This window comes from Lampris incognitus, chromosome 12, assembly GCF_029633865.1.
Source record: "Lampris incognitus isolate fLamInc1 chromosome 12, fLamInc1.hap2, whole genome shotgun sequence".
In the NCBI taxonomy this organism is placed as follows: Eukaryota; Metazoa; Chordata; class Actinopteri; order Lampriformes; family Lampridae; genus Lampris; species Lampris incognitus.
The window spans coordinates 30272343-30344431 of record NC_079222.1 but is presented as its reverse complement, the minus strand read 5'-3'; the positions used below and the strand labels follow the sequence as shown (position 1 = coordinate 30344431).

The following is a 72089-nucleotide window of genomic DNA, read 5'->3' as shown; positions in this document are numbered from 1 at the left end:
GCTCAGTTCTAATAAGTGCTTGACCCAGATGGAAGGATGGCTGTTTTAGAAGCTTTACGCCTGAGGTTTTTAGTGTGGAAATTTACATAGCTAGTCATTTGAATTTATGGGGCAGCTTGCTGCTCTTTAAATTCCACCTGTTCACGTTAAGCAGAGCGTTTTGTCTTCTAAGGAGCAGAAGTTCATCTCTGCAGGCAACTGAACATAACAAATGAACAGTTAAAACAAACCCAGCACTGTTGTAGGCAGACATTTAAGGTAGCAAATGAGGCAGAGTCATTTGTCAACAAAGTTGACACAAATACAGTGATACCGCATACAACTTCTGCCGTACAGTATATCTTCACATAAACTCATTTACGCGAGGCATCCGCGTTGTCTACCGGTTCGAATCCCCGTGTTACCTCCGGCTTGGTCGGACGTCTCTACAGACACGGGTGTGGGTATGTGTCCTGGTCGCTGCACTAGCGCCTCCTCTGGTTGGTCGGGTCACCTGTTCAGGGGGGAGGGGGAACTGGGGGGAATAGCGTGATCCTCCCACGCGCTACGTCCCCCAGGCGAAACTCCTCACTGTCAGGTGAAAAGAAGCGGCTGGTGACTCCACATGTATCGGAGGAGGCATGTGGTAGTCTGCAGCCCTCCCCGGATCGGCAGAGAGGGTGGAGCAGTGACCGGGACGGCTCAAAAGAGTGGGGTAATTGGCTGGATACAACTGGGGAGAAAAAGGGGTAAAATTTAAAAAAAATTGTGCACATATTCATATCTCTACACAAGCTTGTGCGCATGCCCCTACACAACACCTGAAGAAGAAAGAAAAGCTTTGTATTTGGTCTTCTGCTGGAACAGTGTGTTCATAATGGTGAGGTCATGCTCTGCACAGAGTGTTAGCAGCCTCAGACCATTTGCATTAACCGGACCAACCCCATGCCTACCCAATACTGCACTCCATTGTTCTTTCCTACCCTAGCATAAAGTCTCGCAGAAGAAGGATCTTGTCCTTTTATGGGATACGATGAAGGGCGTCATCTAGCTGCTGGTAGAAGCTGTCCTTCACACCATTGTCAGATGTTGACGCCTATGCGCTTAACAGAGTGGCACAGCGTGCCTTATAGGGGGATAGGGAGGGTCATTAGCCTCTCACTTAGTCCACTGGGCGTTTCAGTGAGGCTGGATAGAAAGCTGTTCTTCCAACACCATGCTGATGTTGTCCACCAGGCGGATACCCTCTCTAGAAAAAGGTGTACCCTCCTCCTTCCTCTCTCAGGGAGCCTTCACCCTGGAGCCTGGTTTTGCTGATAACAGCAATGTCCATGTTGTAGTGTCTTAGCTCCTCAGCAAATCAGCATGGTCCACCAATGTGGTCTGTTGCCATCATTATCAAGGAGTCCTCACCTTCCATGTTGCCAATTTGAATGGGATCATTTTCTTGTTTTTACCGCAGGACGTAATCCAATCCCTTTCAGATCTCACCTCCTGCACAAGATATAGTCCACCTGTGTTCACCTTCCTCCACTCTTATACGTCATTCTGTGTTCCTCCCTCTTCTTGAAGTATGTGTTCACCACAGTCATTTCCATCCTTTTTGCAAAATCCACCACCATCTGTCCTTCCACATTCCTCTCCTTGACACCATACCTGCGCATCACCTCCTCATCACCTCTGTTCCCTTCACCAGCATGCCCATTGAAGTCCGCTCCAATCACCACTCTCTCCTCCTTGGGTACCCTCTCCACCACTTCATCCCACTCATTCCAGATTTCTTCTTTCTCTTCCATCTCACACCCACCTTGTGGAGCATATGTGCTGATAACATTTATCATCACACCTTCTTTTCCCAGCTTCATACTCATCACTCTGTCCAACACCCTTCACCTCCTGACACACTCTTCCTTCAGGATTACCCCTTACCCGTTTCCTCTCCCATCCGCACCATTGTAGAAGAGTTTGAACCCACCTCCGAATCCCCTGACCTTACTGCCCTTCCACCTGGTCTCTTGCACACACAGTATATCTTCCTTCCTTTTCTCCATAATATCAGCCATCTCTCTTCCTTTACCAGTCATAGTGCCAACATTCAAACTTCCGACTCGCATCTCCACACTCCTACCCTCCCCCCTCTCCAGCTGCCTCTGGACATGCCTTCTGCCTCTCCTTCTCCTTTGCCCAACAGTTGCATAGTTTCCACCGGCACCCTGTTGGCCAAAAGTACCGGTGGTAGTCGTTGTTAACCCAGGTCTTGACCGATCCGGTATGGTAATCTGATTTGAGGTCCGCATGTTTGATTTCGACATGTGCAGAGGAGAGATGCTGGGTGTATTGGGAGAAGGATGCAGAATATGGAGCTGCCAGGGCAGAGGGAAAGAGGAAGGCCAAAGAGGAGGTTTATGGATGTGGTGAGAGAGGTCATGCAGGTGGCTGGCATGACAGAGGAAGATGCAGAGGACAGGAAGAGATGGAAACAGATGATGTGGCGACCCCTAACAGGAGCAGCCAAAACTAGTAATAGATGTTTGATTTGGCAAAGGTTTTATGCCGGATGTCCTTCCTGACGCAGCCTCTCCATCAGTTTGCATAAGCTCTTGTGTGTTGTGCCATCCTCCCAACACAGAGGAGCTAGTGGGTCAGGCCAGGACTGTAAATGTTTAAGCACAACCCTAGTTTAAGGATGCACAAGCTGCTCATCGATTTTAACAGCCTATTGGACTGTAAATTGCAGTGTCATCATAAGAGGAAAATCCTCCATGGGAAAAACCAGTAGGGTTGCTACAGCACCTGGAGGAAGCACCTCTGCTTTTGCTGTTCCTTTTATTCAGCACCACGTGCAGTCAACTTCCTGCCAAAGCAGGGACACGTACTCTACATGAGGCGCAGCGCTTTGTGCTGCATAGCAACTTAGGTTTCCTGAAGGCAGGCCGGGAGGGTGAGGACCTGCCCTTGTGGAGTCTCCATCACCCCAGGTTCATGTCGTTCCACGTCCCCCATGGGAAGCACTGCTGTTTCGAGCTTTACCAGAACACTCGGTGAGGGGACAGTTCAGAGGACCTGTGTGTGATTTTACTCAACTTCTGCAGCTCAGAAGGTCTCCACCAGGTCTCTGGCTTTCCTTTTCAGTGTTCAGCTGCCATGGCCAGACTTACTGAAACTCACAAATGAATAGGAAGTGATTATGAGAACTGGTTTGTTAGGTGCAGATGCCTCTTGTTGGCAAATATGGCTGTTCCTCATGTTGTCTGCCTACCAACCAACACTCCAACATTACCACACTTGCCACGTGTGTATATATTTCTGTGTGTGTGTACACGTCATGTCAGTGTGGGTGCACTGGTCAGAGAATGACCAGTGAGAGCGTGGCTGAGTATATTGATAAGTCTGTTCTCATCTTGGTCCAACAGCTGTTCCAGAAACTGAAGAACCTGATGAGGCCTTATTCCGTGGAGTTTGAGTCCCCACTGGAGCTGTCCTCACAGGGTGGTTCTAATACACACACATGCATCCATAGTGACAAGTCACATACACTTAGAATCACACAAGTGATTTACACACACACACACACACACACACACACACACACACACACACACACACACACACACACACACACACACACACACACATTTTTTTGATTTTGGGAGCAGATGTTCATTGAGACAACTGTTTCTTAAGTAAAGATTTCATTAATTCGTGGGCATTCGGGTGGCGTGGCGGTCCACCAACACGGGGATCGCTGGTTCGAATCCCCATGTTACCTCCGGCTTGGTCGGGCGCCCCTACAGACATAATTGGCTGTCTGCAGGTGGGAAGCCAGATGTGAGTATGTGTCCTGGTCGCTGCACAAGCGCCTCCTCCGGTCATTTGGGAAGCCTGTTTGGGGGGGAGGGGGAACTGGGGGGAATAGCGTGATCCTCCCACGCGCTACGTCCCCCTGGTGAAACTCCCCACTCTCAGGTGAAAAGAAGCGGCTAGTGACTCCACATGTATCGGAGGAGGCATGTGGTAGTCTGCAGCCCTCCTCGGATCGGCAGAGGGGGTGGAGCAGAAACCGGGACGGCTCGGAAGAGTGGGGTAAAAATTGGGGAGAAAAAGGGGTAAAATTCAAAAAAAAAGAAAAAGGAAAAACAACTGATTTGTTTATATTTCATCTTATATCTCTGGCCCAGCTTTTCACTATCTTTTTGTCTCGCTCATCCGTGTGTGTACAGTTTCCATATTTTGGTTATTTCCAAAAGTTGCAAAAACTCTATTTGGGTACAACTTATGACACAGACATTTCCATCTCTGCCCTTATCAATCCAGGCAAAGAAATGATCGAGATGTACTTTGACTTCCGTCTCTACCGCCTTTGGAAGACTCGCCAGCACTCCAAACTTTTAGACTATGAGGATCTGTTGTGACGGAGGACCTGGTTGAGGATACACCCCAGCCCTACGAAACCAGGCAGAGCCTCCTAAAACTGGCTTACGACTGGACACTGATCAACTGTTGTGCTCAACAAACCCTAAATATAAAGCCCCATCGTACCTGCTTTCATCCTGGAGGGGGACTGGGAGAGGAGGATGAGGACACCAGGAGGACATGAAGAGGTCTAGAATGGAAAGGCTTGTACATTAGAAAAATGAAGAGAAGGAGGGAAATGAAGGGAGTTATAGCAAATATTATGCACTTCCTCCCACCCTCTTAATTTTTACTATTTCTCATTTGTAAGGTTATAGGCGCAAAAGCGGTGGCGCAGTGGTTAGCGCGGTCGCCTCACAGCAAGAAGGTCCTGGGTTCGAGCCCCGGGGCAGTCCAACCTTGGGGGTCGTCCCGGGTCGTCCTCTGTGTGGAGTTTGCATGTTCTCCCCATGTCTGTGTGGGTTTCCTCCGGGTGCTCCGGCTTCCTCCCACAGTCCAAAGCCAAGTAGGTCAGGTGAATCGGCCGTAGTAAATTGTCCCTAGATGTGTGTGTGTGTGTGTGTGTGTGTGTGTGTGTGTGTGTGTGTGTGTGTGTGTGTGTGTGTGGGCCCTGTGATGGACTGACAGCCTGTCCAGGGTGTCTCCCCGCCTGCCGCCCAATGACTGCTGGGATAGGCTCCAGCATCCCCGTGACCCTGAGAGCAGGGTAAGCGGTTTGGATAATGGATGGATGGATGGATGGATGGATGGATGGATGGAGGTCCCAAGGTATAGGGAAAACAATAGACACGACTGGGGCTTGAACGGCAAGACTTGGAGAAGTTAATGGTGACGAGGTTGAATGTGATGAACTCACTCTCTCAACCTCCTGAGCAAAGCAAAAAGAAGAATCAAAAGTATAAAAGTGTTTAAACAAACGTTTCCTGCCACATATGTGTTGCATACATACCACCCATGCTTCAGTAACCTTTGAACTCATGTTCTTATATCATTCTTTCACGTTTTGAGAGAGGTTGTCCAATAATTTTCCAACCCAGGAAATATGCATACATAAGAATTCCTATCTAAATGTGTACATATATATGTATATATACCACATGAATATATATAGCATAGCTTTAGTCATGCAAAAAATACACCACAAGAGACTAACGATACATCGTTTATTTTTTTGATGTGTGTTGTTGTGCTGTTTCATATGGAAATACTTTGGAATAACTCAGGTTTCAGCCATAGTGTGATTAATCAGTTGGTGGGGTGGATCAGATATTGTAGTCTTCATCACCACCACTTGGGATGAATGGAGCATCTTAAGACGTTTATTCTAAACCGGAGGAGTCCAGAGTCATGTTTTGATAAAGAGACAACAATTATAAAATGCTTATATTGTGTGTGTGTGTGTGTGTGTGTGTGTGTGTGTGTGAAATATAAAATGCTTATATTGTATGTGTGTGTGTATGTGTGTGTGTGTGTGTGTGTGTGTGTGTGTGTGTATGTGTGTATGTGTTTGTGTGTGTGTGTGTGTGTGTCTGCCATGCTAGCACACTGTTAGGGTTAACCATTACATTTGGTCCCCTCAAAAAAAATTTCTCTCTCTCTCTGTTGCGCACTCGCTCTCTGTCTCTCTTTCTCTCTGTCTCGCTCTCTGACTGTCTCTCTCGCTCTCTCTGTCTCTCTCTCTCTCTCTTTCTCTCTCTCTCTCTCTCACTCTCTCTGTCTCTCTCACTCTATCTCTCTCTGTCTCTCTCTCTCTTTCTCTCTCTCTCTCGCTCTCTCTCTCACTCTCTCTGTCTCTCTGTCTCTCTGTCTCTCTCACACTCTCACTCTCTCTCACTCTATCTCTCTCTGTCTCTCTCTCTCTTTCTCTCTCTCTCTCGCTCTCACTCTCTCTCTCTCTTTCTCTCTGTCTCTCTCACACTCTCACTCTCTCTCTCTCTTTCTCTCTCTCTCTCTCTCTCTCACTCTCTCTTTCTCTCTGTCTCTCTCTCACTCTCACTCTATCTCTCTGTCTCTCTCTCGTTCTCTCTCTCTCTCTCTCACTCTATCTCTATCTCTCTCTGTCTCTCTCTCTCTCTCTCTCTCTCTCTCTTTCTCTCTCTCTCTCTCTCTCTCTCTCTCTTACAAACAGTCTGCTATGACTCATGATGTCAGATTCAATGTCATAGCCAGCAAAGCTCAAGTACTGTAAGAGATGCCCTCTGTATCAGAGGTGAGACCACTTAGCGAGCCCCCTGTCAGGTGTTTTGGCTACTTGCACCATCTGCTAGACACTTTTTGCTCCATTTATAGCAGCCAAGCAAGCTATACCGACTGCTCTTCATCCACAGGGCTGTGATCCAGTCAGAAAATAGGCGCTCCATGAAGTAAAACTGATCTGCCAGGAGTTTAAGCTGTTAAGGTGCCATCTGCTGCCCATGCCAGGTGTCAGCAAGTTAAACCCCAGACTTATGCACTGGTACAGAGACAGAGACAGAGACAGAGTGTTTGTGTTTTTTGTGTACATTCCTGTGTGTGTTTGTGTGGCCATGTGTGTTTGTGTGTAAGGGATCATCACACTACCTCAGTGAACCTGAGGATCCAGCTAAATGATGGTCAAACTGGGAGGCTACTGGAGCATGGTCTAGGCTTATTAACAGGCGGCAGTCAGATTCAACAAGCACATGCTTGCATGCACACACATACACACAAAAATATACAAACACATAAAAAGGGCACATGCTCTTCAAGCCACGATATTCTATATATATATGGTATATGTAAGGTTAATGCTTCTGCATTTGTCATCTGTTGTGTGGACGTGTTGACACTTGTAGCGTCATGGAAAAAGTTTTGTGGGGTCGAAGGAAACAGATTCCGCCACTCTGTTCTCCAGTTTGCATGCAGATCCACAGTCGGTAAGACCACCTGAGCTCGAGTGCTTCAGGTGCCCTTGCCTTTCTCTACTAATACACCGCCAGCCCACAGTTTCTCTGGAGCTGGCTCTCCTGAGTCTGAGTCTCACTGTATTTGTTTTCCCTTCAGCGTCCTCCTACCCAATGTCTCATTATTAATCCATTTAACTTCAAAATCAAAACCCTGATCTGTTTAGTTTTCTGCTCATGAGATGATGCCCTGCGAAACTGTTGGATTCCATGGAATATTTTTCTTTCCGGTCCTTAACCTAATCTCATTTTCAGATCATTTGTAAAGCGTATAATAGAAACTAGACCGACGAGCAAGTGAGTGGATAATAAATACACTGAATTCAGCTATTGGGTTTTTTTCTGTGAAGTTGAAAATTATGCTTACTTTACAATAAAAAAACTAATATGTAATTTTGAAAGGAATTTCTGGCAATTAATTATCTGGTCTACATTTTTGCTTGAATTTATTGGGCTTAACGCCACAATCCTGAAAATCGTTGTCTTTTTTGATTTGCCGACACCTATGATGACACGTAACTGTTGTTTCATGTTAGATTATTTTTTGTCTTACTTGAGGGAATTTGTTGCCATGGTCTGTACATTAAAATACAAGTATACCTCCATATATATTTTCATACATACATCTATATATTCACACATGGGTACACAAATGCTATTACATACTAAATGCATACATTCATGGGTACATGGCTACATATAGATATGGACAAAGACTTTCAGTGAGCTATTTTGTGTAAAATCTTCTATGGCAGCAGGGACAAAACCCATGTTAAAGCAGACTGACCAAATGGGAGTAAAATGAATGGGTTGAGGGGGTGCACGGGAGTCATATGCTTTACCTGTAAAAGCTTGGTTGTTGAGTGCTGAGAGGTTGGGGGTAATAAGGTCATTGATTTTGGAGACAGTGTGTTGAGTTTGTTCTTGTTACTAATGATTGACATGGTAAATGAGCAGATGGAGCCATAGAGTAGTAAGAGTTTAATTATGCTTTTGTAGTGCAACAACAAAAGTTGGGGGCTAACAGAAACTGCTTTACAGATGATAGAGGGACTTTGTAGGCAGTGTTTATGTATGTCAGTTGTGTGTTGATTAAAACTGAATTTAGTGTACAAGGCGAGTCCAAGATATTTGAAGAGCTCCACCATCTCAACAGTCTCAGCACAGATAGAAGTGGGGTTATGGGCTGTGAAGTGTAAACTGAGTGTACCTAAGAACAATACTTCTGTCTTTGTGGCATTTAGCTGCAGGTAGTTATCTGTGTACCATTGTGTGACATGGGAAATTGAGTATTCTTAGTCTGTAATGGAGTTATTGTCATCACAGAGTGCAAGTTTGGCAGTGTCACCTGAGTATTTCCAGTATGGAAATGGCTCAGAAGACAACTTTGTGGGGCTCTGGTGTTGGTGATGATGGTTGGGGTTATTATCGTGCTCCCTCTTCCTGTCCAAGTTCTGTCACAGAGCAACTGTGTACCAAGTGGATGAGGAGTGAGGGGGACATTGAGATGATGGAGTTTCTTGATCATCCAGTAGAAATGGATTGGGTTGAAGGCAGAACTGAAGTCAATGCAGAGAACTTTGGCAAGGTTACCCAATTATTGGGAATGAGTGAGAAGATGACGGCGCGAATTCCTGTTTGCAGCGACCTCACCCAGTACCGGTGTGGGAAGATGGCGGCCTCGCTCAGTACCGTCCATGCAGTGTCTTTGTCCATGTCTGTGTCTTAGGTTGTGTCTTCATTTGTTGGCTGGGAGAGCTGGTGCTGGATCGGCTGGGATAGCCTTACAAAAACAGTAGTTTATTGAAGTGTGCTATTAGTATAGTTATTTAAAACTAAAAATCAGTGACTATACTGATTTACCATGCAGACCGGCAGTTCCGATAACACCGAGGTGGTCTGGCGGAGGCCTCGCCTAGCGTTGACTGTGTTTTTAGTATTGTCATGTGGAGTGCGGAGAGGTGTGTCGAAGGTGTCTGGCTAGGAGAGCTAGCATTGGATCGGCTGAGGGAGTCTGGTCTGCTGTGTCCGATGAGCCCACTGACCACAGCCCTGCCCGGAGCTGCGCCTGCAGAGACAACACCGAGGGCAGTCTGACAGAATGCAGAAGCGGGGCAGGCTAAGCTAACTACTACCATGCAGACCGACAGTTTTCACAGTCATCCTGGCTGGCGTTAATTTTCTTGGACTGATTTTTTGCTTAGTTTGGATATATGTGTTAGTTTTGATATATGTGTTAGATTAGATATATATGTTCTTGTTGTTCTTGTAGTTTTTGGATATATGTTTTTGTCTTTGTGTTGCACTGCTGTGGGCTGGGGAAACCATATTTTGTTTCATTTCATGTATGTAAGTACATGAAATCAAAGGACAAATAAATTGTTCCCGATTCCTGATTCTAGGTGTTGTCAGAGGAAGTGGAGAAGACATGCCACAGCATCCTCTGGTCCCCATTCGATCTTGTAAGTGAACTGTTGGGGGTTTGGCTATGGTCCATCAACTGGAGGGATTGAATTCAGGGCCAGCTTTTTTCAGGACCTTCATTATCATCGAGGTGAGGACAGTTGGCCAGGAGTGGATTAGTTCTGATGGTGGATGTTTTCCAGAGGGTGGGTACTAATGCAGTCCTGTAGGATTAACAGAAGATGGAGTGGACGACAGGAGACAGCGCCGTTACACAATCTATAAGCAGCCTCACCAGGATGCTAACTGGTCCTGGCTCACTTGTTTGTACTGGCTCAGCCACTAATGACCATACTCCACTGTAAAAGGAGCATGATGTGTTGGCTCTGAGAAGGTGTTCTCTTCTTCAGTAGAGGAGTTAGGGTCTGTTGATAAGCTGAACACCCAGTGAGTGTTCTGACCTTTTCTTTTCTTTTTTTGGACAAACCAGAAGTATCTGTTGGCAAAGACTTTTTGCCATATCTGCTTGTTATCCACAACATCTTTACTTCCTTTATAAACTTGCCACTACCTACATTTGGCTGTTATGGAGAAGATGGTATATATATATTTTCCTGGGGGTGGTCCTGCCAGACAGTAAACACTGAAATTAGTTAAAACAAAAGCAATGATAACAATACATTTTATTTGTATAATACCTTTCATTGTCAGAGATTATCTTAAAATACTTTAACAGTGCATTAAAACAATAAAAACAAACAACAACAAAGATACTACTCAGTTAAATTAAAAGCTTTTCTGAATAAAAATTTATTAAGAGCCGTTTTAAATGATGGCAGTCTGGGGAGCCCTTGGGTAGTCCCGGAGGGCAAAAGTAGTATTTACTTATTAGAAAAGTGGTACTTCATTCATGACTTTTGTATTTTTTGATTAGCAATTTCTTAGTTGGCTACACCAGAGATAGAAAGCATCAAACACATGTATGTACATGATATTCTTCAGGACAGCAGCCCAAAAAAATTATATAGTGAGGACTCTGACTCAGGTGTGGGAGAAAACCATTTTCTTCTTCGTCATCTTTTTCTTCCTTTTCCTGTCTTCCCTGAGTCTCCTCATTTTCTTTTTCCCCAAAAAGTATTTCACAGGAGATCTAATTAAAGATGTAAACATCTCTTTTGATGCTCAGTCTGTCTGTTTATTTCATTATTTATCTTTTGATGTGTTTGAGCAACATTAAACAACAAACAAACAACATATTGAAACACTGACCAGATACATTTCTTTTTGTTGGGGTTATTTTATCTCCGTTAAATAAAACTTAGTTACACATACAGCAATTGTGATCCTCCAAATCGACAAACTGTTAAAAGACAAGAGTTATGTAATACAACTCTGGGGGGAACAACATGCGACTGCACTGATGAGATTGTAATTTATTGAAACCTCTTGAATCACCGAGCATTCAGAGTAAAAAAACAAAACCGTTTTGTTCCACTATTTTTCGTTTTTGTTTGAGATAATCAATGAAAACAAAATTAATTGAGGCTCTGAATCTGTGGTCTAACTTAGAGTTCATATCCTCTTAAAACTGCTGTAAAGTGATTTAAGGACATGTTTCCATAGGACATGTGGCTTGAACTGCATGAGGTTATGGTTTTCTGCCCCCTTTGCGCTTTGGAAAATATACAATGATTAATGCCTTTAATCTTTTTTATCCCCCCCCCCCCTCCCCCCCCCCAGTTGTACTTGGCCAATCACTCCACTCTTCTGAGCTGTCCCAGATGATCCAGGGAGGGGTGCAGACTACCACGTGCCTCCTCCAATACATGTGGAGTCGCCAGCCGCTCCTTTCCACCTTACAGTGAGGAGTTTCACCAGGGGGCCGTAGTACGTGGGTGGATCACGCTATTCCTCCCAGTCCCCCCCACGAACAGGCGACCACGTCAAGGGTAGTGCCTCTGCCTAATTGGGTGCCACCACTCCCCCCATAGGAAAACAATAGCAGAACCAGCGCAGAATTGTTTTGCTGCTGATCATATGTGGGCACTTTAAGGTGGATGGAAGCACCAACACCCTATGCCTTACTGCTGGGCCAGCACAGTCTTTGTCACCATCGCTTGACAGCTGTCAGTATAGCGGTCTCTCCTGTTCACCCAGACAAAGAGCAATGTTGGGGTGGTCAATTTGCGCTTGCTTAGTTTCACAAGTCAGTCTCTAAATGCTTCGCTCAACTAGCAAACCAACTAGTAGCCACTGAATACAATCTCCCAGCTTTCGTCACTAAAACTGGGTGGAAACTTTTTTTAAATTATTTTAGCAATATATTATTTATTGGGATAACTTAGATTCTCTATGTAAGGTCATAATAACTTGAAACTGGCCTTTTTTTGTTTTTGTTTTTTTACATGTACGGCCATAATTTGTGTGACAAGAAGGAATAAAAACGGGCTAATTGGACATCCTTATCTTATCGCATGACAAATATCAAACCTAGGAGTCGTATCATGTGCTAGCTTAACTGAGTTGTTGCATCCTTTATATAATGTCTTGACAGCTCTCAGAAATTGGTTCCCAAATCCAAAACACTTAATATCTTGAAAGATAAATTGGTGGCTTAATGTATCAAATGCTCTGTAAAAATCAATAAATAAAATAAAACTATTGTCCAATATAAACTTAGCACAAAAAGTAAGGGAATTTGTGTCAGCACCTGGGGTACCAGAAGCTCAAAACAAGAGTCAATAGCAACAGCAAAATAAGCTGTTTGGCATTGGCAGCAGTGTTGTAGTCGAGTCACTAAACCTCGAGTCCGAGTCGAGTCTCGAGTCCCCAGTGTTCGAGTCCAAGTCCGAGTCCGAGTCACCAAAGAAAAGTCGAGTCGAGTCCGAGTCGAGTCCCCATTACCTGAGTCCAAGTCGAGTCACTATTACCCTAGTCCGAGTCCGAGTCATCAAGGTTGAGTCTGAGTCGAGTTCCAAGATGGCTCCAGTGATCCACTCGGGCACAGTCAAAGATCTGACATACAAATAAAAAAGGTCTACATTAAACAAAAATGACACAGCTGTCACCATTTCAAAGGCAGTTTATTTACTTTGTGACACGATAGCCAAACAAATGCACACCCACACACTCGCACACATGCACGCGGAAGCATGCGCGCACACACACATTTTTAGAACAGTCTGAATTTCTTTGACATTCTGAACATTGGATGTGCTTCAAAACACATTGATAGCTTTGAATAGCATGATATTAGCAAATGGTGGAAACAGTATACAGAAGTAAGTTCCACAGCATACAATACATTCATAAAAACTAGTCAAAAGACATTGTCTCTCAGGAATAGTTAGGAACAAAAGGCTGGTGGCACTAGTTTTAAGCATACACGTTGCATTTCAAAAACACAAGATCTGACAGCATGGAAATACTCAACCTTGCACGGTGAGGCCTCATCAAAATGCCTCCATGACTAAATACCCTTTCAATGGGCGCACTGGAGGCAGGGACAGAGAATACCTGTGTGGCAATCTGATAGAGAGGGTAGGGAATTTGGATTTGTTTTGCTGCCAAAACCTGAGGCATGGGACTGAGTCAGAGTCCTGCTCAGCGATCAAGTTGAGGTATGCAGTCAACTGAGCCTGGCCAGACGGCTTCTTCTCGGTGGAGGAGGGAGTCCTCCTATAGTGGGAGAACATTCTCAACTGCTTCTCAGGAGGAGACTCTGAAAGTTCACCTTCCCCTGGTCCTGTTGCTTCCGCTGCATCTGCTGTTGATACCGCTTGCTTGTCACCCTCTGCCTTTATATTCTCTGAAATGAGAGGGGGCATGGGGGACTCATTACAAATATGTTATTGACTAGGCCTACATGACAAATGACACGCCTATGTGCTTTATTGTAACACCTTCAATGATATAAACATCACAACAATCAAATAGTTAATCACTTAACTCACGTTAATCAAAACATTTCTCACCTTTGATCTCAGTCTTCAGCACATCTTTGATGTCACTGTCCAGCTGCACATCATGTTCTAGCCACTGGAAGCCAAATGCTGGGTCCAACACAGATGCTATGAAGTAGGCATTGGTGAAAGGAAATTTGGTGGGGCCTCTTCCTTCAGCCGGCTCACATCCTGGTATCTTGACTGCACTGAAAACCTCTGCAAACCTTGTTTTCAAGGAGCTCTCCAGAGCTCTCACCAGAGGCCCACAGTATCTGGCTTTTCCTCTTATTTCCTGCAGGTAACAGCGCAGAGTGAGGACACAGGGCACAATCACACCGACGGTGACAGTGGTCTCACCCTGAGTTAGGTTGGTTGCCTCTAAGAACGGATCAAGAACTTCGATCAGTTCTTTAAGCTGAGCATACTCTCGCGGGGATAAGATAAGGCTTTTGTGCCCCTCTGATTCCAACACACTGGACAGCTTTTGCATGTCTAAATGCACATAAGCCTTCACCTTCTTCAGAGTGGAATTCCATCGTGTGGCATTCGCTGTTGGAATTGTTGCATCACCAAAACACGCTTCAAAGCAGTCTTTAAACGAGGTGCCACTGTGGAGGAGGTTGGCTGCATGGGATAGCTTTGCTAGGGTGCTTGACAGCCCACTGTTGTCTTTCAGACCATCTTTTATGACCAACTGCAGTGAATGTGTGAAGCATGATAGTCTCTGCATCTTACAGTTCTCAGCCAAAGTGTCATTGACTGTCTGTTGATCTTCTGGCATCAGGTCTTGCCATATTTCATCATCCTCCTCAAATGAGCTGGGATCATGAGCTTCAGCATCACAAGGATCCTCTAGGGGAAAGCTGGCCTGGAAAGCTTTTCTCATGTTGGATGCATTGTCAGTTATGACAAAGTTGATCTTGTCCTTAATCAGGTATTCTTCAGCACAGCATTCAAACATCATTGCAATCTTCTCTCCTGAGTGTTTCCCATGCACTCTTTTGCAGGAAAGAAGATATGACTGAAGGCTGAGTTCCTGTTTTTTTTTATCCATTGCCACTGTGTGTGCTGTCACTTCAAGGAATGACCGCATCTTTCGATCACTCCAAATGTCTGTGGTAACAGCAACACTCGATGCTTCTGCCAGCTGGTTCTTTATCTGTTCTTTCTTGACTTCCACCATTCCTGGAATGGTCACAGAGGAAATTGTGGATCTTGCTATGGGCCGGTACTGAGGGTCCAGGACATGCAGCAAGTGCTTGAAGTCCTCGTTGTCAACGATGGAGAGTGGCAAGCAGCACTTAATGATTAGATCTTTTACAAGGGCATCACTTATAGCCTTCTGACGTGGATGTTTGAGGTCGTACATCCTTTGCTGTCCATCATTTAAAAATGATGTGATAGTCTTCTGACCTGAAGCAGCTGGCATCACATCTGAAGCAGTGGAGGCACGGTATTCTTGGAACCTAGGGGAAGATAGGATACACACTTTAGCTTGCTGATGCCAAACTGTTTCAAGTAATCTTTCTCACAGCAAAAAATGTGTAACGTTATAGCTATAACAATATGCAATAACAATACAAATGTTACACATTATACACATAGTTGTTTGAACCATAACCAGTTAAGTTACATATTTAGTTATCTATATAACTAACATTACCATATTAGTAGATTAACTAATGTAAGCTAGCTGGATAAATGAAAAGTATGAGAAAAGATACATAATTTATGAGACTAACAGGACAGGGATTAATTAGCAAAACCCAGTCATTTAATTATTGATTTAAGTATGTTACATGCTACCTAGCTGAGCTTTAACTCTCCATCCTCCGTGAGTCTGTATGTTTATTCTGTATGGATCAGGGAGGATGTGATTTTGTTAGAAGACAGAGCCAGTTCATAGTACTGTTCAAAAGCTACGTCGCGCATGTCTATTTTTAGAATTTGGCACACCCAATGCTGTATATATGCAAAGAAAATTATCCACATATTTACAGTAGCCTATGCGGTGTCACCAATCACCATACGGTTCGGTAGTTTTCGGTACATCGGGGGGGGGGGGAATGCCACATCCGTCAAATCTCGTACCGTCTCCAGCTCTCAAGAAAACCAGTGGCGGCATCCACATTAGCTTTCTTCAATTAGTCCATTTAGCGAGTAATAGCCTACAATTATTTTTATTTGCATTGTAAAGTTGTGCACATTTTATCAACATTATTTGTGGATGCATATAGGCTAGACTTCTTCCTTCTCCGCACTTGGAGAATATTCATGGCGGAGATCTGCCATGTGCGGATTTGTTATTGCTAGTTAAGATTAATGCTAACACGGTAGTTCAGAGTGGTGTGTTTTTCCGTTAAATGTATGCTACTTGGTAATTAGCTAAATGATAAATAAGAAAAATCAGTTTTAATCTCCCTGTAACACGAAGACGCTGCGTGTTACTTACCAACTCATCATTAGTGAGATGGATGGCACGCTCGTACCGAAAGCGAACCGTACTGTGACTTTTCTGTGCAATGCTGCATTAGCATGCTAACAGTAACGTTACTTAACTTACCTATACAATTTCACTCTGTTCTAGTGATATGATATACCCGCCACACCACCTAACCCAACATCTTGGACCAGTGGTTGAGTTACTTCAGAGGCTATTGTTACCGTAGCTAGATGGCTAGCTAGCTAACGTTAACTGATCACCAACCATATCGTCAAATGACTGCATATCACTTACTTTTCTGGGTGCATCCTTGACAGATGTCTGTTGAAGGTTGAGGTTGTCCCGGTCTTCTCCTCAATAGTTCGTTTACATATCGAACATCTAGCAGTGATCTTGCTGGAATTTGTTGTAAAATCTGTGTAAGCAAAGCGCACAATTCGGGGCGTCTCTTTAGGCATCTTCGCGCTACTGAACATGACGGTATGCACGCCACGTGAATCCGCATGTAGGTGGAACACACGTGCCTGCCCTTACACGAAATTGAATAATGTTACAGTATTAATATAGCTATCAATATATTTTAATAGGGCCTATTATTTTTAAAAAATCTAACAAAAACAGTCTTTATCAATTAAAAAGTCAGAGTCCGGGTCTCCAACTTCCGAGTCCGAATGCAGTAAATTCGCGAGTCCGAGTCCAAGTCCGAGTCATCAGTGCTCAAGTCCAAGTCGAGTCACGAGTCATGAAAATCAGGACTCGAGTCGGACTCGAGTCCGAGTCCTGGACTCGAGTACTACAACACTGATTGGCAGAGAAGATTTGGCAAATTTTTCATGGGTGCAACCCACATACTCAGCTCTGCTGCTCATCCCACAAATGCATGTTCCTTACAAATGTGGCACCATTTAAAAGGGAAATAAACAGGCTCTCCAACGGTATAAGATTTATTGCCAAGAAGCATTGTTACAACAAAAAAATAATCTACCAAACACAAATTTCCTTACTTTTTGTGCTAAGTATATATTCATTAGAATCAGTCATGTCACAGCAGCAGCAGCAACTAACACAGTAACTAAAAATGGGGCTAATGTCTTAATAAAGACTTTATAAAATTCACTTATCAACCCATCATTTCCAGAGATTTGTGGTCTTTAAGAGAGTCAGTACAATTTTGTATCTCTGTTAAACTAACTTTCGGGTCACAAACTGATTTAAAACTCTTATCAATGCCTATAATGTAATTTTCTATGTCTTTAAGAAACATGTCCATATGATCTTCATTTTCATAATCAGTAGTATATAACTTCTGATAAAAATTAGTTACATATTGCGAAATGACTTTTTCGTCTTCACATACCAGGTTATAATTTTAAGTTTAAACAGGGAAGATATCTCAGTTTCTTTTTTCTTTTTCCTAAATTAAAGAAGTATTTTGAGCATTTTTCACCTTGTTCTAATCACTTCCTCCTAGACCTGACAAAGGCACCTCTGGCCTTATCCTCAAAAGTTTCGTCCAACTCAAGTTGAAAATTCTCTCAGTTCTTCTCCAGACAAGCTTACTTTCTCTGATAGTCTTTCTATTTTAGGAATTATTTGGGATTCTCTTTACCTGTTTGCTTTAGCAATCCTTTTCCCAACTGATAAAGCTAAATTTCTGATGTCATATTTCATTAATTCCCAGCATTTTCCAAAATTGTTGGTTAAATTTGCCTGTCTCCAATATTTGTCAACTATTTTTTGGGTTTCATTTTTAAATTGGTTCTTTTGTAATAATGTTTTATTTAGTTTCCAGTAATCTATATTAGAATTATGTCTAATCGATATTGACCTTAATTGTAACAGCCTTATGAGCCATAAAAACTGTGGGTTCTATTAGCACTGAATCCACCTTATCATCTATGTCTAAGGAGACCAATCAGAATCGGAATCAGAATCATGATAATTTACTCATCCCCCAGGGGAAATTGAGTCCTATTACAGACACTCATTCATGCTCTAGTAAAGAAAAAACTAAAAACTAACAAGATACAAGATAACAGGAAAATAGAAACAAATAGAAACCAGACATATATACGGGATTGCTGAGATCTGTCCTTATTACTCCAGGTTTATATTTTTTTGGTTTCAATGTCTATTTCTCCAGATGTCGATGAGGTCCATCCTACCACATATATTTTCTAATCATTCTGTCTTTGGGAGAGCATCTATCCATCCATCGCTGTATTAAAATCTCCTCCCCATAAAAAAATTTGGCTGAAGGGAATGTTAATAACAACTGGTTGAGTTTACTTTCTACTGTTGAAATATAACTGCATCATTTTGCTTATTACTGGAGGCACAGATGTTTTCAATAATAAACTGAGAGTGCTCAATATGTACGAGAAGAATTATCCATCTGCCATTTGTATCTTCCGGGGTGGGCAATCTTATATCCAGAAAGGGCCAGTGTGGGTGCAGGTTTTTGTTCCAACCAAGCAGTTACACACCTGATCCCACTAATCAACCAGTAGAGTCTTTGCTGAGGAACTTGATTAGGACACATAGGTGTGTAACTACTTGGTTGGAACAAAGACCTGCACCCACACCGGCCCTTTCTGGATAAGATTGCCCACCACTGCTAGGTGATTGATAACATGACCTTTAAAATTGTCCTGTAGTATAGCGACCCCTGCTGATCTGTTACTACCGAAGGAAAACCACACATGTTTTTCCCTACTGACTACTCCAAAATGACACATCTGTTTCTCAAACATGAGTTTCTTGGACAAAATAAAAATCACCACTCTTGTTTTGGCAATATAAATATAAACATTTCCTTTTTACTCGTTTCTAATACCGCTGGCATGCATAGATAGGACAGAAATTTACAATAAAGAACACGAACAGACAAAAAAAGATTATTTTTACCTCTTAAACTCTTCTGCTTGATTGCAGGCATCACTGCACTAGTGCTGAACATTGCCTAATCAATACATTGTGTAATTCGTAAAGTTATAGGTCCGATCTTAAGCAGAATATTCTATCTTACCGAGGAGCACAGCAGTACACTTACCTGTGTTTACTTTGAAGTCCTTTCAGTCTACTTTAATATCTTTCCATAAATGCCTTATTTCCCACGAAGTAGGCCTTGTCGCCACTCCTCCCCGATGCCCCCACATCTGGCCACAGACGACTGAAGTCAAATCCCCTTTGAAGTAGAGCCGGTTGTTCCTCAGGTAGTTGTTGTTCTAGGATCCAATCTCTCTGGCTGTCCTGGACAGGAACCTAATGATTACCGGTCGAACTGCCCGGTCGGATCCTCCGTCTTTAGGTCTCCCGATTCTGTGGACAACATCTATTGCAGTTATAGCTGTCCCGAACTCAAGAGACAGGTAGCACTGCTCGACAGATATCATGGACTCGTGATGATAGGCGCGGGTTATATCGTCGGCTGTAACGATCAGCCTCATTGACTTTAAGCTCCATCTCGGTGACTTTTTTCTGAAGCTGCTCACATTTGTTTTTTTGGAAACACATTCTGGTTTTTTTTTTCCCAAGTCCGCGACTTCTTGATGGCAGTTATCCAGTGACTTATTTAGTCTGTCGATTTGAATTGTGGCCCTGAGATGGCCTGTCCGGGGTGTCTCCCCGCCTGCCGCCCAATGACTGCTGGGAGAGGCTCCAGCATCCCGCGACCCCACGAGCAGGATAAGCGGTTTGGACAATGGATGGATGGATGGATTTGAATTGTGTTGTAGTGGACAGCCATATCGGTTTGGTCTGCTCTTTCATTTATCTTCTCGATGGTGGCTGAGGTGATGGTGTTTTGCAGCTCAGAGAGCGTCGCACCGTTTGAGGTTTTGCAGGGATGTGCTTCCTCTTTTCGGGACACCTTTCGCCTTCTTCTTTTGATGTTTCACTGGCGGGTTTGGAGAAGAGGCACATGCTTCATCGTGTTCGGCTCGACAAACGTAAGAATGAATCTCTCGGATGTTTCCTTTTTCTTTAGTAATTGCAACCTCCATATCCTGGTCTTAAAGAATTGTCTTAATGATGAGTTGAAATTGGTGAATTTCAGAAAATCTTTAAAATGTAAAATAATTAAGGATTACAACTTAGTATACATTCGTCTTTTTTTCGTCCTTTTGTAATTCTGATATTCTAGGTTAATTTAAGGACTGTACAGGATAGGCAACAATAAGCCTTGGGCTTCAGCTGATCCTTTTTCAGTCACTGATTGATCGAGAGTTGTGTGAAATGGACTGATATAAATATGTACGTTATGGGTTTTTTTCTGTCTGTCGCATATGCACACAAATATATGACCGAAATAAATCATTCATTCATTCATTCATGCATTCAGTCATCTTCCAGTCGAGAGAGTTCGTCTTCACCGGAGCTTTCCATCTGTAACCAGGTTAAAATTAATGTTTTTATTTTATTTTCTATTTTATCTGAGTGTTAGAGGTAGGAACATGGCAGAGGGTGGTTCGTACGTAGGTGGGGGTAACATTGCTGATCAGGATCTTTTGGATCGCCAGTGTGCTATGGAGAGGGGGTACCAGTTAGATGTGGGTGGGGGTTTACGGCTAGGTGTAGGTAGGAGTTTCGGGCAGCTCTTAGAGGGCGGGGAACCAGACACCAGAGCACCAGGACCTAGAGACCCGACCACATTTGGCACTCCTCAGTTCACCTCCACACGCTACGTAGAATGGGCCAGGCCAGTTATCAGCGAAGGGGCTGTGCTGGGTAACAGCGAGCAGCCAGTGGGTGAGTTAGCCATGCTCATTACTCGGTTAGCAGAGAAGATAGGAGAGTCAATCACTGCTAAGCTGCAGGAAACACAAATGCTTAGAAACACACACACAGACAGTGCTAGGTCTGCTGAACCGTGTTCGGAGACAGCTCCTAGTGTTAGAGTAGTAATGCAGACAGACGCTAGGGAGCCTCCTATTTTCAGGGGCGATAGCTCTGATAAGTTTACAGTTCATGAGTGGGAGAGCCTTATGACTTTGTATTTGAGGAAGCGAGCCATTCCAGTTAGTGAGCAGTCACATGAGATTCTAGCTAAGCTTATGGGGAAAGCAGGGGACGTGGTGAGGATAAAGCTGCGCAACACATCTGTCGACCACATAGCGAACCCCCACATTATTTTTGATGTACTGAAGCAACACTTTAGTGACTTCACATACTCGAGCATGCCCCTGGCGGACTTTTACAGTACGCTGCCCAAGCCAGGTGAGGACGCTATGGAGTATTGGATTAGGCTTAATAAGACAGTGGAGGTGGCTGACGAATGCTTGAAGTGGCAGGGCCGTAGTATTGAAGAGCCAAGCCACGAGGTAAGCATGATGTTTATCAAACACTGTCCAGATCAGTCTCTTGCCAATGTTTTTAAGTTCAAGTCCGCAGGGAAATGGTCTGCTAGCGAGATCCAGGAGAGGCTTGATGAGCACATGCTGGAGAGGAAGTCCCGTGTTGCTGCAGGTGGACAACGTGAAGCAGGCGCGGTAGAGCGTAGGTTCCATTCACAGGTTCATGTCCCTGTAGTCGACATGGCTCCCGACTTGAACACGACCGTGCCGGTGGTGCTATCTCCCGTCCCGGCTCATGCGTCATCTCCTATACCATTTTGTGCAAGGTCTCCTACACCGTCTCCTGCACCTGTCTCTGGCGGTGATGATTATATGAGGAGTTTGGTGAGCTTGCTAGACCGTTTGGTCAAAATGCAGACTCAGGTTCCAGTTAGCGCTGCAGTCCGGACACCGACGCAGACTCAACCGCCAGCTAGCGCCGCAGGGCAGGTGTCAGACGCACCGCAGAGGTTGTGCAGGGTTTGTAAGTCTCCGGATCACTCCACATTTTCCCACTGCAGCCGGGAGAACCGATGTATAAACTGTTTGTCTCCTGGTCATTGGAAGAGGGACTGTCCTCACCCTCAGCCGCCCAACCAGCTCCGTTCTCAGCCTGGTGGAAGAGCTGGTCGTCAGTCTCGTCCGTTAAACTACTAAACCCACACCTAGAGAGGGATGGTGTGGGTAATGTAGATGTATCCCTCACTGATGTCTCCGACCTGGCTCACTTGTATGAAGACAAGTGTGCCAAAGCACCTCAGGGTTCGCGTATGGTCATTCAGGCGACACAGAGGATTCAGGCTTTCAGTGACTTGTTCTATGCTCCTGTTCTTATCAACCAGAGTGTGCAGCTTAATGGCATGTTGGATACTGGCTCTATGTCATGCAGTATCAGTGAAAATGCAGTAGAGAAGCTCCGCTCTGGGGGTGTTTTACCTGAGAAGCAGCAGCCTGAAGAGAACATTGTCTTGATTGGCTGCGGTGGTCTGGAGACTAGGCCTGATGGTTTTTATGACCTCAACATGCAGCTTTATGGTGTTTCCTTTGTCATACCCACTCTGGTCGTGCCCGGTCAGCATGATGATCTGATAGTCGGCACAAACGTCATTAAACATGTGGCCCATGTACTCAAGAGTGGTACTGAGTACTGGGACATCGCGTCCAGACAGGAACATCCGTCTAGTCCTGACGTTGAACAGTTCTTGTCCATGTTCACGAATGTAGAGCGCTGGAGGGGTGGTGCAGTTCCTGAGAAGATAGGTACTGTTAAGCTCACCCAGGCCGTGACACTCTTACCGAGGCACGAGCACTTAGTCTGGGGCAGACTTCCTGCTAAGGTGCCTATGTCAGCTGGAAGCACTGTTGTTGTGGAGCCGACAGACTCCAAGGCCATGCCACGCAGTGTCCTCGTAGGTCGACTTGTCACACCGCTCTGGGGTGATAGGTGGGTACCCATGACTGTTGTCAATCCATCTGACAAAGCCATCACACTGAAAAGGAACTGCAAGTTGGCTGATGTGTTTCCATGCTTGGCGATTGAGGACTTTAATGTTTTCCAGGGACTGCAATCAGTTGCAGGGAGGCATGAGTCCAACGCCACAGATAGTGCCTGTCCCCCTGTCCAGCCGGCTAGGAGTTTGTCAGAGCTCGGACTCAGTGACATTGACCTCAGCTCCTGTCAGGTTAGTGAGGCATGCAAGTCCCAGCTCACTCAGCTGCTCACCGAGTACCATGACATCTTCTCCAGGGACTCTCTGGACTGTGGCGAGGTCACAGGATACACACATCGCATCCATCTGGTGGATGAGCGCCCCTTTCGCTTGCCCTACAGGAGGGTTCCCCCAGCCCACTATCAGAAGTTGAGACAGGTTCTCACTGATATGGAGGAGAAAGGGATTATCCGGAAGTCCTCGAGCGCATACGCTTCACCGCTGGTTATGGTATGGAAGAAGGATGGCGGGCTTCGGATCTGCACTGATTTCAGATGGCTGAATGCTCGGACCTTGAAAGACGCTCATCCCTTGCCACACCAGTCGGACTGTCTTGCCGCGCTGGGTGGTAACTGCCTCTTTAGTACGATGGACCTCACCTCTGGCTTCTTCAACATCCCAATGCATGAAGATGACAAGAAGTACACTGCTTTCACGACTCCCCTTGGGTTGCATGAATACAATCGCATGCCACAGGGCCTTTGTAATAGCCCTGCAGCCTTCATGAGAATGATGATTGGGATCTTTGGGGATCTGAACTTCACGAAGCTTTTGTGCTATCTTGATGATCTTCTTGTCTTCGCGCCGTCAGAGGTTGAGGCTCTGTCGAGGCTCCGCACTGTGTTTCAGAGGTTGAGGGAGAACAACTTGAAACTGGCTCCGAAGAAGTGTCATCTGCTGCAGAAGCGGGTGCGGTTTTTGGGCCACGTGGTTGATGGCGGAGGTGTGTCTGTCGATCCCTCCAAAGTAGAGGTCATCTCCAACATGACAGTGCAGGATCTCATGGAAGGTGATGGGTGCACGCCTTCTGTTCGTAGGATCAAATCTTTCCTTGGTATGGTATTTTACTACCAGCATTTCCTCCCGAACTGCTCCTCCGTGGCTAAGCCCCTGTTCGCCCTTACAGCTGGACAAAAGAGGAGGGGGAGGTCGGCTAAGGATAAGAAGCCCCATGGCAGCTTCCGTAAGCTTACCTCCGCAGACTGGACGGTGGAATGTGGGGAAGCATTTGATCTGTTGAAGACGATGTTACTGGAGTGTGTGGTGCTTGCCCATCCAGACTTTGAGGTGCCTTTCATTTTGTCGGTCGATGCGTCTTTGGACGGACTCGGCGCGGTGCTGTCTCAAGTGCCCCGAGGAGAGTCCAAGGCCAGACCTGTTGGTTTTGCAAGCAAGTCCCTCAGTGCCTCACAGCGGAAGTATCCAGCTCATAGACTGGAGTTCATGGCGCTGAAGTGGAGTGTTTGTGAAAAGTTCAGCCACTGGCTGAAGGGTCAAAGCTTCACCGTTTGGACAGATAATAATCCGCTGACTTATCTCCTAACGAAGCCGAAGCTTGACGCGTGTGAGATCCGCTGGGTGTCTAAGTTGGCGTCTTACACCTTCGATCTCAAACACCTGCCAGGGAAGAAAAACGTGGTGGCGGATGCATTGAGTCGCGACCCTTTTTCCAAGCCCGTCAGTCAGAGGCTACTTAGGGAGCCCTACCCGGCCCTTGTTCAGGAAGCCGACGGGGTTGAGGGGGACTCTGTGCAGGATGTTTTCAGACTCAGTTGCCAGTCCCAAACACTGAGTAGTGCGCGATCTGGGTTTGCTTGTGATGCAGCTGAGGTCAGGGCTTTTTGTCAAGCCAAATGTGACTGGCCTGATGCATCAGTATTCACAGCACTCAGTTTGGTCCAGCACGTTCAGCATCTGTCGGGTGGTCAGGATACACTGCCAATGTTATCCACCGAGGAGCTCAGGTTGAGTCAGGAGCAGGACCCCTGCATCTCCAAGGTGTTGCCCTTTATCGCTGTTCGGAAGCGGCCATCGAGGCGTGAGAGGCATGGTGCTGACCAGAAGGTCCTCAGGCTGCTGAAACAGTGGGAGAAGTTGGAAGTCAATGATGGTGTCTTGTACAGGGTGACAAAGGACCCAGTGTCCAAGCAGAGGAGGTCTCAGTATGTTTTACCTCTGAGTCTGAAAGACAAGGCACTGTCTGGCATCCACGATCACGCTGGTCATCAGGGCCAGGACCGTACTCTCTCTCTTGCAAGGCAGCGTTTTTATTGGCCTGACATGGAGAGGGATATCAGAGCATATGTCAGATGCTGTCGGAGATGTGTGTTTGGGAAGACCCCAGAGCCAGCTGCTTGCGCGCCCCTGGAGAGCATTAAAACCTCCGCACCGATGCAGCTTGTGTGTATGGATTTCTGGTCCGCTGAGGACAGTAAGCAGCGGTCGGTCGATGTCCTAGTGGTTACTGACCACTTCACTAAGCTTGCTCACGCATTCCCCTGCGCCAATCAGACAGCGAAGCAGGTCGCCAAGAAACTCTGGGATCATGTATTCTGTGTTTACGGGTTTCCGGAGAGAATACATTCTGACCAGGGCACAAACTTTGAGAGCAACCTGATTGCAGAGCTTCTCAGGTTGGCGGGTGTAGCGAAGTCCCACACGACGGCCTACCATCCTATGGGTAATGGCGGGACAGAGCGGTTTAATCGCACGATGGGGAATATGCTCCGTTCCCTTCCGCTTCAGCAGAAGCAACAGTGGCCTCAGCAGATCCATTCTCTCACGCTCGCGTACAATGCCACTGTTCACGAGACCACGGGTTACGCGCCTTTCTTCCTGATGTATGGGCGTGTCCCAAGACTGCCGGTGGATGTTATGTTCAGGCAGGTTTTGCATGACCCTCACGTTGTTGATTATGACTCTTATGCTCAGTCTCTGCTTTCCTGTCTAAGGAGTGCAATGGAGATCGCTCAGAAGCACTCCACGGCTGAGCAGCAGCATCAGGCGCGACAGTACAACAGACATGCCAAGGGCACTGTCCTGTCTGTCGGGGATCGTGTTTTGGTTGCGAACCAGAGTGAGCGAGGGAAGAGAAAGTTGGCTGACAAATGGGAGAACGGAGTGTACACGGTTGTCGGTGTCAACCCCAATATCCATGTCTACAAGATTCAGGATGCAGAGGGGCACACCAGGGTGGTGCACAGGAACCGTTTGTTGGAGGTCAACTTCTTGCCCCTCCCTGAGTTAGATCAGGGTGAGGAGTCCAGTACAACCAGTCAGTTGCTTGACTGCGCAGGGTCCAATGAGGAGGACAGTGCAGATGGCCTGACGGTCTCAGGGGATGCAGTGGGGCTAGCAGTCTCATCACTTGGAGACTCACCTAGATCTGAGTGGGCAGAAGCGGAAGAGTTCATTCCGTCTAGTCTGGTAGTCAGTCCTGTGGGGGCCACTGCTCAGTCTCCACCCAACACACACGCACCACACAACACACATGCACCACACATAGAGGCATCACACTCACTCGATGTAGGTGTTATATCTCACACTGATTCGCACACAGGGGCACCACCCTCACTCGATACAGATGTTGCAGCTCGCACTGTCTCACGCACACAAGTAGAGAGCGATGGTCGGGTTAGGACACGCACAGGGAGGGTGGTGAGGTCAGTGAACAGGTTAATAGAATCTATGGCTCAGATGCCATTTCTACGGAGTGTGAGGGTTTGAACTTTGATGGAGGTTGGAGTCATTCAAACTAGTTTAATGTGAGTTATTAGGTGTCTATCAGACAGGGTTGTTTTGGGCCAAGTGCATGGTGTGGCGTATCAGGCGTCACATTGATCTAAGGGAATTCTGAGACTTGATCAACCTCATTATTTTCTGGACCTCGTAACCAAGGTAGCTCCTAAGTTGACTGGAGGACTAGGTCCTTCTTTTCACTTGTGCCAGTAGTCAGTGATGGGCTTTTCCTTTCCTCTTTCTCTTTTTATCCTGCTGTCAGGATGTTGGTGAATTTCAGGAGGGGTGAATGTAACCAGGTTAAAATTAATGTTTTTATTTTATTTTGTTTGAGTATGAAATATCACCAAATCCTGTCTGTGTGCTGTTATTTGTGTTTACTACATTTTATTTTATGTCATTATTTACTTTTATGTGTTTTACAACGACCGTCATATACGTGTACTGTCGTTTTAAGAGAGAGGTCTTATGGGTACACGGAAGGCGGAACGCGGGAGAGGCCATTTTTGTTTTGTGGGAGGAGTCTCAAGCAGCAATCGAGCCGAGCCACGCGTGTTTTCTTACCGTGGGACAGTTTTGCGGGTTGAGGAGAACGTAACCTTGAGTATCCCTGTAAGAAGATACTGCAAGCTGTGGGATAAAATACTTGTTTATCCTTTCTTACATCGGAGTCCCGTGGACGGTTTCTACTTCTAACGCACACGAGTGGAGTCCGGGCAGTGGTTGAACTTCGACCCCCACGTCCGTAAGAAACACCGCTCCCGCTGGAGGACTGGACGGTTGTCGAAGGGTTTGAAACCAAAATAAATGGCAAGGTGAGCCAAATAGAGTCCTGTGTGTCCCCCCTCCTTCCTTGATTATGATGATGATGATGATGATGAGAGACTGAGGGCCCCCCATAACACCTGGGACCCCACCGAAAATAGAACACAACGCAGAGCTGATGATGGAAGTGACGGGCGTGCAGCAGGCTGACCAGCAGAGAACAGCATAGGACTGCCCCCGTTACACATCGTTGGCGCTTGCTATTAGCTTCAGGCTAGTTGTAATAAATGATGTGGTGGAAGCCATGTCTAGCCAGTCGACGACGTTTTTTATTCTGTGGTCTCAATACAAACACAGTAACACAACAGCAAAGTTACAGTGCCGCCTAGCAGTCACACTGAGTAATCCACTTCTTATTCAAATACACTACACTAGTCAACATAAGCTTCGCGTTTCATTTCTCTAGATGCAGATCTAAGGTGTAAGCAGCAGTAAGATACTTAGCGGGAAAGCTCCGTTGTTTCTTCAAAGACAATTCTTCGATTTTTTGGCTATAAAAAATATGCTATAAGAAGAGTTTATTCAGAAATTGCCACTTTTTCCGGCTAACTCCTCGGAGCACGACTGGTCATGTCGCCAGCTTGAGTCGATTTCCTCGCTGCCATTGTTGCAGCTATCTTGCATCTAGAAGTCCCCGGCCATTGGTAGGCGGAGATGTCCGATTGTCTGGTATCGCAAGACTCGCACTTGATGGGAAGAGGAAGAGACTGTTTTGGCCAACGCTCCTAAATGACTATCTGTAGTGGATAGAGGGATAGAGGGGAGGGTTGTGTTGTGCAGTGGAGAGAGGGAAGGCACCTTGCCTGTGATGTGGGTCAGCTCTTACACTACTGTTAACAGTAGGTGACAGAGAGGAGCGATATGATTGATGGGCGCTCTGGTAATTATATTCTTTAGAGATGTGACTGTGTTCATTCAAATGCCGTTCTCTATCCAAAAGTAGTGTCACAAACAACAAGTGTCATATACATCAGACAATTAGGGTAGGGACACTAATCTGGGTCCCCAGACAGTCATCTGAATTTCTTGTTCTGGATGGGGGCCAGCTTGTGCTCCTTGCCAATAGAGCAGACATGTTTACCCCCCATAGAACGGGTTGCAGACAAGGGTGCCCCCCTCTCTGGGGCAACCTGGGCTTGCAGCCGTCCTGGGTGGGGTTGGCCCTGGAAGTGACTGTCCAGACGCCTCAAGGGGGACATGGTAGGTAAGGTTCAACCTGACCTAATATCCTCTCACCGACACTACTGCCCTGTTGCTCTACACATACCATTCTATTTTGGTATTGTTAGCTTTACGATTTACATGGCCCAATGAATAACTTGAAACTTGAAATTCAGTTGTCTGTATCCTATTTAATGAAGCATACAGTAATTTGTGTTAATCTTTGCTATCCAGATGATCTTTCTCAGGAGTAAGAGATGAACCTTTTGTAATTATTGCAAGTATATGCAAGTAATTAAGTGTCATAGGATACAATGCTATCTATTGGTAATTTTCCTCTAAATTAAATCATAGGCCTACTGGATTTAAATCTGTTTGCAGTGGGGCAAAACAATTTGATTGGAATAAAATTCAGTCAAGAACCATTACAGAAAGGCAATTGTATTTTATTTAAATATTGAATTGGACACAATATGTATATAATTAATTCTGAGGTCCCAATTTGTTAGAACCTTGCATCATGCTACAACAACTCAGTGTTATGTGATCAATATGTTGGCGTGCATTTGTGGTAAAGAGCCCCATGCTTTTCTAAAATAAATGACACTAGTTCTACAGAATGCAAAGCTGTGAACAATAACGGTTACTAGTTAGCCTGGTTCTTCTGATAAGAATTGGCATATAGTGAGATGAAACAAGCATAAAGTTTAAATATCATAATGTATGTAAAAAAACAAAAACATTATACTTGTGTGTTGCATTCTTAAACTGCATCAAATCCAGTGTGTCCATCTGTTTTTTTTTTGGTTTTTTTTTCATGGAGGTGATTTTCAGCTAAATGGAGATATTCATTTTGTTGTGTATAGCTAAAAACAGAGGTTTAATTATTCCCAATGAGCAAGTCTTTGACAAGCTCTTCAATTTCATGTAAATTTGTGGTAAACTGAGGTAGCCTTTTGCACTGTATCACAAATCAGTATAGTTTTGCGCTGTTTTTTTTTTTTTTTTGCTAATTCATAGGTACTCAAAAAAAATCATAGACTACAAGTCACAGGAATTTCCCTTTAAATCCAAACATACTTCAAATGCAGCCGACAAGAAATGAATTTCAAGGGTCCCTCAAAACACACACTAGATAACAACCTCACCGGGTGAGATTATTATCAAAACCATTCATACATTGTGTTGATAGCTCTGTGTAGACAGCCAGGTTGTCTGTCTGATGTGGTGAACTCCACTATTGTATCAGTGATGGAAAAGGTTGGCCAAACAAACACCAAACAGAAATCAAAGAGGGTTGACTCAGTTCATCTGGATACAATGTTTATTGACAGAACATTATCATCCCCTCATCTAGGTCACTTTGATGAGTGATGAAACGTTTCTGTCAATAAACATTGTATCCAGATGAACTGATTCAACCTTCTTTGATGTTCTTACCTGGATTATTGAGCATGCATCAAGACACCAAACAGAAATGTTCTACCACATAAACCCCTCCTCGTTCAGCCTCCAGTATGCACATTATTGAACAAGGCTTGCTGACAGGTTAAATCATTGCCCTATACAGAGACTATACAGAGACTTTTCTTATGCATAGTAAGTCATAGAAAACACAACACAGACTCGGTGACATGCAAGAAGTCATGTAAAAATTCAAATGTTCCTTTGTCATTCATTCAACACAGGTGCTGAAATAATAATTGTGTGGCAGCATCATGTGGAAGCATCAATTGTTAATGTTCATGTTGTCAAGACAATTCCAGTGACTAGCAAACCATATACTCACATTTTTTTGACAAAATCAAAACTTAAAATGGGGAAATTGAAAGGAACAAAAGACAAACAAAAATACTAGTGACAAAATTATTTGGGCTTATCGGAAAGTATAAAACACATTTCTTAAGACAATGTAATTTTATATTTATTAATTATTATTATTAATTATGTGTATTTAATTATGTGTATGGGTGGCATATATTCTAACCAAATGTTGATGAAGATTTTTAAGTTCAATATTATTAGAAATACAATATGTTATGCATAGATTTGTAAGAAAGGCCTGCATCTGCACAAATGATTCCATGTTAAAACTTATATGGGTTACCTACTTTATTAATTGAAGACATTTTATTAAAGAATAACTGTTTAAAGGTATTGATAAATTTAAGGTAGAAGTCTGTACAAAATCAGCTAAATCAGATAGCTGATTTAGTTTTTTTGGTGTTTTGGAACTTGAGGTTCAACAGGCAATTTCTTGATTTCACTATAAACACAAACATCCATTTTGAGCAGTGACACAAATACAAGAAGCTTTCAAACTGTTTTCATTTCCAATGATTTAAATGTTTCCCCCAGATGCCATGAGTTCTACCAATACACCGACATTTCTTGTCCATACTGTTTGGTAGGACTGCATTGCAGTTGATACAATTTTGACAAATCATCAAGTTATTCCAATAACTTTAGATAATGAGTGTCGTAAAATTTGCTTAATGAACGGTTTCTGTTCATTAATGAACGGTTTCCGTTCATTAAGCCCATTTGGTGGAATAGTCCGTTCACTGCCAATTTATCAGATTATCACAAATAACACTTTAACTCAAATGTTTTTGATATTACAGTAGCGTAGAAAAGACTCATCAAACTTCGCACAAATTGTGCTCAAGAAAATCTTAATTTTTCTATGCTATCCTGTTTAAAGTTGTGAAGAATGTGTGTGGAAGTTCCCATAGCACTAAAAGCTTTCAACTTGGTTTCTTCACAATGTGCCATTGTTGGTGTAACAAAAACAAAAACTTCTGAAAAAGGTAATTGTATGAATGTGTACATTTAAAATAGCCTGTAGCTTATACAATATTTGCATTGGGAAAGTGAACACATGCATTGTATGAAGTAAACATTTTATTTTAACCTCCTCTTTTCATTTCAGTAAACTGTACAGATTTTTTTGCCCTCAAATATGTTACAAAACTGGTCACCACAGCAGAAGAGTGCACCAGACAATCATTGTCAAGAAACCTGCTCTACTAAAGGAGAATATGGGGCTGGTGGTGGGCACCAAGTTGTTCAGGACCAGTAACCATCCTATCCACTGGTATAAAAACCCCAACTGTTGCCCTAATGCCCAATTATACCCCTGCTGTAAAAACAACAGCTTTGTCAAGTAAAGAAGAGGAAAGATGAACACAGGGGGCTAGAACTAAAGTCAAACACTGTACTGTACAGTTGAAGCCTGAGACAAAGCATGCTAGGACTACAAAGGCATGCAGGATTGAGAAGGATAAGGTCATGGTAACGGGTGAGGGGTGAGGACAGGTTCAGGTGCTAGGGAACAAAATTTCCCCTCTGAAGGTGTCCATATTCAAATCTCATTTCAAAAAAACCTTAAATCATTTTCAGATTTCTTCATTTAAGGAGCAAATGGAATAAAGGTAGCAGAAACTGTTGGAGTGCCTAATATCATTACACCCGCTTTGTCCATGTCTTTCATGTAAGCCAGTCATTTCCACTTCCCAGGGAAACCTTGGTAAGTTGACTGTGTAAAACAGTGAGTAAAGGGGTGTTGGGCTGCGTTGGTTGCAGGCAGACAGATCGTTTCCAGCGCACATCAGAAACCCTCTGTGTCAGGAAAGGGCCTCATCCTCACCCACATAGGGTAGGTCCATACTTCTCAACCCATCCCCGCTCTCCTGTTTCCTAGGTAACAAGAGAAAAAGGATTCATCGCAGTGCTGCGAATTACCTGCTGTCGATGCAATATCATTGCCGAAGGACAAGAATAAACTAAATCTTTCATCAGCTAGGAAACTAACAGGGACCATCAAAATAAATCTGGCAAGCCGTTAGTTAAAGTCAGTCAAGGACAAACGGAGGCAAAAATAATTCCGTAGCATGGAAAAGTGGAAGGCTGCATGCAACGAACTAAGCAGGAACTACAGAAAATTACACGATAGTAATAAGGCCTTAGTATTTCTCAGACTGCAATACTTGGTTTTGTTTTTTTTTGTTTTTTTGACCTCTTTTTCTCCCCAATTGTACATGGCCAATTACCCCACTCTTCCGAGCTGTCCCGGTTGTTGCTCCACCCCCTCTGCCAATCCGGGGAAGGCTGCAGACTACCACGTCTTCTCCGATACATGTGGTGTCGCCAACTGCGTCTTTTCACCTGACAGCGAGGAGTTTCGCCAGGGGGATGTAGCATGTGGGAGGATCACGCTATTCCCCCCAGTTCCCCCTCCCGATCAGGTGCCCTGATCAACCAGAGGAGGCGCTAGTGCAGTGACCAGGACACATACCCACATCCGGCTTCCCACTTGCAGACACGGCCAATTGTGACTGTGGGGATGCCCGACCAAGCCGGACGGGATTCGAACCAGCGATCCCTGTGTTGGTAGGCAACTGAATAGACCGCTACACTACCCGGATGCCCCAATACTTTAAGTGTTTGACCATAACTTTGCTTGACCTTGTTAAGGCCTTTTTGGAGCACACATGGATTCAACTACTAAAAAAACTTCAACCACTTCATGGTGACCTAAAATCGAACAGGGCTATTTTTGCACTATGCAGAACAACCTTGGCAAAGAGCCACTCCGTTAAACAAGAAAAAACTATTTCCTAATTACACGTACCAAAGACTCTTGAGCTTAGCGGTGTTCAAACATGGTTTGTTTTTCAAGCATCCTAGTGTCTTGCCTTGTTCAGTAATTTAACACAGACCAAGACTGCTTGAACATGAAAAACCACCATCCAAGCAGTAAATCCAGATTCAAATGCCATGCCCATGGTCTTAAGTGTATTCTGAACCATTTCAATAGGCCTTTGATCTGAAAGCAAGCATTGGTGCAGTCCTTAAGTCCTTTACCTTCTTCGGCTACTATGAATGTAGCAGTACTTCACATTGCCCGCTTTGCTTTTACTGATGGGCAGGAGAGGGGGAGAGAAATAATGAGTCTGTTGTGCATGTTTGTATTGCAAGCACCCAACGAATAAACACCAATTAGAAAGCTCTATTTAAAGAGCATAAGAGAGTGTTACCAACAATAACAGACTCATTACATACATAGCCTCATTTGTGTTCCTAATGTAAACAGATTTGTTAAATCACTTGACTATTAAGATCATTAACGCAAGGACTGAGGTCTTCACCTTGAATTTTCTTGACAATTTTCCTTTTAAAGCAATCTGGTTTTAATTCATTACAATGTCTTAACTTTAAGAATGGCCATTGTTGGGCATGGTACTATGACTACCATTATTACGGCACAAGCTCTGTAGGAGATACAGCTGAGTCTCTAATATCTACCAGAAAAGGCCTTACATGAGCACTTGTCCAGGAGCTGATGGACTGCCTCGATCTTCTCTGCGGCCCCAGTCGAAGGGGTTACCGAAGGAGCGCTTCCTCAGCATAGTTCTCACAAGAATCTGCAAATTTAAAGTTGATTGTAGTAAAAACACTGAAAAAAATAACATGCTTAAATAATTAAAAAGAAAAACAGTTCACTTTTGAATCATGATATTCGTTTTGAAGGCTATTGGCTGGCCTGGCATTGAATATTGGACACAAGCTTGAAAACTCAGTGTCCACTGACTTCCTTCCCTATGTGCATTATATCAATGAGAACGCTACCAAACCAGAAAAAGGCTGAGGAGGGTCAAGGGCATGGTGAATAATGTATACAGTACATGGGCCTGTAAACACTGTCACACTGCATTGTTCCTGGCTGCAGAGTGTGGATTATAAGGACTGACCTACTGAGAAAAAAGGTAATTGGCCATTAAGATGAAGCAAAAAACTAAATAAATAAAAGACAATATCAGCAGCTGGTCCTGGTACACAGCATTATAAAATCTCATCATCAGCCGCTTCTCTGGGGTCGGGTTGCGGTGGCAGCAAACTAAGTAAGACACTCCAGACGTCCCTCTCCCCAGCAATGCCCTCCAGCTCCTCCTGGGGGATCCCAAGGCGTTCCCAGACCAGACTGGACATGGAGTCCCTCCAGTGAGTTCTGGGTCTACCCTGGGGTCTCCTCCCAGTTGCACGTGCTCGGAAAACCTCCAAAGTAAGGCGCCCAGGAGGCATCCTAATCAGACACCCGAACCACCTCAACTGGCTCCTTTTGATGCGAAGGAGCAGCGGCTCTACTCCGAGCTCCCTCCAGATGTCCGAGCTCCTCACCCTATCTCTAAGGCTGAGCCAGACACCCTACAGAGGAAACTGATTTCAGCCGCTTGTATCCGTGATCTCACCCTTTCGGTCGCTACCCAAAGCTCATGACCACAGGTGAGTATTATAAAAAAGTATTATAAAATGTTTCTTGTATTCACAGAGCTGAACACTGCTGAAGTGTTAGGGAAAGTCCTGAACCTCGGTGGAAGGCCTCAATGGGGCAGTATCATGTCTTTCGCTCAGCATTATACAGTGCAGTCCAGTCAAGTAATGGACTTGAGCTAGAGCTTTGACTCTTTCATGCAAAAGGATCTGGCTAATGAGTAAATTTCAGATGTAGCTAAACTTTCACACTAAAAAGCTTAGCTGAAATGAACAGAACCAATCCTGTTATTTTCTCAGACATGACTGAAACAAACAGGGTAGCTCTGCAAAGCATCGTTCTTTAAGAAACAAACTCACCACAGTAGCCAGGCTTGGGATGTGTTTGACAGAATTCTCCACCTCCTCCTCAGTCACCTCAATCAGCATACAACAGTTGTCATCTTCTGCAGGGAGGGGCTCAGCGCCATGCCTTGTTACCCATGGGTGTACCTGTATATGAGCATGAGCAGAGAACATGAGCACCTTCTGTTCACGTTCTCTTCGACACACACACAAATTCGGAGACACAGAGACACATTCATGTACTCACATCTACGATCATTTCTTTGGGTATTCGCAAATATCTTAGTGAAAGCTCAACACTGGGTAGATTATTTACCGTGGAAGCAAAGCTAGGCCAACATTCCAATCAAAGTTTGCAACACAAATAAACTATAAAACAACCTTAATCTGTGGAATTGAGATTCTGGTTTCTGGGTTTTTGTCCAACATCTTAAGCAGTAGATCTTTGAGATCATCTGATATGTCAGCACTGTTGGGACAGGATGAATCATAATTAGCCTCATTTTAGGTTAAGTTAGGTAATATGCAACTGTTCAATTAAATAAAAGATAAAAAACCTTCTTCATAATTCAGTTAATAGCACAAAGGCATCTGCAATATACTACACACTGAAATCACGACTGTATCCCTTGAAAAAAAGTTGGTTGGTAGACCTGTACTCACTTTTCTGGCAACTCCACAGGCTGGGTCTTGATTTTCTGATGAAGACTCAGGATGCGCTCGTCCATAAACGGACACTGAACGTTAAAGAAGTTTTTTTTTAAAGGGGTGATCATTGAAGGGTATAAATTCAGGAAGAGAACAAGCTTACTGAATACTTATTTGGATAAAAAGCCATTTTGTTTTACAAAGACTCACCACTCCAAAGACAAAGCAATACAGCGTTACTCCCATGGCCCAAACATCCAAAGCCTTTATGGAAAATTGATCAAATAGTAAGGAAAGGATCATAGAAACACGTAAAGCAATTAAACCTGAGTTCCTGCAATATATTGTTGGCCCACAAAAAATTAACATTTTCCAAAATCACCACCAGAGGGTGTTAGCTAACTTTCTGTTCCTTCACCTTGCCAGAGAAGTTCTTCCTGGTCTCAGACAGTGTCTCAGGCGCTAGAAAGGCAGGTGTTCCCACTGTGCTGGTGAGGAGAGCATCAGCACCCTCAAACTGGTTACTGACACCAAAGTCTGCTATCTTGATGTGGCCATCTTCTCCCACCAGCAGGTTTGAAGGTTTGACGTCTCTGTGGATTATCTTCTGGTAATGCACTGGGTACAAATCAGAAATGAGAGGTTAAGCTCAATGTATTTCATTTATTCTGCGTTTTCCTTTGTCGCACAGTCAAATTAAGGTATATTTTAATTATATTTTTCTACACCTTCAGAAGTAAATCCTGATAATGTCAAAGTAAAAAAAAATATTCAGATGATTTTGACGCATCCACCAGTGCTTATTTGCATAGTTGCAAAGTAAATATCACTGCCTTTTTGAGGTCTCAGAATTGCAACAGCAGGTCAGATCAGTCCACCTGTCATGAAGACCAAGGCACTCCCCATGGAAGTCTGAACTGAAGTTGCAAGGAGGCAAAAGGCTAGGGAAGGTCAGGGAAACACTGGTGAAGCTATGAACTTTCCAAGGTGCACAGCAAGGCTCCTTATAACAAAATGGAAAAGATATGGATACAATTCATCCATCCATCCATTTTCCAAGCTGCTTATCTTAATTAGGGTCACAAGAAGCTGGAGCCTAGCCCAGCAGTCATTGGGCGGAAGGCGGGGAAACACCCTGGACAGGTCGCCAGTCCATCTCAGGGCAGACACATTCACACCTAAGGACAATTTAGTTAGTCAGACTCACCTGATCTACACGTCTTTGGACTGTCGGAGGAAACCGGGGCACCCACAGAAAAACCACACAGGCACGGGGAGAACATGCAAACACCACACAGAGGACGACCTGGGATGACCCCAATGTTGGACAACCCCAGGACCTTCTTACTGTGAGGCAACAGTGCTAACCACCGCGCCTCCGTGCTGCCTCGGATACAATCCAAACACTACCAAAATCAGGCATTGGCTGGTATGGGAGAAGCTGTACAGAAATCAATAATCTGTTCAGTGCTTCACAGATTCACATATTTTGTTGTCTAACAAGGCTAAAGTCGAGCTCTTTGGCCAAAAGCTAAGAGCTATGTTTTTGAGCAAATCAAACAAAGCCCAACATTTTAGCAACACCACCCATACTCTAAGGCTTGCTGGCGGCAGCATCACGCTATGGGGTTGCTTTTCAAGAACGACTAATGGTTGTAATGATTCAAAACCTTTGAAAAAGGTTTGTTCTCATTACTGCCACTCCCTTTCTTCATTCGCTGTTCTATTCTCTCTCTCTCTCGCTCTCTCTCTCTCTCTCTCTCTCTCTCTCTCTCTCTCTCTCTCTCTCTCTCTCTCTCTCTCTCTCAAAGCTACTAGACTGCACCCAAAATAGTCACACAGCAAACCGTTTCCTTTTGGAAAGTGAAAGCTCATATTACACTCAGTCGCATTCGTGAGAGGGTTCGACCAGCAGGCTGTGCATCCACAGACTGACAGGCCAAACGTTTTTATTATGAAGGTTTTTTTAGTTTGAGTGCTGCATATTTCAACGATAATTCCTACTCAACTGACCTTGGCACTGTGCAAAATTCTTATGATGGCAGGAAAAACACTTTTTTCTTTCCATGTGGCTGGGCCTGCCTGTCAGCCTCATTTTGTGCACAGGTATGACTGCATGATCGACAGCCTCTCGTGGTTGCGGTGATTCAAAACCTTTGAAAAATCTGTTTTATATCGCCATTAAGTGCAAACTCCTCAGCTGGTTTTTTTTTTTTTTTTTTTGCCTGAGCACCGGAGAAAGGGAGATACTCCTGGCAGAGATCTGAACTCTACTGAGTGCATTCTAGTTATATGTTTGCTGTTTTTTGGAAAGAAACAATTAATTTTAGAGTTTGTGGTCCCACCTATTCGTTTTTTTTTTGTGTGTGGATATTTTCCCCTCTTTTTCTCCCCAATTACCCCACTCCTCTGAGCTGTCCTGGTCGCTGCTCCACCCCTTTTGCCAATCCAGGGAGGGCTGGACACTACCACATGCCTCCTCCGATACATGTGGAGTTGCCAGCTGGTTCTTTTCACCGGACAATGAGGAGTTTCACCAGGGGGACGTAGCGCGTGGGAGGATCACACTATTCCCCCCAGTTCCCCCTACCCACTGAACAGGCACCCCGACCGACCAGAGGAGGTGCTAGTGCAGAGACCAGGACAATACCCACATCTGGCTTCCCACTCACAGACAAGGCCAATTGTGTCTGTAGGGACCCCCGACCAAGCCGGAGGTAACATGGGGATTCGAACCGGTGATCCCTGTGTTGGTAGGCAACGGAATGGACTGCTACGCTACACAGACACCCCCTGTGGTCCCACCTATTCTACCAGTCAGTCAGTCAGTCTGTCTCTGTCTGTCTGTCTGTCTGTCTGTCTGTCTGTCTATCTATCTATCTATTTATCTATCTGTCTGTCTGTCTGTCTATATTTCTGTCCTTTTGTCGGTCTGTCTGTCAACATATGCACCTTTTAAAATGTCTTGCTAAACTTTAGTTTGTAGGGTTCAGCCTTTTTTGTCTTTATCTTAGTATATAAAGGGGGGGGGGGTAAAAGGGTAAACAGAAATTGGGCTGACTTACAGAATTCAATTCCCCGGAGCAGGTCCTGGAAGTAAAAGCGAGCCTGGTCCTCATTAAATGGTTTATCCGTTGGAACCTCCATCACAGCCCTTAGTAGACAGGACATATGTATATGCACAGGCACGCAAGTGATGATCACTAATAATGAGATAGAGTTCACACCAACTTTACCATCTTTATCACGATGAGGAAACTTACCCTTGTTTGACCAGCTCGAACACTGTGAATGAAACAAAGATAAGGTTAATGCTAAAGGCATTTCTGCTGTCTAAATAAGACCAGTTGAAAGTGTGTGTGTGTGTGTGTGTGTGTGTGTGTGTGTGTGTGTGTGTATGTATGTATGTATATATATATATATATATATATATATATATATATATATATATATATATATATATAATTTATTTATTTATTAGTCTTTAGCCCTCTGCTGATCTGGGGGGGGGGGGGGCTGTAGACTACCACATGCCTCCTACAATACATGTGGAGTCGTCAGCCGCTTCTTTTTCACCTGACAGTAAGGAGTTACCCCAGGGGGACATAGCACGTGGGAGGATCACGCTATTTCCCCAAGTTCCCCCTCCCTCCCTGAACAGGCAACCCAACCGACCAGAGGGGGCGCTAGTGCAATGACCAGGGCACATACCCACATCCGGCTTCCCACCCACAGACACGGCCAATTGTGTCTTTAGGGACGCCCGACCAAGCCGTAGGTAACACGGGGGATTTGAATCGGCGAGCCCCATGTTGGTAGGCAACGGAGTAGATCGCTATGCTACCCGGTGCCCCTGAAAGTGGATATCTTAACCTGACCTTCCTTTATGCACTGCTTTATGAGTGTGTGTTTGTGTTGATGTGCAGAGTTAGCCAGGTGGGCTGACAACATGGTTACTCTTACCCATGTACAGATGGTCCTCACTGGGGTCATCCAAAACCTGGCATCGATACAGAGGGGGAGGAAAATGAATGGAAAATACAAAAAGCATATCAAAACTGGTAGAAAATGTGAACACAACCACACCTGAAGTTGTGATATGGTCATGAATAAATATGTGCCGTACACAGCGACAGAGTAAAACAATACCCCAACACACACACACACACACACACACACACACACAAGTGGATGTTGATACAACGTCCACAACAGAGCACAGCGTTGGTGAGGTCATAACAAAATGGCTCACATTAAAACTGATTCAGAAGAGTAATTAGCTGCACACATGCAACACAGACCAGTTGTCTAGACACCTATGAGTTTACTATGGCACTCATGGCCATGGGGTTAAACAAGCCCTGCTTCGCTGTAGCATCATAGGGGAAAACGTTGTTCTCACAGACAAAGTCTACTGACTGCAATGAGTAATGAGGAAGTATACAGCTCGTACATGGTGACAATATACCGGAAGAGTCACATTTCTGTTTTTAGCCCAGTGGCCGAGATTACAAGTGCTCTGTGTTTGTTGTATGAACTATGGCTTATAAGTGCTACGTAGTATCAGTAGATGATAGTCCTGTACACAGAACTGACTCATGAGCCATTGTTCTTCTTCAGCCAAAAAAACTAAACAATGTCTCACTCATCACTCATCTGTCCCACGTGTACAAGTCACAAAATCCTCATGTAGTCATGCTAAACAGCAGGCAAAAGGCACTAAAGTTGTGCTTTAGACACCGCAAAACTGAAAAATGGCTCAAGTCTTACCAAACATCTTGCTGGTGTTAATGTTATCTGCCATTTCTTTTGGACCGGTGCACCCTGACGGGAGCTGGGTGTCCTGAGTTTGCAAGGTTTTGCTTTGAGGACTTGCACAAGTTCAACACATGTATTAAGATCGATGAAAAGTCTGAGGAGCAGGTGACTGCAGTAGAGTCTAGTGGGCAATGTGAGGAATGACTGACTGATCAAGGTGTGTGTGTGTGTGTGCGACAGCTTTGCTTCACAAAAACTTTCGGTCACCACTGATGTCGCTGTGTTGGAAAAGAGGCCTTTGGCAGCAAGACCAACATGAAACGTAACTCCTTTACGTTGATGAAAGCTAGAAAACTCTGTACATCCGGGCTTTCCCCTGTAATTATTTTTCCACAGCGGCGCTGTCGGGCACGCCACACGTCCACGAGCATGAGACACCGGCTCGTGTTTTCACTAGGTTTGTGGAAGATGATGGTGCATGTATTTGGCGGGGGGTTGGGGGGGCTCCTCCCCCAAGAAAATTTTAAATTTTTCAATGAAAAAAATATGCAGTTTCACATCATTTTGGACCATTATTATTATTACTATATCCGAGTACAAAAGGTGGGAAAAGCAAGAGCAGATAATAAATAAACACCACCCAAAAAGCTTAAGGACAAAACTTGCTAAATAAGTCCACTGGGGGGGGTAATTGGCCAGATACAACTGGGAGAAAAAGGGAGAAAAATCCAAAAAAAAATCAAAAAAAATCAAAAAGTCATTAGTTAGTTTTGATGCTCTCCATGTTGGTTTTCCATTCATCCGGCTTGGATGCTGCACCTAAGCCTTATAATGGAGGGGAAAACCCTGGATGTTTGCTAGGGCTAAACCCCTTCACTGTCCCACCAGTTGGGGAAACAACAGACAAGACTTTTCTTGGTCTTGAGAAGCTACAGCATTTATCAACTGACACACTACAGACTATTCTGTACATTTACTGCCAGACTAACAACTTCCCGCTAACCTTTTCCTCTGCCCCGCTCACACTTTTCTGTCACACTCGCTCAACCACACACTCACTACGCACACACATTATGTACTGCCCTATCCCTTAAGGAGCTACGCTACTCTTATAACAGCACCTTTCATGTAGGTTTCCTCTGAGGAATGAGGAGCTCGAGGATTCTGGGATGTGATGCTCTAGTCGATGACTCACAACAATTCCACGATAATGTGGCCTTATCATGCTCGCACAGTGTGGGAGGGAAAATCATTCATTCTGCAGTGGTGCACCGCCGCGACAGAATGAATATAGGGAAAACACTGACATCCTTCTCACACACAAACACACAGACGAAGACGCCCATGCCGTTGTAAGGAGAACCTTTATCAGGACTGACCTCTACAAGCTTCACTACATTAGGGTGGTCCAACTTTTTCAGGATGGCGATCTCCTGATAGACCCGCTCCAGGGGTCCTTTGGGTTGAGGGGGGCCCTCTGGGACCACTTTGGCTCCATGTGGCGGGGGTCTCCCTTATTGAGAGAAGAAGAACAAGGAGGAAAAAAAAGCGGAGGGGGGAGGAGGAGATGGGAGTGGTATAACGTTGAGGAGAAGAGGGGAAAGGAGAGGACAGGACCAAATACAAGATGGATTTAATACTGGATAGTTGTGTCCACATACTACTCCAGAATGAGCCCTCCCTGCTGAATCAACCATCTGTCCCTGGCTCTGGACTTACGTGGGAAACCGGCCTGCCTCATCAGCTTCTTCTTGGATAGCACCTTCATCGCCTACGAGACACGAAGAGGGACAAGGCAAAGATGGGATAGGTTGGAAGAAGATGAAGCAATATAATGTTGAGGTTGACGTCAAAGGTTAAAGAGAGAAGTAAAAGTGAAGTAGAACAAAACTCATAGCACACCCAACCACTCACTGACACGCACATACACTTACTCTAGTAATGAATAATTAACACCGTAATAATACCTATGCAAAAGCATGATTACAACCAGCTATTTTATCAGACCTGCCGGATGCAGATGTCATTATTTAGTATCCCTGCTTCAGCAGTGCCATGAGACCTGAGTGGGGAAAGATGTTGACAGCATTCTTTTGGTTCGCTCTGCTCATCACTCTGGGTGACTGATGTCAAGTTCAGAGCTGATGAAGCCCTTACCTCATGTTTTTTTTTTTTTGGACCCCCCCCCCTTTTTTTCTCCCCAGTTGTACTTGGCCAATTACCCCACTCTTCCGAGCCGTCTCAGTTGCTGCTCCACCCCCTGTGCCGATCTGGGGAGGGCTGCAGACTACCACATGCCTCCTCCGATACATGTGGAGCTGCTTCTTTTCACCTGACAGTGAGGAGTTTCACCAGGGGGATGTAGCATGTGGGAGGATCCCGCTATTCCCCCTAGTTCCACCTCTCCCCCGAACAGGCACCCCGACCGACCAGAGGAGGCGCTAGTGCAGCGACAAGGACACATACCCAACACATCCAGCTTCCGACCCGCAGACACGGACAACTGTGTCTGTAGGGACGCCTGACCAAGCTGGAAGGTAACACGGGGGATTCAAACCGGCGATTCCAGTGTTGGTTGATAGGCAACGGAATAGACCGCTATGCCACCCCTTTCCTCAAATTTTGAAATCAGATAAAGGCATTTACATGACAATTTCAATAGTTGTAGTATTATCATAATCAGCTTAAGGTCGGTGATTTAATGTACATGTACGTGCATCCACTGTCACGACAGTTCACAGCTTTGGTAGCACAGTAGCAAAGACAACACTCAGGACACGCTTGTCATGAATGGTGAAATCAAATCATGCTAAGCTACTTAAAACCCACCAGACTCCATCTCAGCAGTTAAAAAAAATGCATAATTTTGGTATAATTCAAAACAAAAATAGTGAAATACTTTTAAATCCCTATGCATTCTTCCACTGAGGTAAAAAGCAGATGGATAAGGACTCCCCATATCTGGGCTTTCAAATGACAGATTAGAGGTTTACAGATAGGAGAGCATTTGTGTGTGTGTGTGTGTGTTCCAGTTGGACTTACATAGTATGTGTTATCATCTTCATTATAAGCCAGCTTGACAACACCGTAGGAACCCTTGTCAGGAGGGAACAAGGCAGGCTTGAGTATAAGACAACAGCGTACCATTCAGCAGCTGCCAACACAGTCACACAGTCACACAAAAATACTACAACATGCTGTGCAAGGCAAATGGGAATATAGCTATATAAAACATGTGAAGAAAATAACACACAAAATGTAAGGGGTGTGTGTGGGCCGACAGCACATGCTCCAAGCTGCTTCAAACAGAGAACAGAGCAATTCAAATCAAATCATCTCTCTTCCGCCCTCATTCTGATTTCAAGATAATTAGGGAAACTGGATCTACTTCCCCCATCAAGCTCTTCCACCTACACACGAGAGAAATGCGGAAGAAAGACCAGGCCCAGTTAGCAGAGAAGCCTTTCCTCTGTGCTTGTACATGCAAATCCATGGGCACACACACACACACACACACACACACACACACACACACACACACACACACACACACACACACACACACACACACACACACACACACACACAAAACATGTACACAGAGCAAATGTTAGAGAGAACAAGAGAGAGAGCGAGAGAAAGAGAGCGAGAGAAAGAGAGAGACAGAGAAAGAGAGCGAGAGAAAGAGAGTGAGAGTGAGAGAGAGCAAGAGAAAGAGAGAGAAAGAGAGCGAGAGAAAGATAGAGAGAAAGATAAAGAGAGAGAGCGAGAGAAAGATAAAGAGACAGAGAGAAAGAGCGAGAGAGCGAGACAAAGAGAGAGAAAGAGCGAGAGAAAGACAAACAGAGAGAGAAAGATAAAGAGAGAGAGCGAGAGAAAGATAAACAGAGAAAGATAAAGAGAGAGAAAGAAAGATAAACAGAGAGAGAGAGAGCAAGACAGAGAGAGAGAGAGAGAGAGAGAGAGAGAGAGAGAGAGAGAGAGAGAGAGAGAGAGAGAGAGAGAGAGAGAGAGAGAGAGAGAGAGAGAGAGAGAGAAAGATAAAGAGACAGACAGAAAGAGAGAGAGAGACAGGATGCCCACTGGGAAAGCAGATTGAGGATGCAGCATGGAGCTCATTCTACAGTCCCAGATATGAGCTAATAACAAGAGTCACTCCAATAATCTTGAAATGCTCTCATTATGCAAACACATAAACACACATGTAAACACAAACACAATGAAACTGTCTCTCTCTGTATCTCTCTCTCCCTCTCTCTTTCTCTCTCTCTCCGACACACACACACACACACACACACCAACTGGATCTCACAAATTCCTTGGAGAGCTCTATTTATACCAGCCTCTCCTCCATGGCCTAGAGGAGTCTGGGAAATGGGGCCAGCCACAGACTCTCACTGCCTGTCCGTGATGAGCTGCATTACTTCACAGGACATGCGGTAGGTGGAGGAGAGAAGAAAATGTGGGAATGCGTGAAAAGGAGTAATCTGTGTTTGGATTGTGAGCGTACCTTTCCAATCTCGTCCTTCAGCTTATACTGGTTGAGTTGCACACAATCCTTGAAGAGAGGGAAGATAAGAGGGACGAAAAGGGACATATTTCCTGACGAATGATACCATAATCATATTAAGCATTTTAGCATTTATGTAGCCTAGCATGTCAGAGTGCATTTCCTGTGAGATGTGCCTCTACTATATGAAACGCCATCAATTAAAGTCAATAAAACCTGGTATGCAGTGTTTTGGGAATCAGTGTTATGCTGGACATCTTTCAGGACAGAGACAGTTTTGCCAAGTCTGTCAGCATTATATGTCATCGCCCCCCCCCCCCCCAAAAAAAGATCAGGTGTTATTTTCGAAGCCAAATTTCTAAGTTCAAAACCTGGTAAAATCAGAGTTTATCGTGAACCAGAGTGCAACTCATCAAAGACAGAAATGAAAAGTTTGGATAAAGACAAAACATGAAACATTACACGAGTGAACCTTGAGTACACCATGAGTACACGTGGAAATCCTACATACCAGCCTCAGTCCTGTCAACCAATGTAAACTATAAAGACGCTGATACACACCAAAACCAGTTCACGCACAGCCTTCATAGAGGGACTAATGTCTGAGGCTAAGAGCCAGCTAGGGATGCTCCAATCCATTGTCTAACTTGACTGCTTTTAATTTTAAATAATTTCGTCTTTGGCTTGTCATCAAATGTGCTAAACATGACATTAGTCATATTTTGCTGAATATTTCGATAAAGTCATCAGTTTGGCAGCTTGGCAAAGTGACAGAAAAATAGAAATTCAAATACCGTATTGGTCCGAATGTAAAACAGATGTAAGTCCTATGCTTAAAAACAGACAATGACGCGAAGAGTTCGCCCTAATTATTGAGATTAGCGAAGAGTTCGCCCTAATTATTGAGATTAGCGAAGAGTTCGCCCTAATTATTGAGATTAGCGAAGAGTTGGCCCTAATTATTGAGATTAGCGAAGAGTTCGCCCTAATTATTGAGATTAGCGAAGAGTTCGCCCTATTATTGAGATTAGCGAAGAGTTCGCCCTATTATTGAGATTAGCGAAGAGTTCGCCCTATTATTGAAATTAATCGAGGAAACCTCAAAAATTTCAGGCCAATCGTTCACAGGAGAACAAACCAGATAACCACAGTTTCCGTGAATTTTAAAATGGATATTTGTGTTATTATATTTAAATGAGTCATCCGTCAACAGGGGAATAAAAGCCATTTCTCTAGGAGACCGGGCTCTGTTAACTCAGCCAGCTCACAGCGAGCGGGGCCCGTGAGCGGGGCCTGTGAGCGTAGCTAGCTGGACGGTTGCCAGTTTGTGGACTTTCTCAAATCCGAAAACGTTAGTGTAGTGGTTATGGGGCTACATAATTCCCCTTATTGAGCTAGTAGGAACGTTAGTTTACAGCTGCTGTTTCCTCGGTTCGGGTTTAAAGTGACACACTTCCGCTGCGCGGGTTTTTGTTGTTGTTGTAATGGTGGAAGGAATAAATGGTGCACGTTGTGTAGCCGAAAGTTGTCACGACTCCTGCTTGAGCTCCTCTACAAGAACACGTTTCCGATTCGCCATTCATTTTCGTAAAACTGCCAAAATTCAAAACCTGTTGGATTTCTCAACTCATCTTGCTGGGAAAACGGAGACGTATACAGACATCCATCCATCCATCCATCCATCCATCCATCCATCCCACTTGTCCTTAACTCAGGGTCGCGGGGATGCTAGAGCCTATCCCAGCAATCATTGGGCGGCAGCCGCCGCAGGTGGGGAGACACCCTGGACAGGCCGCCAGACCATCGCAGGGTCGACAAATTCACACCTAGGGACAATTTAGTACGGCCGATTCACTTGACCTACATGATTTTTTTAGATTTATTTTTAATGTACTTTTTAATTTACTTATTTTTTTAGTTTTAGTGATGTAATGACGTAGCTCTCTATCCAGCTCGAGCCCGTGGAAAAGCCCAGAGCTACAACTAGGTTCGCACTGGCGGAAAGGGGGTATGACTGAGGGATCACTTTGACCCAATTGGGTCGCTGGATCAGGTGACCAACGACGGTCCCAGCGGCGACCAGCAACGTTACTGAACTACATCGCGGGTAAACACGGAAGTGGGGGGTTTTCCCTATTCGCCGTGAATCACGCACACTAATGAACGTGACATATTGCTGCTCGTGGATTCTACTGAAACTCCTCATTGCCAAAAACTCTAACAGCCAAACGCAGTTAGAATGACAATTATTAGTGTCTTCAAAGAGTTGGTGGTGACTGAAGCACAGCAGTCAGTCCGGTAAATATTGTAACGTACACGAATAAGTAGACACGTTAGCCCTGGGCTAACGAATCGGACCTTTTAGTCGACTGGTTAACGTTGTTGCCCGGGGTGCAGGAGATACGGGTTCGCGTCCCGGCTGTGGCGGTTCCCGCGGCTGCCCCCCCGAATTCGCTACAATATAGATGTAATGCCAAATAGCGCCACAGGGCGGCTCTTCCTTTTTGTTTTGTTGCACCACACTAGAGTAGAGCCGTTCTCAGTGCTGCTTCGACCGACGTCCACAAGAACAAACTCTCACCGTAACAAGTTGGTGCAGTTTATGATTTTTTTATGTTTTACTGTTCATGTATGATCGGTGAACATCGTGAACATATACGTAGTATATGGGTTTGAACATATACACAGAATAATAGGGCGGTGAGCCTATACTATAGGTAATACTACGAGAGGCCAGTAGGCGCGCTCTCAGGCGGATGTGTGAAGTGAAGGGAAGTGAAGTCGGTAAGGTCAAACTTGCACGTGTGGTGTTCATTGTTCCTAAATAAAGTTCATAAGCTACCAGCCAGTCTCCTCATCAATATAAACCACGATACTAGAGTAGAGCCGTTCTTAGTGCTGCTTCGACCGACGTCCACAAGAACGAACTCTAACCGTAAGAAGTTGGTGCAGGTTATAATTTTTCTGTTTTACTGTTCATGTATGATTGGTGAACATAGTGCCGTGGAGACCTGGCGTTGTATGGTCGATGTATGTATAATAGAAATAAAGCAGCAGTGTGGAAATCCCCATCCCGTTCGCTGTCGACCCTCTGAGCTAATCAGCTATCCCGGGGCTCTTGCTAACTGGCCACATGCTGCTAGCTCCCTCCACCTACACCAGCCCAACGTAACAGGTGTGAGGTCTCACGCCCACACTTTCCAGTGCTCGTGGCAGCAGTGATGGTAGCCAGGTAATTGTCTCATATAAAAACGCAATTTAACTCTATAAATAATCAGGGTTTGAAAACTACTGTCCAGTACAGCCGCTTTTTAAACGTAGTCGCACCAAAATAGTCGCTTTCTAAATGTCCAGCCTTAAATAGAAAGTTTTAAGTTTTAAACTAGTCTGGTTTTTTCTCTCCGTCAGATCTGTTTCAAGATTGTTCTACAATTGCACTTCACTTCAATGGTTATTGAAAGTTCGATAGGCTGCATATTTTGTTTTGTTTTTATTGAGAGAAATGATGAAACATTTCTCTCAATAAACGTTTTGTCCAGATGAACTGATTCAACTTCCTGAGACAGTCTAATTGGTATTAGAAATAACAATAGACTACAGTTTATTTACATTTTAATGGTATTTAAATAACATAAGTCGTTCATTTATGAATGGGATTACATTTCATTCGATTTGAATGTAACAATTTCATTCATCCATCCATCCTGCTTCCCTGCAGGGTCGCAGGGATGCTGGAGCCCATCCCAGCAGTCATTCGGCGGCAGGCATGGAAAAGATATTGAAAACGTGATTTTCTTTAAAATATGTTAAAAACAACAGCCTACCTTATTTTATTCAAGGTGTTTTTTTTAACAATATTTTCAAATAAAATTATTTTCTTTATAAAAACGTCCTCTTCCAAAAACGAGACTTGAAAAGGGGGGTGGGGGTCTTCAGGGTCATTTTATATTTGGGCCAATACAGTAATTATTTTAATAACAATTACCTGTTAACAGTTAATCTTCTTAACAAATAACCATGCCTTAAAGGTAAAGTATGCTGTAGTAATAACTCAGTCTGCAGTACCCTTTGCAAATAGGGTTCAACAAGAATCCCCATTTCTTCATAGTATCAGCCAGTTCTACACAAATACATCTAGTCTGCAAAAATCCACATGGGAGCATCCCTAGAGCCAACTCAGTAAATAGAGATAGAGACAGTCTCCTACGGGACATCTACAAGTGTCTGCCTCTCTATATATAACTATACAAGACATCTAGCAGCTCTGCTCTATATTCTAAGACTCTAAGACCTTACCTTCAGATCCAGTCTGCTCATTCTTTATTGGTGTGCTGCTGCTTTTATGAATGGAGACAAGTACACATGTAACGCTGCTCGGATTCAGACTATTTGAAGACTGATATTTGATATTTGTTTCCTCTAAGTGCAGTTTCCCAGCATTTAAGGGCTTACATGGGACGCGTCATGCATATGATGTCGCAGTTGTTCCCAACCCTAAGCATACTCCCAAACTATCACCACATTTAAATTTTCATTACATTTTTCCCAAGATTTGCAAATATAGTATGCTACATTTACTACAGTTTTTACTTTCATTAAAATAATCTAAAGTTCTAAGAAGGCTTCCAGTCAAGCAAAATCTTCAAAAACAAGGATTTTATAGCAGGGTAAATAAGAATGATAAAGAAATGTAAAAGTTTCTCTCATATCAAGCATATTGTTTTTTCCTCACATGTACCCTTTAACATGTCTGTAGTTATGGCGTATTGTAATATACCTTAACTCAACTGTCAACAGAAACATGAAGATTTTTTTTGTCGACACATTTTGACATTGCACAAACCAAAGCTGGTGAGTGAGACCATGACACTTAACGACATAATATCATTTAGAATCTACCAGGGATGTACTGATACTGATGCTGGTATTGGATATTGAGCCAATTACAGGCAAAAGTGGAGTACCGGTATTGGAGATTTCACCTTGGAAGAAAATTCGATACTAAAAGCCACGAGTAATGTCAAGTGAAAGCAAAATGGCTTGATTTACTGCATTTTTGGAAGCCATGATTTCTTTAATGGTGGAAAAAAATCTGATCCTATGTCAGTTATTTCACACACTGACCCCAAAATAATGGTTCAGGTCTGCACTGTTCAGCAAAAAGTAATGGATCGCATCAATTTTCAGTACTGGCCGATACTTTAAGAGGTTCATACTTGGAATCAGTATCGGCAGTGAAAAAAATGATATCGGAGCATCTTGAGTATCTACTCATGCCTAGACTTGTTATAAGATGAGACAACGTATTGTGGGGCCATGGTCATTTGTTTGTTTGTGGGTTGGCATCAAATAATTTGGTTGGATAATCATGTAACGACCAAAATTTGAATTGGCTATAATATATTTTGATACCTGTTGAGGCACTACAAAGCATTTCAGTAATTAGAGTGGCATCAGTGAGTAATTACTGGTTAATGAAAACACAATGTACGATGGTGAAGTTAAGTTGAAGTTAAACCACTCAAAGAATTTGCATTAGGAGTTGTAGGTACAAAAGTTATGATAAAATTGGCTGCGCATAATTGGACATGTTGCTTTAACTTAAAGCCCATTAACTGGCTGATTTAAGAAAATGGTGTTCTTCTGGATTATTAAATATATGATATGCAGTCCCCTAAATTATATAATTTTCCAAAAATAAAAAAAATAGAGCATAGCCACACTGGCTGGAAGTTATCTGCAATGATTTTGCAACAGTAAACAGAACTTAAGAAATTTTCAATAATACTTACTTTCATTCAAATATAGTTCAAGTCATTTTTAAGCAAATTTTGCAGACCAATAAAATACCAGGAAATACGTCACTGAGAGCAAAAAAAGAAAAGAAAAGAAAAGCTCTAAATATTGAAGTGTTGTGAGTCACGTGGCTTTGACCTTACCTGGAGGTCAGTGATTGAAACTCGGTGGGACTCAACAGTAGGCCTGCGGGGCAGCCTTGGAGAGGAGTGGGGTGATGTGATGGGGGAATAGGGCAGTGAGGGGTAAATATAGCGCCCATTGAGTCCCGGGGAGCTCCAGGGTGATGTGGCAGATTGTGAACGCTCTTGGAGGGAGAGCTTCCTGTCCGACAGGTTCAGTCTTCCCCTTTGCTCCTGGGAATCAGGTAACAGGGTCTCTTGATGACCGGCCGTGTGTGAGAGCAGGTCACATGATGGAGTGCGAAACGGTGGGCCCACTGAAGAAGCAGGTTCAGGCGTCTCAGAACTGTCCATAGCCTCTACCTTTAAATGTGACACAGTTACATATATTTTTGATAAGTGGTGTCATTAACATTTTTATTGTTTGTTATTTGTGTGTACTTAACTAAAATCAGAATCAGGATCATGTTTTTTGGCCATGTAGGTTTGCACTACATAGAATTTGGGTTTTGTGGATCTCTGTGTACTTAACATAGTATAACAACACTACAACACAACAATCCTCAGATATTTACACAAGGATTGCCTATATCCAGGCGAAATAAGAGGCGATAAAGTGCAATGGTGCAGAGAATATATGAGAAATGCTGAAACAAACTAAACTAAATAAACTTAACTAAAATTTAGGATTAATTTGCTTGATTTGAGGTGATTGATTATTGACGGTTTTTTTAAAAAAAAATTTTACCCCTGCCCTTTTTAACCCAATTTGACCTGTTCTACTAAGGTCTCACCGTTGCACAATCCCTGCAGCAGTTGGAGAGGACTACTATGTGCATCCTCCTGCTTCTCTTCACCTGCCAGTTGCAGGTTTCTCTAGGGGGAAATAACTTGTGTGGAGGCACATGCTAATTCCCCCGTATCCCCCATATAGCTGTGGGGTGCCTGTAGGGGTCACTGATTACAATGGTGGGACAAGTTACCCTTATGGCTCCCCACCTAGGAGCATTACCAGTAGTGCTGCCTGCGATGCCTGGCCAAGCCTGAGGCAACAACCACATTCAGACTGTGAACCTTATATTTTAAGGAATATGTGTTAAAGTCCATGTACAATGCCAATTCATTATTAGATTTGAATTATATAAAGCTTCACAAAAAACTTCTGTTTGTATTAAGAAAATGTTTATAAACCATTATGAGCTATCTATGATGTACGATAAATATGTTGTATCATGACGAAATCTATATCTCTTAGTGATTTATAATTGGTTATACAACACTCTATAAAGCTTTACAGTTATCTGATTATAAAGACTTGTTAACAAAGGTTACAAAGCGCTACAAGTCACCATATAGAAAATTAGTCTTATCACTAGGGCTGGGTGATATTGACAAAATCAAATATCAGAATATTTTTTGACTAAATAGTTGATATAATTATTCAATTTCAAGGACGCCGTTCTTTGTACACAGAGCCAGAAGAAACGCCTGCATCCACGAGCTGGGTACATGTTGGCACTGCCGGCATGGTTCCACAACTAGGAAAACTCGGATTTCTTAGTCAATATAGCACGTGTGGAGGCGCTAGTGCAGCAACCAGGACACATACCCACAGAACTGGCCAATTGTGTCTGTAGGGACGCCCGACAAAGCCAGAGGTAACACAGGGATTCGAACCGGTGATCCCCGTGTCGCTAGGCAACAGAATATACCGCTACACCACCCGGACGCCCAGAAACACCAGGCTTAAGTACCAGTTGAGTACATCAATGCAACAGAAAATAATGGAAAATATAAATGTATTGTGGGTTCGCCATCCTATTGGGCTTTATAGGAAATGCAGGAGAAAATGTAAGCCTTTTCTTACCTCCTCCTCCTCTCCAGCCTCTCCAGGTGACTGGCTGGGCTCGTACTCTGTAACCACAATGAGCGACTCCATGGGGTCTGGTGAGGGCATGTCAGCATGCGTATTCAACGGTGGAGCAGGGCAGCTGCACAGCAGGTCAGGTAGAGGCTGTGGTGGGAGCGTGGGTTGTGTCGGCGCTGCATGACTACCACAAGGAGGTGGCGGCTCAGTGGAGGGCCAGGGAGATACATGGCAGGGAAACATGCTGACTTTTCACAGAGGTAGACAACCACTGCTCCATCAGAGGGAAGCCTCAGGGGATGAAGTCACTGAATGAAATAGGACAACACATAATTAGAATGCATGGAAATGTTACTTTTTAATACCACCATGGTACTGCCCTTTAGCATATGGGAATTCCTGGCCTGACATTAAAAGAGGGGTAAAATAGCACTTCCTGCTGTCTTAAGGTGCGGGCTAATACAACCCGAAATCTTTTTTTTTTTTTTGCATGTCAGCATGTTTAGATGCCTTTTACCTGGCGAAATCTGTCAATACTGGACATAGTTTCAACATTCAGGGCACTGGCATAGCCAGGGGGGGGATTTGGGGTGATTGCCCAGAGGAGGCGCTAGTGCAGCAACCAGGAAACATACCCACATCTGGCTTCCCACCCACAGACACGGCCAATTATGTCTGTAGGGACACTTGACCAAGACGGAGGTAATGGGGGATTCGAACCAGCGATCCCCGTGTTGGTAGGCAATGGAATATAGTGTCTATATCCCACCCCAGGCCTGTGTTAAAGAGGTGTTAAAACACATGGCAGATGGACTCCATTTATGGACTTCATTTACAGAGTGCTTTTCTAGTCTACCCGACCACTCAAACTGCTGTACAGTGTATGCCTCACATTCACCCATACACACACATTCATACACTGATGGAGGAGGCTGCCATGCAAGGTGCCAAGCTGCTCATTAGCAGCAGTTAAAGGTTCAGTGCCTTGCTCAAGGACACTTCGACACGGTCTCTGCAGGAGCTAGGGATTGAACTAGCAACCTTCCAATTGCTAGACAACCCACTCTACCTCCTGACCCGTGCCACCCTGATGAAATTACAAACATGGAGTGGAAATATCCAGGCTCCCTACTCATTATCCTTGGGGATTTTAACAGAGTAAACCTCAGCCACGAACTGCCACAATACAGACAGCATGTTAAATGTCCCACTAGGGACAAAAACACTGTGGATCATTGCTACAAAATATTAAAGGATGCCTATCACTGTCCGCCATGCAGCCCTGGGCATCTCTGATCACTGTCTGATTCATCTTCCCCCAACCTACAGGCAGAAACTGAAATCTGAAAAGCCTGTGGCTGAAACTGTGAGGAAATGGACCAATGAGTCCAAACTGGAGCTCCAGGCCTGCCTCGACTGCACTGACTGGAGTGTTTTTGAGGCTGCATCTACAGACCTGGATGAATTTACTGACACTGACATCTTACATCAGTTTTTGTGAGGATATGTGTGTGCCCACCAAAACCTTCTGTACCTTTAACAACAATAAGCCCTGGTTCACATTAAAATCATGTGACAATACTGTAAGAGATTTTTGTCTCGCGCCTCATTTAAATAAATGGACTTAAATAACTGCCACGACAACATGACCATGCCTTTCCAATTTGTCTATTAATCTATTGTGATCAATAGTGTCAAAAGCTTTTATTTAGATCTATAAATATCCCCAGAGCAAACTTTGTTTGGTCTATGCAATTAGTTATTTCTTCAATCAATTCAATGAGCGCCAGAGATGTCGATCTGTTTGGTCGAAACCCGTACTGGCTATCGGTCAGCCGATTGTGTTTCTCAATGAATTTGTCTAATCTGGCAGCAAATAGTTTTTCTAATATTTTGGAGAATTGTGACAATAATGAAATCGGTCTTTAGTTTGTAAATTGGTGTCTATCTCCAGTTTTATATAAGGGTAAGACTTTTGCTATTTTCATTTTGCTTGCCAGGTTGAAAGGACATGTTATAGATGTGGGTTAGCGGTTTTGCAATACCTTCGAATACTTTCTTAACTATAGTCATATCAATATCATTCCAGTCAGTAGATTTTTTTTGTTCTCACATTTGTTTACAATGTCCACGATTTCTTTCTCTTCTACCGCTCTAAGAAAGATGGAACTTGCGTTTCTGTCCCCATGATCACTATCGTTCCCCTCTGTGATTGTTTGTTTTTTTCTGACAGTTTTGGGCCAACATTTACAAACAATCTGTTGAAGCCATTGACCTCATCTTCCATGTTATTTATAGTCTTATCGTTGTCTGTAAAGTATTGAGGGCAGCTTGGGCTGCTAGATCCGTTTCTAATAATACTACTCAACACATTCCATATACCTTAGGTGTTGTTTTTATTAGTCTCTAACTCTTTGTTATAGTATTCCTTCTTGCATATCCTCATAAGTCATTTGTGTAGAGGGAGAAGAGTAAAGTCCTCCGGGTGTTCCGGTTTCCTTCCACAGTCCAAAGACATGTAGGTCAGGTGAATCGGCCCTACTAAGTTGTCCTTAGGGGGTGTGTGTGTATGTGTCTGCCCTGTGACTGCTGGGATATGCTCCAGCATCCCCGTGACCCTGAGAGCAGGATAAGCCGTTTGGATAATGGATGGATAGATTTTTGCTTCAATAGTCCTGTGCTTTATGGATTCTATATAGAGCTTGTTTTTGTTTTTTTTATGTTGTGTTGTGCCATTCTCTTGGCCAGCGTCTATTTGGTTTTCCTGATGTACAAGTCACAGCAATCCTCCTGGCACTTAACAACATACACTATATTGCTCTGTTTGTGCCGGGGGACCCGATCCTTGGGGTGGACCAATTTCTGGCACAATGTGTTTTGGAGCTTGAAAGCAACTGAGACACAGTGTTTAGAAAATACACATTTCAGCTTTTCCGACACTCCTGCCACATACGGAATCAGCACTGGTTTATGCTTAGGCAGCTGTTGTCCTTCTCCTCTCTTCGATCAGCTAGTGCAGTGTTTGGGCGTCTTCCTGGCTTTGACAAATGCCCAGTTAGGATAACCACACTTAACCAGGGCCTGTTTAATGTGGGATTTCTCCCCCTTCCCTGTCCGCTGTGTCGGTGGGGACGTTGTCAGCTCGGTGGTACAGCATCCTGACGACTCCTTGTTTGTGCTCCAGTGGATGATGAGAGTAAAACCTTAAGTACTGATCAGTATGTGTTGGCTTATGGTAAACATCAACAATCAAATGTCCCCCATCACCAATGCAATTTCTGTCTAAGAAGGCTAACCTATAATTTTTCACATCCTCCCTGGTGAACTTGATGTGGCTGTCCACAGAGTTAATGTGGTCGGTGAAATGTGGTATATCCTGAGATTTAATTTTAACGCGGGTGTCGTCCACATATCTCAACCAATGGCTAGGTGGTGTCCCTGGATAGGACATCAGAGCCCTCTTTTCCACTTCCTTCATATGCAAGTTGACCACTACTGGTGAGACTGGGGAACCCATAACACACCCATGCTTCTGTCTATAGTACTGCCCCCTGTATGTGAAGTGCGTGGACTGAAGACACAGCTTCAGGAGCAGACACACTTTCTCAGTGTTAAGGGTGGTCCTATTGTTAAGGGTGGGGTTGTCTTGTAATTTCATACGGACTACCTCCACTGCTTCATCAACAGGAAAGCATGTAAAGTGGGGCGTAACATCATAAGAGTCCATTGTTTCATCCCCTTCCATGATGATGTCCCTCACCTTATCCACAAAATCCAGTGTTCTGAATGTGACGTCCAGTACTTGTCTTTATGCATGCTCAATAATCCAAGTAAGAAAATCAAAGAAAGTTGAATCAGCTGATCTGGATACAACGTTTATTGACAGAAACGTTTCATCACTCATCTAAGTGACCTCTTCAGTCTAAACTGACTGCAGGTATCCCCACCCTTATAAACAATACAGTGACATAATGGCTGAAACCAACAATCAGTTTCAGTGTGACCATTAACTAGAGTTACCATGGCCATGTGTACTATTCACAGCGGATTTGGCATTGTTTGCAATCACAGCATTGTAAGATGGCGACAGATGTGCTCTTAGGCCCCCTACCCCTCAGTTCAGAGATGGTCGTTCCCTCTTCACATAGATGGCCTGTTTGACTACCCGTTCAAACCACCATTCCTCCCTATCAAGGATGTGCACATCCTCATCCTTGAAAGAGTGGCCACTGACCTGTAGATGGGTGTAGCCTGTGGAGTCCTGGCCTGACGTGTTAGCCTATTTGCATACGAAACTGGTCATTGTTTCCGGTCGTTATGCCACTTTATTGTTTATAAGGGTGGGGATACCTGCAGTCAGTTTAGACTGAAGAGGTCACTTAGATGAGTGATGAAACGTTTCTGTCAATAAAAGTTGTTTCCAGATGAACTAATTCAACCTTCTTTTATGTTCAGTGCTGCCTACCAATGGGTTAAGAACAGATGCCAGAAACTTAGAGATGTTATAGGTCACTGAGTTAATCATACAAACAACAGAACACTCACATCTCTCAGTAAGGACAATAACACCGGGGGGCTAAGAGTACTCCTGCAGTCAGTCGAGACTGAAGAGGTCACTTAGGTGAGAGCTGAGTGACAATAAGTTTGTCTCAATAAATGTTGTGTCCAGATGAACTGATTCACCTTTCTGTGAAATCCATACATGTATTATTGAGCATGTATAAACACATAAATGAGTAATGTGATAGATGAAATCCCTTGCTGCTAAGTTTAAAGCACCAAGTTTCCAACACTGGTGGGCAGAAATAGTGCTCACAAATCAGGCAAGCAGAGCAACATACTAGCCCCTACACAGCAATATATCATGGATAACTGTAAGCTAATGCACTAAACTTCTCTGATCCCTGGCAATCACTGCTGCTCGGTGAAGAACAGGGAAGTTGGACTTGAGCCCCCTGGAAACACAAACAGATGCTGCGTTGCTCCAGATGCTGCACTGTGCCTCTTATCATGACAAAAGTCACGTGACCTGACCTTCCCCATCTGAGCAGAAGGGAAGGGGAAGGAGATTTATCAGGACATGTAAAGGGGGAGGGGGGCTTTAAGCCAAGGACAACAATAATAACATAGGCACGGGCCTAAAGGCAGAATACAGGGCCATCTGGGGCAGAAGTGAATTCTCAGCCTCATTAAAAAATCAACAGAACAACCATGTCACAGCTCAGTGGGGTATGGAGAAATAACTTCCTGTGACTGAAAAGATGGGTTGGGACACAAGATGTGTGTCACAACATGTACCGCAAACTAATTCTGAGTCTGTGAGTGATAATGATGTGTCATTACTGTTAATAATGGAAATATGTCTAGAGTTATTGAGATCGAGAGGGTCACTACCTTTACGCAATGGGGTAACTCTGGCACATTTCTAAATTGATAGAACTTCACATGTAGACAAAGATAAATTGAATAGATCAGACAGAGGATATGCCAGAACATGAGCCAAGCTTGATGAATTTAATCTCCAAACCATCTGGACCAGCACCCCGACCTAAGTTTAGATCATAAATAGCTTGCTGAATATCAATTGGACAGAATATTCTAAAGGGGAAGGAGCTACCACATTTAGAGTTATTCAATGAAACATCAGAATAGGGAAAACCAGAAAACTGTGAACTGCAGACAGAAGAAAAGTGCTGGCTGAAGGCATTAGCAGTTATAAAGGGATCATTAACAACTTCATTATTAACTCTTTTATGAGCAGTAGAGCTTTTAGTGGATTTATTGATCATACTATTGACTCTGTTCCAAAACTTTTTAGGGTTATAAAATATATTAGCTAATGCGTCTTTATAATTGACTTTCTTGTTTTTGGTTGTACATATATTCCTGAAATGTTTACATGCATTCCAATCTGCAGAATCCTTTTTTCGAGCAACATTTTTTCCCAGGCCTTATCTCTCTGTTTAAAGAGACTTTCAAACTCACAATTAATCCAAGGTAAATGTCTACCTTTAACCTGAACTGTTGTCCAGGCGGTGTGTTTGTCCATAACATTAACAAATTCAGTAAAAAAAAAGGAAGTTCCATGCATCTTCAACAAAAGTTACTAGTTGAAACCTAGCCCAATTCTTAGCAATTGAATCTTGAATGAAAATTTCGGTGTTAATATTTCTACATTGTCTAACTTTAATGCATCTTGACGGAAGACTTCCAAATACATAAAATAGTGGCATGGTCACTGACACAATCAGATAATACCCCAAGGTTAACTGGTATATTAAGAGATGCCATCAAATACTAAGACTGGCAAAGCAGAAATAACTGCAATATCAAGATACAAATGAGAGATGCGAAACTATAAGATCTACATCTTCCAAATATCTACTTTGTAACTACTTTGTCTTACTAATGACGATTTGAATATATTTCAAATTTAGCCATAAGCTTTTAAGATTTTACAACGTCATTGATTATATATATGTGTGTGTGTGTGTGTGTGAATATATATATAAACTTAGCACAAAAAGTAAGGAAATGTGTGTTTGGTAGATTATGTCTTTGTTGTAACAATGCTTCTTGGCAATAAATCTTATATCAGGCACCTGATTGTCAGCACCTGGGGTACCAGAAGCTCAAAACAAGAGTCAATAGCAACAGCAAAATAAGCTGTTTGGCATTGGCAGAGAAGATTTGGCAAATTTTTCATGGGCGCAACCCACATACTCAGCTCTGCTGCTCATCCCACAAATGCATGTTCCTTACAAATGTGGCCCCATTTAAAAGGGGAATAAACAGGCTTTCCAACGGTATAAGATTTATTGCCGAGAAGTATTGTTACAACAAAGAAATAATCTACCAAATAAAAATGTCCTTACTTTTGTGTGTGTGTGTGTGTGTGTGTGTATATATATATTAGGTAGACAGGTACGTAGCACAGAAATTACAAATCCGCCCATGAAATTAATATTGCAGCGAATTCGGGGGACAACGCAACCACAGGAACTGCCGCGGCCGGGAGGCGAACCCGTACCGCCCGCACCGCAGGAGACATCGCTAACCGCTCGACTGAAGGGTCGGACCCGCCAGCCAGCGGCCAGCGTGTCTTCTTATCCATGCACGTTACAATATCTTTGGCCTTTGACACAACGCTTTTGATCAGTAAGGCTGAGCAACAGCAGCGTGAGTTTGCGCGTATATTTTTAACCATCACTAAGGGGAACCACTGTCAGGACGTTACGTCAATATCACCCTGCTTCGCTTTTCCTACGTTAGCAAGGCAACGGTTAGTATAGTCTACCTAAATACGTGTTAACCCGCTACAGCCTGGTCGTTACTAGCCCCCCCGCCCCAAAACGAAGCGACTTATCGCTTTTCTAGGTACCGCCATACCCACAATTACGCACCACTGCTACCCCCCCCCCCCCCCCCCCCAACGATTATCTCTCGGTTATCTCTGGCTCTGCCGAAATCGATGCAAGAAATTATTTCTGAAACAATTCGTGCAGCATTGTTTTTTTGTTGTTGTTTTTTTGCTAGCTTAAACCGAGTCAACACGGCTAGCAGGTACCTCATCCTGCACTGGACAGATGCGGTTGGACGGAGGACAAGTCCGCCCCACACCTTTCATCAGCTATACGAGTCACCATTTGGCGAAAGCCAGCAGCCGAGGTCGAAAGCTTACCTTATCACGCAGGCCCACGCATCCGATCTGCGGTCGCCGTGTTCGCTGCGGTGCAGCGCGGAGAACAGTAGCGCCGCTAACTCGGTGGCCGGCTAGCCAGTGAGGGAGCTCCCCGGAGGCGGCGAGCGTCTATAGTGTGTAGGCTCTGATGGTGAAGCCATCCAGCGGAGCGGACCCACCCCCTGCTCTACCGAGACGGGGAAACGCTGATACGCCGCACCCCCGGCGCTTTTTAAATGACGTGAAATCACTTGCGATCAAAGAGCGTATGCAAGAATCACGTTTGTGAAACAAACAGTTACGCGCGACCGAAATAAACATTTTGCTGAGGACTTTCAAGGGACGCCAACATCCGCCTTCTAGCGCCACCAGATGGTGAAAGGGCAATTTGCACGCGAAGGAATCGGGACGCGTCTCATGAAAAGCCCACTTGCTTAACTGAAATGTCCTAATTACTTTCAATTCCTCCGTCAACATTTGAACAAACATGGTAAAATGCCTCATACTCGCATCACAAGAAACAGACCGTGTACAGTCACAAATGTGTCCTTGCAATGTGAGGGATTAGACATGAGAATGTACAGTAACACTACATAAATCTGAGTGGGGTTTTTTTTTGTCGTACATGGAGCAAAACTATTCTGTTACACTACGTTGTGTTAATCTCTTCAATACATGCTGCAATCCACCCATCCATTATCTGAACCGCTTATCCTGCTCTCTGGGTCACAGGGATGCTGGGACCTATCCCAGCAGTAATTGGGCAGGCCGCCAGGCAATCTCACAGCCCCCCCCCCCCTCCACACACACATTCATACCCAGGGGCAATTTGGTATGGCCGATTCACCTGACCTATGTCTTTGGACTGTGGGGGGAACCCGGAGAAAACCCATGCAGACACGGGGAGAACATGCAAACTCCACACAGAGGAAGACCCGGGACCACACTCAAGGTTGGACTACCCCGGGGCTCGAATGAAAAGCTCCAATGATAGTTTAAATTAGTTGTGCAAATGAGGTTATTGATGATTTGGGTTACAGTATCTCAAGTTAGGAGATTATTTGACGATTCTGCTAGTTTGGAATAACGATAAAATCAGTTTTTGGGGGAAATCATGAAGATGGATATGAAGTCTTGGAAAAAAAAAATCACATTTAATATCAGAGGTGATATTACACAAAAGAGGAAATATAATTAAACTGAAGGAACAAGTTTATTTTTCTAACACTAAGAAATAAAAAAGAGTGCACAATGTAAAATGAACAGGAGACCAGGGGAGCAGTTAACGCCTCTTCTGGAAGATGTTGCCTCTTCCCATTGCGCCACGACCACGACCCCTTGCAGCCACTGCCGGAAAACAAAAAGGAAAAAAAAATCAATGGTTTTAGATAACAAAACATAAAACGGGTCATTTCATATTTTGTTTGCCCATTTCTAAATGGTAGTTGGGAAACGGGTTTTCTGATTTCAAAATGAAAATCCGTTGGCTGCCAAGTACATTGGCCTTTTCCATACCGCGAATTTAGGGCCCCATGAAATCAGTTATATTTCTCTCTAAATTCTTTTTAATTTTTTCCCATTTTCAACTTTTTGAATTTGGATGTGTTTTTGCCAATTTTTACTAGATATCACAAGTTTGTGTAATCAACTACAACAACAGCAAAAGGGCATTTTGAGTTCATTATAATCCAAGTGCTTGCACAAGACATTTACAGTAGGAATAAAAGCACAAAGTGTCCAATGTTGACAAAACTTATAGAGTTGTTGTGCGCGAGTAAAAAATGGCCCCCTGTATCAAAATTAATGCTCAACTGCTTGGGTTTAATGATAAATTATCTTAGAATGGGAAAAAAGGTTACAAATGCAAAAAGCTTGAAATACTAAAAGAACGAGTAATGTAACAGTCTCGTTGGGGGGCAAAAGGTCAAACAGCAACAATAACTCAACCAGCCCAGCATGTTTTTCAACGTTGAAATCTGGTGGTGGCACATTAACCAATCAGTACTATTAAGCAATCCATGCTGGAATTTACAACATTCAACAAGTTATAGTACTTACCTTGAGCTTTAAGAATAGCTGCCTTCCCCCTTCCTGCTCCTGACCCCTGGTTCTTGCTTTTCATGCTTTTTAACATTGGGGCATTTTTCAACATGTCAGGCAGGATGAGAAAGCGGATCTTGCTACCACGGATGTAGACCTGCTCCAACTGGGCCACCCGGCCATCACGATGGGTAATCGTGATGTTTGACATCTGACAGGAAAACAAAACCAGATGTGACTAGATGAACAAGCTTGTGGAGAATACAGCATGCCACTTATTTTAAGGATAAATAAACCTTAACCTGGGCAGCCAAAAAGGACAAGTGTGGGTGCAGACTTTTGTTACAATTTAACAGTTCCAACCCTGACCGGCTCTGTGCATAACTGTAGTCCACTGACTTCTGGTTTCTACTGCAGCGGTCATACCAGTTTCCTGTTTGTTTGGTGTGTGCTATTGACAATGGCAGGTGAACGTTTGTCGACAATTCTGTGCATGCCCTTGACATTTATTCACGGTAAATCTTGCAGGCATCGCAGAAAATATGCCATTGTCAATAGCACACAGCAACAAACAGGAAACTGGTATGACCACTGCAGTAGAAACTGCAAGTCAGTGGACTAGTTATGCACAGAGTGGTTTCTCCTCATTGATATGTCAAATCAGATGTATAACTTCTCAGTTGGAATAAAGGCCTGCACCCACACTTGCCCTTTCTGGATAAGGTTGTCTACCCCTGCTCTTAACTTTTCATGTTGAAAGTCAGTGAAAAACACATTTCACACAAGGGCCAGGTTACTATGAAAATATAGTGCAGGCATAAGCAACCGTGTGCTAGTGGATGCAAGGAGTATGTTGGCTTTCCATCCATCCAATCACTACACCAGGTGATTTCAATGACTAATACACCTTTAAGCACAGAGGGCAGATTAACTGGTGAAATCTCCAGTGCAGTGGTGCCTGGTATAGTGCAAACAATATTCCAATAATTAACACATAACATTCGATAAGTTGGTCCAATTTCCATGATTTCGAAACAGCTGCTTAACAAGCTTATATAAAAACCCCACCTGGCAATTCATGTTGTCCTCAGCCTCAATGAGTTTTCCCCTGTAGATCTCTCCAGTGTTGGTCTCGCAGGTCACAATATGTCCCTCTGCCTCATGCAGGACCTTGATTGGTACGCCAATGGACATATTTGCAGTTTTTCTACTGAAACACAAAATATGTTGACAATTATATTCCTACCAAACATGGGAACTACACCAGGGGTGGGCAATCTTATCCAGAAAGGGCCAGTGTGGGTGAAGGTTTTTGTTCCAACCAAGCAGTTACACACCTGATCCCACTAATCAACCAATAGAGTCTTTGCTGAGGAACTTGATTAGGAGACAGGTGTGTAATTGCTTGGTTGGAACAAAAACCTTCACCCACACTGGCCCTTTCTGGATAAGATTGCCCACCCCTGATACACAGTCCTTAAAGACAATACAAATGGTAGTCCAACGCTGTCGATGAAAGAATGCAGTTGCAATGTAAATTAATTTCTAAAACGGATGTTAATTGTAAAGAAAATTGTCAAAACAAGATGTCTTAATCTTGGTAATCGTTTTCAAAATTAATCAAAAATAAATTGGAACCAAAGGACACACTAATAGGGGCGGCATGGCTCAGGAGGTAGAGCGGGTCGTCTAGTAATCGGAAGGTCGTTGGTTCGATCCCCGGCTCCTGCGGAGAGCGTGTCGAAATGTCCTTGAGCAAGACGTTAAACCCCTAAGTGCTGGTTGGCACCTTGCATGGCAGCCTCCACCATCTGTGTATGTGTGTATGAGAATGGGTGAATGTGAGGCATACACTGAGTGGTCAGTAGGCTAGAAAAGCGCTTATATAAATGCAGTCCATTTACCACTTTTTAGCATTTAATAGCAGATAAAGAAGAGAGAAAAATCAACTCAGCTAAATCCTTTTCACATTGCAGTTCTCCACAAACAAAATTGGATTTTGATTTCACTAGTAGCAGAGCCCTGGGGCCATGGTTGCAAAAAAAGCCCGGCTTGGTTTGGTTTAGCATGGTTGCAAAAAGCTTGTTACAAACTAGCTAGCTAGCTTGCTTCTAAAATTGGCGGCGGGGTTGTTTGGACTTTCGTCGATAGAAACCGCAATATATGTTAGTACCAACTGAAATAACCTTAGTACCAACTGAAATAGCCTTACTCCAAAATGCCCATAGACATGCAGGAAAAACACACCGGGACAAAACATGATGTTCAGAATATTTAACTCTGTGCCGGGAAAAAAAATACCCCAAACTCAACAATATCTAAACGGCGTTACTGAAAAACATTTTGGCTTTTCTTCTTAAACGTTACCTTGTTGTTTTGTCGAGTGATTAGCTCTTTGCTGTTTGCGACGGCGCCCTAACTTCAACGTGCACTCGTCGTTCGTTTTGTCGCGCTTCCGGCTGGTCATAACGTCACATGCTCATGACGTAGTTCCGGAACACGGAAGACGCGCGACAATTTAAAAAAAAAAATTTTATTGAACATTTTTCATGTACAGATTCTTAACCCAGCCACTGAGGTGCATCCTTAGTGCCGGTCCCAAGCCCGGACAAATGGGGAGGGTTGCGTCAGGAAGGGCATCCGGCGTAAAATCTTTGCCAAATCAAATATACGGATCATAAATACGGAAGATCCGCTGTGGCGACCCCTAACGGGAGCAGTCGAAAGTAGTAGTAGTAGTTCATGTACAGATTCTTGAAAAAGGTTCATTACAAAACCAACATGGCAAATATACATTCCACTCAAAAATACATAGATATATCCAAAGTGCCAAAGGGAACAGTATGTAGACATTTCTATACAGTATATCAGGAAGTGCATAGAGATTAAATGTCATATGACAAATATACGGTAATGTATTACGAAAATAAGGGTACAAACAATAATGAATTAAATACATGACATACACTAATTGAAAATAATAAAACATAGTCCATCAGTCTTCTAATTCAGTGGGAAAATGTCTTAAAACCTCATAAGTCTTTAGTGCTTTTGTATCGGTCATTAGTTTTAAAGATTTCAAGTATAATCTAAATTCATTTAAAAAAAACAACAAATTTGGGGGACGACTTAAAGTATCTATTTTTATGAATTAAGAATTTGGCTAAGCAGAGGATTGCATTACAACAGAGTTCATCGTTTTTGTTTTGCAAAATCATACCGAATGTTATATTGTCTCTAGAAATCGAAGTTGGAAAGGACAACATCCTTTGCTTTATCCATTTGTGAACGTCAAGCCAGAACACAAGTACCACACCACATGAGAGACGCGCGACAATTGTTTAATCTTTTTTTAATCGAAACAGGAACCATAGTAAATACAAGTCTAGTTATCCCTCATCATTGCTAGATGAACATAAATGAATAAAATAACATTAAAAACTTGTTTTCCCATATTGTCTTTATGCATGCTCAATAAGAAAATCAAATAAAGTTGAATCAGTTCCTCTGGACACAACGTTTATTGGCAGAAACGTTTCATCCCTCATCCAAGTGACGTCTTCAGTCTAAACTGCCTGCAGGTATCCCCACCATTATAAACAATACAGCTGCATAACGGCCGAAACCGACCATTTTCATATGCAAATATGCGTGACTGGCGTTACAATGGTCAGGTGTACTACAGAGGATTTGGGAATGTTTGCAATCACAGCATCGTAAAATGGCGACAAAAGAGACGTGTATTTTCCCGGGACGGTGGCAAGGTGGGGAGTTTGAAATGTAAGACATGTTTCTTTAATCAAATAAAGTTGAATCAGTTCATCTGGATACAACGTTGCACGCTGAGTTTCTTACCTGGATTACTGAGCATGCATGAAGACATGTTTCTTTAATGGTTTTTATAACTATACACAAATTCTGTCTCTCAATTATAAATACTGTGCTGTATTTAGATTTATAATTATTACTGCATTATTATGTTTATGTTTTTTAGGTAAAATATTGAAGCGTGTTCAGGTTCACTGGGGTGGGGGTGGGGGTATAAGTGTTAGCTGTACATAGTTGGGGGAGATGTTTTGTTGTTCTGGGGGAGCGGTACACTGTGGCCGGGTCAAGGGTTAGTGGATCGGGTCTTTGGAGAGAGAGACGACCTGAGTTGCGTTTCATGGCGGTCTGTACGGCGTGGCTGTGGCCAACAACAGCCGTGAATAAAGCAACGCTCAGTTGTAATATTTGACGTTTTTTTCCCTTTTTTTAATAGCCTTGAACGCTACAATATCTACTCAGACAAACATTTGACAAATTGACGCTAGGTGTGAGCTGTACGCAACTGTTCCGACTTAGATACAGATTCAACATAAGAACAGACTCAAAAACGGAATGCGTTTGTAACCTGGGGACTACTCCGGAATTTTTTTTTTGAGCTAGCCACCTAGTGGCCTAGTGGGAACTGCAACTTGAGGTACATTGGTTACAACGTCCGCCCCTGGTGACGCTGCCATCTTTCTCTGTTTAGCATTATCGCGGTGAAAATGTTCCTACGGGTTAAATGAATCGGGAAAAACATCTCTTCTGGGAACCCGCGGCTCAGAGGTAGCAGAGAAACACGGGACTCACACATAAGTAGTAGGGGAGACTAGGGCATCTTGTCACACTTTTCACACTCTTTTATATATCTTGGGATCAGTACCTCATATTGTCAAACATTGCACATCAAATGAAGCAACAATGTCTTGGGCGTACATTTTGCATATATTTCATTTTCATATCTTATTTCAGTACAGCGTTATCGGCATTTAAATAGTGAGTGTGCACATGTGACGCGTTGCCCCGTCAACGGGTAAATTGTCACACTACGTGGGGCAAGATGTCGCACGGGATTTTGCAACAAATACAATGTAACCGGTTACTTTCTTGCCCGGTGCGGGATTCGATACGAGGTGTACTGCACCACAAGGCGACATCACTAACCGCTCGACTAAAGGGTAAGATCAGCTAGGGACTAACGTGTCTTATTAGTAGTTTACAAAAATAAGAACCAATTCATTGTTGGTTTGTGTTTTTTACTTGAAGTTCAAAATTAAATTCAGCTGAGGAAAAAAAAAGACTGATTAATCATCGAACTTGAATCATCCTGGAACGTGGCCGTTAAATCAGTCCCAACTACAACAACTGGAAAATCATTTCAAACAAACTTTCAAATAAAACATGTCAAGCATTCAAACAAATCTCAAACCAAGTCTCAAACCTCACTAGTCAGACTCATCGCCAGAATTCAGAATTGCAGATCTGGCACACATAAATTGTCTGGGCCAGGGGGGCACTCTTCATGAGCCCACTGTTTGCACCTCATACACTGGTCCCAAGTCTTTCTTGGACGGCTGTTCGCCAATGGCTCCACACAAACAAGGCACAGGCACTCATCTTCATCCGATGAAGACATCTGGAGTCTTTCTTTTCATACCTGCCTTCTTTTTCTTTGGTGTTTTAGATTTGGTTCCCCCGCATTTCTTTTGGATTATATTCGTTCTACCTTGTGCCTGCCTTTCAGCCACAAGTGCCTCCTTCACTGGTGTGTCAGTGAGAATAGCAGTTTTTTGTTTTTGTTTTGGCGGGCTTAAACACATCCGCAAAATTCAAAATTACATATGACAACAGTTGACACGCAGACTCACTGTGTCTATGTATAATGGCTACTTGTCTCATTATTTTGGAGCAAGCTATCACATGCGACAACTTACCCCAAAATTACTGAGACAAGTTGCCCCAAACTGCCACGTTTGCTATAACTTAAAGTTAGCTTAAGCAGGACATTATCAAAAGTATAACAAGACACTTTATTCTCTCTTCTACCAAATACAAATGTATAATTGTGAAGATTTTTAACTCGAAAATTATTACAAAAAGTGTCAAGTTATTATTTATTTATTTATTTTACTTTATAATGTGAAAAATGGTATATCACTGCTCACCTCAGTGAACAGTGTGCTTCGCTTTTGGTTGATGCTCGATCCAACGGGGTGTAGGCACGGAAGTAGCCGTGATTGGCTGTTGCGTCGGCCAATAGACAGCGTGGAACCTCGAAGCGCACTGACTTGAAACAAACGATGCGCACTGAAACATTTAGCTAGCTAGCTTACAACTGGCCTTAACATTGCCAGATCATACTGTAATGATAGCTAACGTTAACGCTTGCTAACAATCGAAATTCAAAAAGAGTTTCCTAACCCTAACCCTAACCAACAACCAATCACGTCTACTTTCGTGCCTACACCCCGTTGGATCTAGCGTCAACCTTCGCTTTTCCCAGGCAGGATATGACATCAGACCAAGTAGACGCAACAAACTAGTATTCAACTTTTAAGTAGCGTCCTCTGATGGTGAAAATATTAACGATGTGGCAATTGACCCATGTGACAAGAAGCCCTGGTCTCTCCTACAGGGTTATTTCATGACCGTCAGTTATAAAGATTTCCGTTTCATTTCTAAGAAACCATTTTTGAGAAACCCGGAGAGACTACAGTGTTTCTCTGTTTAGTATGAACACCGTGATTGTTAAAAGAAGAAAATGAAAAGAAAAAAAATCCAGCAGGTTAAATTAATGGGGAAACTCCTTCTGGGAACCAGCGGCCTCAGTGGTAGCGAAGAAAAATTAGACCCATACATACACCCCAGGGATGATTAAATCAAGGTTAAAAAATTGTGCAAACATACAATCACAGACCTTAAATTTCTATTGCATGCACTGGTGAAACTAACTACCTAAACTCTTTGATACAATTACTGCTGATTTATTTTATCCTATTCAACAAGAACTAGGGTGTATTATTTAGCATCTGACTACGACCACCAATCTGAAATTCATCGATATACATTCTTCTGCTTCCTTTCGACTTATTCTTCAGAGGAGACTATAGTGTTGAAGCTCATCGACACTGCAGTTGTTGATATACCCAACAGAATAAAAATTGTGTTCACTCAGAGGGGATGGAGCAGCGACCAGGACGGCTCGGAAGAGTGGGGTAATGGGCCAAGTACAATTGGGGAGAAAAGGGGGACCCTCCCCCCAAAAGTATCTAGCCTTTGTGCATCTGTGTATGGAAAAATGTAATAAAATGTGACAATACTGAAAGAGACTTTTGTCTGACTCCTCATGTAATGTCAGAGTGGAATTAAATGATTGCCACGGCAGAGGCAAACATGTTCTTGAGTATTTGCTTGTTCTACCTAAGGGGGGATTTGGAGGCCAATGCTAGGATTTTATTTCAGTAGTTTATGATAGAATTCCTAACTACGACATAGCCCACTCAAATAAGGTAATGATTTGCCCTAGGACACAATGTTTCCTGGAGCCGTGCTAACACCCTGTCTCCAGTTACACTGCATATGAGTTAAGCAATGTTCCGGTGACTTGCTGTGCCTGTTCAGAATTATTATTGTTGGTTAATTAACAATGTGTTAAAGAAACTCCAGATCTGCTTATCAAGATAACATGAAACAAATCATTCAAATAAAATTGCCTCCATCCGGGTAGAGTAGCGGTCTATTCCGTTGCCTACCAACACGGGGATCGCCGGTTCGAATCCCCCGTGTTAATTCCGGCTTGGTCGGGCGCCCCTACAGACACAATTGGTCGTGTCATGCTGGTGGGGAGCCGGATGTGGGTATGTGGCCTGGTCGCCGTACTAGCGCCTCCTCTGGTTGGTCGGGGCGCCAGTTCTGGGGGGGACTGGGGAGAATAGCGTGATCCTCCTACACGCTAAGTCCCCCTGGTGAAACTCCTCACTGTCAGGTGAAAAGAAGTGGCTGGTGACTCCACATGTATCAGAGGAGACATGTGGTAGTCTGCAGCCCTCTCCGGATCGGCAGAGGTGGTGGAGCAGCGGTCGGGACGGCTCGGAAGAGTGGGATAATTGGCCAAGTAGAATTAGAGAGAAAAGGGGGGGAAAGCCATAATAATAATAAAATAAAATTGCCTCCTAACGTCCATCTTGAACTTCCAGTGCATTCTGAATTTGAATCAGTGGGGACTATGTTTGCCTTTTTGAATGAACACGTACTATAAGAGTAATACATGCCCACGCAATATCTATGACCACTTAGGAGCGTTTCTCCAGGCTTTCTCTAGGGAAGTAATTGTTGCTTAATGCAGGTCTTTCCCACAGCAAAGGGACTTTTTAATGAGGAAAGGGAAAGCATAATGGCATAATAAAAGACATCATCAAAGAACCTTCATTTGATTTCCATGACATTAGCTGCAGTCACTGGCGTCAGCAACCAGACTGCTCTGTAAACTCCACTTGGCGAGCAGTGTGTGATGATAGAAATATTGCGACTGCATGTATCACGCATTGTGTGTGTTTGTGTGTGTGTGTGTGTGTGTGTGTGTGTGTGTGTGTGTGTGTGTGTGTGGACTGTGTATGTCCATTTGTTTGACCTTTGTATATTTTGCATGAGGTGTATATTTTGAACTATAGCTCTTGAACAGGCCACTGTGCAGGCTGAAAGGGTAATAACTGAATACAGGAAATAATATTGCTCTGTGGTTTCACTGGTCAGCAATCAACCAATGTAAATGACATTATCTTTCACATTGTCACTGAAGGAGCAATGGATTTACTACCTGACCATTTTTTAAGTGCATAAACGCTCTACCTAATTTGTTCTGAAGCTACCCAGTTTTCAAACAAATAACATCCGTCGCTTACTGGAATGGGCTCCAGCCCCCACAACTGTGAACTGGATTTAGCGCGTACAGATGTTGGATGGATGGTTCTTCAGTCTTAGCAAAATGTGATTTTCACAAAAGCTGAGATTTATTAAAATGATTAAGAACACATATTTTTCACAGAAGTCTATAGGGCTGCCAGAACTCATAGAAGATGCTGCTGATGTAGTTTTATTAGTTTAATTGTATGCTACCAAAATTTGCTCCTTTAGTGCGATGACTCACAATTCTGTCCCTGTTCTGTTCTTGCCCACACCAACAAACCTTCACAGGTGGAGGCTGACAGAGGACCCTTGCTGCACGCTGTATGGAAGAGCAGTGAGCCTGGAGCACATCTTCTCATCCATGGCCGGATTAACCCACCAGGGGGCCCCGGGGCACGCACGTCCATTGCCCCCCCCCCACCCCATCAGATAGGCTACACAAACAATACTAAACATTGTTGAATGTAAAACTAATGCAAATACCCAACATGGTAGTCGACGCTATGCCAATCTGCATGGGATTCGGATGGCGACTACAAAGTACAACACAATTTTGAATCACAAAACAAACAGAGATGAGAATAGCAGCTCACAGCATCGCAAACATATTGCGAAGCCTTCTTCCCACTTTCAACGGCTTACCAACAGGAATTTCAGAGCAAATAATTTAGTGAAATATGGGCATAT

At 43.7% G+C, this 72089-nt stretch overlaps 3 protein-coding genes across 4 annotated transcripts in view; 1 reads left to right on the top strand and 2 right to left on the bottom strand.

Annotated features, from left to right (window-relative positions):
- nsmfa (NMDA receptor synaptonuclear signaling and neuronal migration factor a) overlaps positions 1-4391 on the top strand; it is a 41996-nt gene extending 37605 nt beyond the window's left edge. Inside the window, exons 15-16 of the mRNA XM_056291081.1 lie at positions 3393-3468; positions 4294-4391. Coding sequence (XP_056147056.1) covers positions 3393-3468; positions 4294-4391 — 174 coding nt within the window. The remainder of the gene's footprint in view (positions 1-3392; positions 3469-4293) is intronic.
- Positions 4392-30608: 26217 nt separating this feature from the next.
- On the bottom strand, positions 30609-53212 carry LOC130121782 (calcium/calmodulin-dependent protein kinase kinase 2). The gene is made up of 16 exons (XM_056290671.1): positions 52970-53212; positions 51124-51465; positions 45185-45232; positions 43717-43770; positions 42394-42445; positions 42054-42187; positions 39880-39916; positions 39180-39201; positions 38982-39070; positions 36335-36534; positions 36127-36180; positions 35932-36005; positions 35650-35737; positions 35284-35415; positions 33973-34076; positions 30609-32349 (listed from the first exon to the last, which is right to left on the bottom strand). Exons 1-16 carry the CDS (start codon positions 53210-53212, stop codon positions 32277-32279), a joined length of 1746 nt encoding a protein of 581 aa, XP_056146646.1. The 3' UTR covers positions 30609-32276.
- Positions 53213-61782: 8570 nt separating this feature from the next.
- Positions 61783-65151, bottom strand: snrpd3l (small nuclear ribonucleoprotein D3 polypeptide, like). 2 transcript variants are annotated; one of them, XM_056291020.1, is made up of 4 exons: positions 65058-65151; positions 63759-63897; positions 62709-62901; positions 61783-61997 (listed from the first exon to the last, which is right to left on the bottom strand). In XM_056291020.1, exons 2-4 carry the CDS (start codon positions 63882-63884, stop codon positions 61933-61935), a joined length of 384 nt encoding a protein of 127 aa, XP_056146995.1. In that variant the 5' UTR covers positions 63885-63897; positions 65058-65151; the 3' UTR covers positions 61783-61932. The 2 variants fall into 2 exon arrangements, with proteins under 2 accessions (XP_056146995.1, XP_056146996.1); XM_056291021.1 differs by having other exon boundaries at positions 63759-63900; positions 65058-65139.
- Positions 65152-72089: the final 6938 nt, after the last annotated feature.

What these genes read in the sequence shown, in the direction of transcription:
- LOC130121782 (XM_056290671.1), bottom strand. Translation starts at nt 53,212, where the DNA reads ATGTTTCCCTGCCATGTATCTCCCTGGCCCTCCACTGAGCCGCCACCT. An exon ending in GCTCCGGGGAATTGAATTCT is followed by an intron (nt 36,535 to 38,981) that starts GTAAGTCAGCCC and finishes ATTTGTACCCAG; the next exon opens with TGCATTACCAGAAGATAATC. An exon ending in CCTGTGGAGTTGCCAGAAAA is followed by an intron (nt 35,738 to 35,931) that starts GTGAGTACAGGT and finishes CTGTCCCAACAG; the next exon opens with TGCTGACATATCAGATGATC.
- snrpd3l (XM_056291020.1), bottom strand. Translation starts at nt 63,884, where the DNA reads ATGTCCATTGGCGTACCAATCAAGGTCCTGCATGAGGCAGAGGGACAT. An exon ending in AGGACAACATGAATTGCCAG is followed by an intron (nt 62,902 to 63,758) that starts GTGGGGTTTTTA and finishes TTTTCCTGTCAG; the next exon opens with ATGTCAAACATCACGATTAC. An exon ending in AGCTATTCTTAAAGCTCAAG is followed by an intron (nt 61,998 to 62,708) that starts GTAAGTACTATA and finishes GTTTTCCGGCAG; the next exon opens with TGGCTGCAAGGGGTCGTGGT.